The sequence below is a fragment of the Dermacentor silvarum genome, chromosome 3 (assembly GCF_013339745.2).
Source record: "Dermacentor silvarum isolate Dsil-2018 chromosome 3, BIME_Dsil_1.4, whole genome shotgun sequence".
Taxonomy (NCBI): domain Eukaryota; kingdom Metazoa; phylum Arthropoda; class Arachnida; order Ixodida; family Ixodidae; genus Dermacentor; species Dermacentor silvarum.
The window spans coordinates 177,738,904-177,800,415 of NC_051156.1; the positions used below are offsets into that span (position 1 = coordinate 177,738,904).

Here is a 61,512-nt window from a genome sequence, read left to right on the forward strand (position 1 = left end):
ATCCCGGGTGATGATGATGAATGGGCGAAGCTCCGGAGGGAATCATCGATCTCCCGCTTAAGGGGACGCTAGCACAAACGCGTTAGAGACGTGCACTACTCTCTAGTAAGAGGGAGCGGCCACAGCGTCTTACGCAGCCATTTACACATGCCGGAACGTGCAACGCGTTTGGCCGACGCCATCACATGACTGCTGAGAGAGTATACCCCCCGTATTCATAACGCTCCTCGACTTGAACTTGACTTGCCACCGCCTTGGGCACGCGTTCGAAACGCGTTGAAAGGTAAGGCGGAGAGGCCACAGCGTCTTACACCAGCTCTTACACGGGCCGTAACGCGCTAGCACAAACGCGTTAGAAACGCGCTAGAAACGCGGCCTTTCGTTAATTGGGTATTTATTGCCATCGTGGTGCTGTGTCTATGTGTGCTTCGTGGCGTAGTGGGCTAACGCCACGCGCTCGGAAGCGAGGGTCCCTGGTTCGATTCCGCGCTACGGACCAAACTTCGGAATTTTTTTTCTCTTTTTCTCAGACTGGTACACACTACTACTACGACGAGGGACGAACGGGTGCCGCCTTAAGGAGCTTCGCCCTAAAAAATTATTCGCTCGGCCACAAGAGTACTACTGTGCACTAGCGACATATCTTATCGGGCACAAAAAGTACAGCGTGTATATGCTGTACCAAACCGCCAGGACGATGCAAGAAAGTTGCGAAATGTCGACTGCAGTCTCGAATCGCATAACTCCGCAGGTCGAGCTTCGTGCGCGAACGGGCGTAACGCACACTCAGCACAACCGCTTGCTCTTCGATATTACTTCTGCAAGTACGTGTAATACACGAACGCTGTGAAATTGATAGCCTTTCACTCTGCCCCGATCGCTTCATTAAAATGCACCGATGCAAAACTGTGGGGCTTGATATCCCTAGTCTGAAAGCGAGGGTTGACAAGACACAATGTACGGCCAGGAAACAGTCCTCACTGATGACTGTCATCAACTCTGGGTTTTGCAACATGAGCGCGCGATACTGCCGGACTTCCCTCTTCGAGAACGTAATCAAACGCTCCCCTTTCTTGGAACCTTGCGCCGGACCTCGAAGGCAAGGCAACTGCACAATTTCTCGACCGTTCGTTTCCCTCGAACTGAAACTGTTCACCAGATGCGTCAGTGGTGCTCGCGGAGTAGTTGCTTAATCCCCCTGTTACAACAGCGGTGATCCTCGCGTACCTAGATGTCTAATTAGTCGTTGGAGTCCCTACAGTCTCTCGAGGTCGCAGAATCAATCCCGCTGCGCGCCTTCTCAGACGTAGTTCTTATACTCTGAGCTAATGTTTATCGTGAATAATAATGAAGGCGCTGCTGATTTCAATTACCCCACTGCGGTGTGAATATTTTTCTATTTGTCTCCTTATCTTTCTTTTTCTTTCTCTCTTTCTTTATTTCTTTCTTTCTTTTCATTTTTTTTTAATAGTACTTATATGAGGCGCCTTCACCACAAAATAAACACACGTGCGCAGGGGAGAACGACGCCGGGCAGCAGCGCTCCTAGTGCATTATCTTGCAAAAGAAAAAAAAGACATTAAGCTAACAAAACAATTGAGTGCAAATATGAAGACGAATAATCAATTCGCGTCAAGGACACCCCGAGCCGCTAAACTGGGTGCACCTTGTGCCTTAATAAAGTTGAGTAAATAAATTCCTTCAGTATAACTAGTTACAAACATTCTGCTCTTTTAAATTACTATGTGCCTTGCACCATAATCGTCAGGGATGTCTTTTAAGGCATATTTCAGGACTCCACGTCGGTTGTCGAGGTCGGCGCATGTCGGCTGAACGTTTCTGTAATCAGTAACTTATCAATATGCATCAGGCGTCCCCCCCTCCCCTTCCGGATGCCTTAATAAGTTAACTGTTGCGACACGCACTGTTTATAAAGACAGCAAGAAAGATGGACGTTATGATCAGCTGCTTTCTTTAGGTTTCACTTTCGCGCTGCTGCGCCAGCACTGCGCGTTCTTTTCTTTTATCAGCGTTAATCTCACCATAAAGTTTTACTTATCTGCATGTAGCGGCTCTTGCGCTCAGGCTGTTCGGTTCTGATTCGTTGTACGTCGGTTGCTGTGGAGAAATGAACGTAGGGATCGAGTGCCTCGGCTACGCCATTTCTCTCTGTTCTACAGCCAAAACTAAAGATATAAATTAAGAGCTCACGTTGATAAAAGATTTCGTTCGTTAGAAAGGTTTGTCACTCCTGGTACCTTCGCTATCGCAAGATGCCAAGTCATAATGACTCATTCGTCCTTCGCATACTGATGCTCTTAGAAAACGGCTGCTTGAGTTCTTTCTTGCCTAAGAAAGCCATGCTTCTACACACAAAGCGCAGAGGCAAAGCGTATCTTTGACTGAGCACACCTTAACAAGCTCACTTGTGTTAATTGGCACAGGAACGCAGAATGCAGAATAAACAGCTCTAAGATTCTCGTTATCTGATGAGCCGCGTAAAGTAATCGGGCACAGTTCCATCCAATAAATCTCGAATTTAGAAAATTGTTCTGAAAAGGATTCGAAGGCAAACGAAGAAAAACGTTAAAAACTATCATCTGTTGCCATGCTTGAGAAGCTGCAGCATCCATACCACGAGAGGTTGCTACCGGAAAACGCTTTTATTAACTTGACGAGACGTTCCCTTGTAACTTTTACATCAAACAACAATATTGCAGCTTACACGATAACGATGGGGTTTGACGACTGCAGAACTAGGGTCACGGCGCCCAACTCAGCAACCCTTTTTTCTCGGAGCAGCATACGGACCCTGGGTACCATTTTCTGGTTAGCCAAAACTATTTCGGAAATAAAAACAAGAAGGGAGCGTCTCTTGATAAAACAGAAGCCAGAAAACGCCGGTCCAGCGCGTGATCATGACGCTGTATAGGTTTTAGTCTGTTCCAGCGCGGCGCTGATCAGGCTCTTCCGAAAAGACAACGGTTGCAACAGCAACACGACGGCTAACGGACTAGCACATTGCAATGAGTACTAAAGATGTACATGTTGCAATAAACGACCGGAGTTGCATATGTAGAGAAATAGTGCGCAGAGCTGTTGGTAAAGCGCCCGAACTTGAAATGCTACATCGATTAAAAACTACCCGGAACGAAACATGCTGCACCAAGTCTTCCACCAATGACGGGGTCACGTGTTAATTGGGCTGAGTTTTGGGAGCACGGGTGCGAATTAAGAGAGTTCCATGGTTTGCAAAGGCTGACTGCGCGATGCTCCCCATCTAGTTTATTGCCTTTGCTCCGTGGTCTAAGTAGCCGAAACAGCGGCGAGTGACAACGGACATGGCGGGACGTATCAACCGGAAAAAGAGCCATTAACATCTATTCGCCGATAAAACTTACTAACCGAAAAAATATTTCCAGTCGACGCCAGAACACATGAGTGATTTTTATTGGACGGCGAATGCATGGGTCCTAATAACCCCAATGAAGAACACGTAGTTTGCAAACATTCCATGGTGAGGCACAGAGTTGAAGAGGACCTGTGAACTTTGGGGTAATCGCCGAGCTTCTTATGGCTTGGCATGAGTGGCTTGCAGACAAATAATCTCTCTTTTGTCCGTCTTCCTGAAAAGAGAAATGATGAAGCCACGACAAACAAGAAAGCAAGAAATGGTGAAACCAAAGTTAGTCCAACAAATCTCAAATCACGGTTCTAGGTGAAGTGTTCAGAATGATACCTTGTGGGGAGCATTCTGGCCCTTACTGTTACTTCCACTGGGGAAGCATTCTTTGTTACCTTGTACATCAAGATTCAATATAGTCCAAAGGGGTGAACAAATATGAACAGCGTCTTGGAGGCTGGAGTCGAAAGGAAAAAGAGCCTCAATTACTATGGTCGAAGCGTGGGTGAATTTGCGATTCAAGTGAGGCTAAGAGCAGCCCACAAAACGCTCCCTGGCAGAGAAGCACACAAATATACAACCCTGTTTTGCGCGTGCGTTCCTTTCAAAGGCGTATTTGTGTGGGCTTTGCTTAGTCAGGCCTGAATTAGATGACAATTGTTTCTACCAGGTACTAGTAATGAACACAATCAATTTATTATATCTGAAATTGAGCTAATCTAACTGTTTCAACCGAAGAACATTTGCCACTAAGGTGGAGTGAATTTATCGCGGTGGATCATTTATGCAGAATCAGCCAAAGCTATTTATTATTTATGTTGTACTCCATGTTCGGAAATTTAGCAACGTGGTAAAATCACAAGAGCCTCGTTTGAATTGCCTTTAAAAAGAAATAAGTTTCTAATTATTAATATTTCCCACTTTTAAGAAATGACTACAGCAATCTGCATTATCCGCCATCGCACGCAAATAAATTCAAGGTAGAAAATGCGAAGCAGTGCTTTTTTTACTCACCAGTGCGCATGCCGGAGGCTACAAGGTTAGTCCGTTTTCGTGGTCAGTCTCCAAGCAGACTGTGCTCTGTTCCAGCGATGAATTTTCGCTGTAGGTAGCACATTTTTTTTTTTAACACGAAAGTGTTTTATTCCGGGGTCCACCAAGACTTCACTGACGTATTTCCGTCACGGAAATACGTCACACGAACATACACGAACATAATACAAAGAAAGAAACCAGAAGAAAAAGTTCCACAAACATGCAAAATTTGGAAATCGAACCCACGACCTCTCGGTCCGCGACGATACATCGCCGAGCGTTTAACCCATTCCGCCACAAACGCATTTGCAGAGAGCTACACAGACGCGCCTTATATATCTAACACTCCTCCGTGTACCCGCGCTCTTGCTCGGGGCGGTGCCGCCGCCTACGAGCAGAAAAGAGAAGTACTGCATTATGACACTAACGCGCACCGACAGTATAGTGCCTAGAATATACTTACTAGTGTGCCGACCGCCGGGAGTTTCCAATGGGAGACGCTGGCACTGCCGGTGATGCCTTCCGCCGGAGGCCCCCAGACGGCGACACTGTTTAGGACCGTGCTAACCGAGCGGCGCATCACGCGTCGCTTGCGCATCACGCGTCGCTTGCGCTTCGGGGGCACTTCGGATGCGCGTTCGTAAGCGCAGTCGGTTGCGGCGCGTTGTTGCTTTCGAGCAAGTAGCGTGTGGTGCCTCCGCACGTCATTGCTGGGGTTCTTTTCTGTGCGCATGGTTCGTACTTGTGTTTGTTCACGGACGGAACCGACATGTCGTCGGTCGCAGAAAACGAGGCGTAAACACAGCACCTGTTTTGTCCCATATTGTACAACTGGATACCGCTCAAATAACGAGCAAGTCTCATTATTCAGCGCGCCTGCTGACTGGCCAGAACGTTTTGCCGAGTGGGAGAAGAATATAAGAGTGCAGATCGAAGGCTAACTCTGGCGGCTGTCGCTTGTGAGAAACACTTTAATAATTGCTACATTGAGCGCTCGTTCAAAATTAGTTGACGGTGTGTCGCCTATGAAAATGTGCCCTGTTTAATTACCTTCATTTATGGTAATTTTTTTAATTTATGGTAATTAGATACAACTTGGTGTGAATTTAGCATTTGTGGACATGTCTCGCATATAATAGTTTACTGTGGAAAAAAGTTACACTTCTTCCGAAACCACGTATTTATTTATTGGTATTTTTCGCAGAAACACCCTGTATCGTGTAGCGTTATAATGATAACTGTGCATACGATCGTTTGTAAGTGCAACAAAATCATATTCTTTCGATTACGCTTTGCACCTCAACCAACGTTCCGCAGAACGAAACGGGCTGGGACAGTCCATTGGCGTCTGTCGCACACGCGCGCGTTGGCTAGAGACGCCGCTCGGCATAGCACGGTCCGTACGGCTATCGCCGTCTGGTGGCCGCCGGCGGAAGGCATCATTCTCGGTGCCACCGGAAAGCCCGCGGTCGGCACACTAGTAAGTATATTCTAGGCACTATACCGACAGTGAACGCTTCGGTGGTCTCAGCACTACGACGCCTCGATGCCAGCATTCGAAGGGACGCTGGCATCAAGAAGCACTACCAACGCCACCTAGGTGGCGTTCACCGTACTCAGCACAGCGGAGCGTGGCCTCCGCAATTAGCTCTGAAAATGTTTCTGAAGTTGATCGCGGAGGCTGCAATTACGACGTGCTGTACGCGCTGATTTGACTCGGTGACGATTCAGTTACGTGCTTTGTCTTGCGCGTTGTATTAGTGTGTCAGTTACGTGCTTCGTCTTTCGCGTTGTGCTAGCGTGTGCAGCGTAGTGCAGCTTCCATATGCACGACGGTTGCTCATGGTTATCGACGTTGGTAGTCGTGATGGAGGAGACGTGCCACCAGGCGTCAGCGTGGGTGCATCAACGCCTAAGGGCGCTTTAGCCACAAAACACCAATAGACATTATATATCAATGTGCAATAAACATTACACTACTTCTGTGAAGACACGTTTCACTTTCGTGTTCTATACCGATTCCTATATAAGAGGGATCAACCACATTTTTTTTCAAGCAACACATCATTCCGCGGCCAGACGCGGCAGGTCGCTAACAATGGAAGCCGTGTGGACGTTATGCCAGTCAAATGCCGCAGCCGTCTTTAAAAACGTTCGCTTAGTGGTGGATACCGAATGTTGGACGCATAATCTGGCTCATTTATTGTTGTTATACAATCAAAACTGCTTTAAAATGAAGCTGCGTGATGCTGCTTGAAGGAAACGACTACCCAGTTCGCAAATAATACCGCCGTATGATTTGAATCAGTCAATGGTCCGGACTGCACAGAATCGATACCAATGGGCTGCTGCTCATTGCACGTCAGTGAGGTCTCAAAACCTATATTCAAGTAAAAGCCCCCACTTAAATAACAAAAGTCCAATAAAAACAATGGTCTACTTATTTGGTACAAAATTACACGTTAACTGTGTTTGTCGGTAATTATCTGAACATTTATAGATCAAATATGATGATAATGATGATTTATTGACATCCCCTTTGAAACGGTGCCGTTACAAATAGTTACCTGGCCTGCTTGATTTAATCAGGTATACTGTACATACATGTGTTTCATTCCAACATTTTTGTATAAATATCCGTATATGTTTTCCCTCAAAACTGCTCTATCTGTATACCTTGTATCACTACCTACGCTTATAATGGATCCGGTCATATCAATTTCCTCTCTGCTTTTTTCCCTTTCCAATACTCTAAACGTATCTTGCTTATCTCGACTGCTGAACGGTTGATGCGTCCATCATAGGCAGCGAAGCCCCCGGGGAAATGCTGCGCGTGCATGCTTAATTTATGCACGAGATGTGTATCCTCTCGCTCTGGGTCCGCTTTAGTCACCTTCCATCCTCACTGGTCGGGTGTTTACCAGGGCGTCCCATACTGCTTGCCATCCACCTTTTAGTTTAGGCCTATAGGCATTTCTGGGCCAGGTTTAACGCCTCCTTTCTACGTATGGCATATGGGTAACCGCGAGAGTGGGCTTACTCGTAGAATATATTGCGCCGGCACGCCTATTGCTATCGCGGACAACAGGTCGTTTGTCACTATAATCCGGATGGCAGCTCTGAATCGCGCACACAGGGGGCTTAAACTGCGCATTCTCGACCTGTTTTGCGAAAGGCGTTTTGTGGCTTCATATGTAATTTTTGACCAAAAACACCGTATAATCCTACGCATTGAAAGTTTTTAATTGCATAGAATACGGATATGCATTTGGCCTCTTAGCCACGTTCGGTCCGAAATCTTGTAGACCTGATCAGCGCAATCTATACCAATATAGAAAGCTCACTATTTCTAGACTCGCGTGAAGGCAAACCCTTCCGTGTCAAGGGGGGGGGGGGGGGGGGGGGGTGAGAAGTGCGTCCCCCATGACTCACTTCTCACTCCAGTTTTGTTCATCTTATCCCTAGAGCCCTACTTTATAGCTTTAGAACGTCATCTGCTGATAAGAGGCCTGTCACCTCCTGGTAATCTTTTCGTAAGCCTTAACGGCGTACGCTGAAGACATCACACTATCACATCACACTGCGCCCGTCTTGGTGTTGTTCTTGTACATTCATGTATTGCACAGCACCTTGCTTAAAGAGAACGATTTCCTTGTCTCCGTCATCGATTCGTAAACTAGCATACGAGACTTTCATTCGTGCCAAACTTGGGTACGCATCCGCAATTTGGTCGCCTCATCAAACTTACTTAATGAATACCACAGAATCCCATCGAGAATCGAGAAGCACGTTTTATTAGTTAAGATTACGATTTTCACCACAGCATTAGTAATATTATGTGATCTCTCGGTATCAGCCCCACTAGCCCTTAGGCGTAAACTCTCTCGCTTATGCCTATTCGACAAATTATACTACAAATTTCCTAACCTGCGCGATTCACTTGTACTTCCACCTGTCCACACGTCATCCCAGGTATTCAACTCTGTGATCATCCAACGTTTACATGGATCAACTAACGCATTTAGCCAATCTTTCTTAGCTGCCGCGATTCAAGAATGGAATCAGCTTCCCAATTCTATTGTCCTTGAGCGTGATCCTGTAAAATTTAAAGAAAACCTCATGCTTTATCTTGAGGTATAAATTGGTACATTATCATGTACGCTTCCTTTTTATTTTAACACGAAAGTGTTTTATGCCGGGGTCCACCAAGACTTCACTGACGTATTTCCGTCACGGAAATACGTCATAGAACATAATACAAAGAAAGAAACCAGAAGAAAAAGTTCCACAAACATGCAAAATTTGGAAATCGAACCCACGACCTCTCGGTCCGCGACGATACATCGCCGAGCGTTTAACCCATTCCGCCACAAACGCATTTGCAGAGAGCTACACAGACGCGCCTTATATATCTAACACTCCTCCGTGTACCCGCGCTCTTGCTCGGGGCGGTGCCGCCGCCTACGAGCAGAAAAGAGAAGTACTGCATTATGACACTAACGCGCACCGACAGTGAACGCTTCGGTGGTCTCAGCACTACGACGCCTCGATGCCAGCATTCGAAGGGACGCTGGCATCAAGAAGCACTACCAACGCCACCTAGGTGGCGTTGGTAGTGGCGTTCACCGTACTCAGCACAGCGGAGCGTGGCCTCCGCAATTAGCTCTGAAAATGTTTCTGAAGTTGATCGCGGAGGCTGCAATTACGACGCGCTGTACGCGCTGATTTGACTCAGTGACGATTCAGTTACGTGCTTTGTCTTGCGCGTTGTATTAGTGTGTCAGTTACGTGCTTCGTCTTTCGCGTTGTGCTAGCGTGTGCAGCGTAGTGCAGCTTCCATATGCACGACGGTTGCTCATGGTCATCGACGTTGGTAGTCGTGATGGAGGAGACGTGCCACCAGGCGTCAGCGTGGGTGCATCAACGCCTAAGGGCGCTTTAGCCACAAAACACCAATAGACATTATATATCAATGTGCAATAAACATTACACTACTTCTGTGAAGACACGTTTCACTTTCGTGTTCTATACCGATTCCTATATAAGAGGGATCAACCACATTTTTTTACTACTATAGTTGCCTGTGTGTTTTTTTATTATTTCTTTCATTTACCCACTTATACTTGTTATATTTTGTGTAGAACATTCCCCACCCCCTTATGTAACACCCCACGAGGTGCCTAATAATAAAGGCTCTAATAAATGATGACGATATGATGATAATGACGACGACGATGATGATGATGATGAACATGCGCTATTGTACATCGCACTAGATTTAAGGTGTTTTTTTTTTGTGCACAAACGTTTTAAATATAGGTTGTTGCAGACAGCACAATTCCAACCCTTGAGCTAAATTAATTTAACTCTATAAGGCTGCCATTACTTCTGCGAGAAATTAAATTCTATAATTACCATAAAAACACTAATTATCTTTTTAATTGATTACTTTACGGCACATATTTCAATCTAAGAATTGTAGCTAGTGAGCTTGCAAGGCATGTCGACTTGGAACGAATTCTGAGGATGGCACCGGTTTTGAGATAAGCGCCATCAGACTTGCGGTAAAAACGCACTGTTGCCCGCTTATTTTTTAGGAAAACGTTGTTTTATGCGTTGAAGCACAAAAGTAACTGGAACGCCACTACATTTTGTCGGACACATTGAAAAGTTATATCTGGAAGCTGCTGTAGCCCTGATAATTCGTTCCAAATGGAGACGCCTTGCAAACTCACCAGCTACAACTCTTAGATCTCAATATGTGGCGTTATAAGTATTTGATTAGTGTAATTAGTGTAATTAGGGTAATTATTCAATTAAGTATTTTGATTTCTTGTAACAGCAATCGCCGCCTCAACGGGGTAATTTTGCTGAAGTTTTAGATTCGTACTATCTGCAACAGGCAGTTTTTAAAAATTTGGTGCAGTAAAAAAAGAAAAAAAAATCCTGGGCATGTCCACAACGAACAGTCGCTTCTGTATGCCCTGAATATCTTTCAGTAATATGGATCGATATCTGGTGCAAGGCTCATTTATTGGAAAAGCCAGTATTTTTTTCATGGGTTTTCCAAACGCACGTATGCACATCTCCGCGCCATTACAGTGGAATCACAGAACCAAAACCCTAGGTAACTCATTCGACAGATTTTGCATCTGAGATGGCATGTGGCGCCAGTCATACAAACATTGAAGAGCTATGTTCAGGCAGCCCACGGTTTCGGTTTTCCTCTTCTTGAACGAGGCTGTTCAACTCAGCCTGTCTTCCTAGGAAGTTTTTCATACCTGCGCCATGTAGCTAATCCACTCATTCGTGTCTCGAGGAGTGTGCAACTCGTTTGTCTGGGCGGGTGGCACTGAACTCTTGTCACAACCGGCGTTGGGACTGCCCCGTGACTGCGGTGGCATTTCTTTCTCTAATGTCTCGGTCGCCGCTTTAAATACTGTTACTGTGCACTTTATTGGGAATGAAAGACGCTCCCGTGCAGACTCTTGCAAGGTATTGCCTTGGCACGTCTTTGCGGGTTTTGCTTCCGACGAGCCCCGCAAATCGTGCACCTCAGTCGACGGATGGGCCTGCAGTACAAAGCCAAGCATGACCTTCCATAGTCATCTTTCAGCTGCGGGCCCAGACGTCGACATAACCTTTGATAAAGTTGTCGAAATAACGGGCGCTGTCCTGCTACGCTTGGTGCCGCCTGACCGGCGTCCCATAGCACATCGATTTCATAGAAGCGGATCGCCACGGCTATGCTGCCTGGTCACCTCCGCGATCTTATTTGGAGACTCAACTGGAGGACCGCTCCCAACTCGAGACAGGCTAGAACGCGGGAGCGTGGTGCGTGTCTCCACATGTCCCAACTGCATGTCGGTGGAGACAGACCGACACGCGACAATCGTGTGTGTCGTCTCGCGTGTTTTTTGGCGCGCCGTCCCTGCGGGTTTTCGGGGCCGGGGCGTACCTTTCTTCGTTTCGCACGGAAGGTTCCCGCGCGGCCGTTTTGCGGGCCTTCTGCTGGTGGTGGGCCTGTTTAGCCTTTGGCGCAATCGTTGCGAAGCTGTGGCAGGCAACTGTCGCCGTGGTGCAATGCGGTCTCTACTGCGCCGCCTGAAGAGAGATATACTAACCTTCCTCTCGGATGACTTCTTATTGGTAGAGCATGAATTTATCCACCGCTGGCCATGCCCTTTTGTTTGGTTATAAAACGGGTGAGTTCAACTAGCCTTTCTCCCAGAGTGACGATAAAAGCCAATTTCGGATACTCTTTCTGGTTTCCTCTTCAAAGCCCTTTCGCTGTATTATATTTGTAATGTTCTTGATATTCTCACCTGCATACTGTTTGCTTATTAGTGTGCACATATGTATTATCTGTATACATAGTGTTGGAAATACAGTGTATGTATGACGAGAATTTAGTTTGCATTCCGTACTCTCGTGCGCCCACAGTGGCTTCTTCATGTTATAGTATTTTAGTAATTGCATATCAAGTACGCGAAGCGTGTTGACTGCCACAAAAACGCGAGATTCAATCCGCCTTCGAAGTTTTCGGAGAAGAGCTCTCCCTGAATGAGTCTCACTGATGTACCGTAGAACATTCCGATGCTGGTGTTTCAACTTACGTAAGAGGGATTCGCATACATTCATGATCGGAACTGCTTGGAAAGGTCTTTATTACGTGCACCATTTCGATTTCGCAGTATCACTACAAAAAACGCATAGTATTTGCCAAGCAATGTACACAATAAATTACGCCTTTGCGATGAATCCATCTGGAAGCAAATTAACTAAACAAAATACTTGCATTTTCTGCAACAGCTTTTGGTTCTTCGCACGTGAAATTACCGGGGATTTGATCATCATCGTACACCCTCTCATTTCCTAATTTGAGGATTCTCGGTAAAATCGTCCACCTGGACATAATCATTCCCAGTTTATCAGAAATTGTAGTATCGCACAGCAATTGAACGGCCATGATGTTGCGTCTAACTCTTTTGTCCATCAATTTCTATATAGTAAATTCCCGTAAAGCTCTGTTTTTACTTGCACTGGTTTTAACCGATTGTCATCTTTGCAAGACATTAACTGCTTTGCTAAAAGTCTTGTTACGGATACTGCTGGTTAGAACAGCAAAATGCCGCTTCACAGAAGAGCAATTCAAGTTCAAATCCGTGCGATGAAGGCTGCCCGCTGCTTCATGTATTGGTCGCCGTCACCACGCGGATGTATTCGAGTCCCTCGTTCGAGTAAAGCAGGTGACGCATCATCCGGGGTTGTAAAGTTGGCTCTCACAGGTCGCTCGAGGCCCTTGTGGTATGATGGCGACTACGGACTATCCTCGGTGACACCATCGTCGTGTTTGGGAGAGGGGGCCTTCCTGTGTTTGGTCATGCGGCACCTGCCCCGCCGACACTCGCCTTCGTGGATCAAGGACTAAAAGAAGTAAAGAAAAAAAAGAAGACGGTAAAAGAAACCTTGTGTTGGAGGGTGGGTGTTGTCTCTAAGAAAGATAAGTGGTCAAATTGCGAGATGCTCACCCAATTTTTTACATCCTGGGAAGCAACGAAATGCAAAATGCTGCTTCACTGTCTGGGCTCAAGTAAGCATCTACGTTCATGACACCTTTAAGATGACCTGTTGCTATTAATTAAATGATAGCAAGTTTCAATAGTCATACTTTTCACCCCAGAAGCTATAGCTTACGCCGTGCGCGCTCAGGTGTCGGTTGCAGAATACCTGCCAAGAAAGCCACTTTCTAGAAACTGACCTTGCCGCTCCAGGCTATCCGAAAGAAAACTGGTGCGACATACGTTAGATATCGCACAGCTAACTGAAACGGCTCAAGCCTGTTCATCTTGTACCACATTGAGGCACAGTAGGAGGCACGCCGGTTCATTCTGCTTACCCTGCAAGGAGTGCCGTCTTCCTCCAGTCCCATCCTTATGTCTCCTTCGGGCATGTGGCACAAGTAGACGCAGAATCTGCGCACTTTGTCCTGCGAGAGAACCACCAACGAAAGAGAGTGTTTGCGTCAATGAATATTAAAATAGTGCGTTATTTTCCACGTCGACCTCGTTAACACGTTTAGAGCCCTTAAACTTACTGCGGAATGCTATACAGCATCCACTCACACTATTATAGCCAACATGTTTCAACTCAATAGACACTAAAATGAGTACAAACACTATGGCATTCCCATATAATAACAGAAAAAATATAGGCGTGCTTTATAAAGGCATGTATCTATTGCCGCATTACCTATTAAAGAAAGAAAGACAGAACGCCTACCAAATTTATTTCATCAAAGGCATTAGAGTTAACACGTTTCGACTTTTACAAAGAAGCCTTGTTCATATCTTCCTTCCTGCCTGACTCACTTTTCTCTCTCGTTCTCTTTCTCGTAAAAAAATATCAAAAGAGTTTCTTTTTGTTTTCAGGTCGACTAACAAGAGTGTATGCTTGTGCTTGTTCGCATTGCTTTGCAATGCTTAAGCTAAGAGTACGCAACACACATATATCGGGCGTAATATTTTAAAAAAAAGCCGTTCTCAAATAAAAGGACAGTTCCTTCGAGACATGCCGTCAGATAAATAACCAGTTTGCTACCCTGCACTAGGAAAGCAGCAAGGGGGGACATAAAGGTAAAGCAGAACATCGTGAATAACTATTCACGAATAAGCGGACGAAGACCGGACAAGCGCACAAACAGTAAGGGATTAGAGAGAATATTCAGAGAAAAATCAGTTGGGCTGTATGAGTCAATTACCTGGCTACAATTCCATGAAAGCCACTCTTAGCGTGAGTGTGCTTGATAAGCTAATAAGAAAACGCGAAAACTTGATACGCGTGGCCCCAACAGTCCGCCGTGATGTTCCCGACCAGCTCGTCGTGACGTCATGGATTTTGGCGGCCTCTGCCTCTGCTCGGGCCTAGTAAATTTTTATCGGTCAAGATAAACTACATTGTCGTTGAAAAGAGCCATAGACTGGACTTAGAAAGTTTATAGAACTTTTACTGTGCCGAAATGGTCCTGATAAGAAAAAGAAATACTTTGGGAATTTGTGACATCACAGTGACGTACGAACTCGGAGGTTTCGGCGCTAAATTTAAAATATGGAAGTTTGGTTTTCTTTTTCTCTTATAGTGTTCAACATCTTCCCACGAAATAAACAGAGTTCTCAAAACGAAAACAGGGTTATGAAAGAATACTTTATCAGCCTAAATCGGTCTACTGATCAGTAATTTGTAATTAATCGAGTTATTCTTGCTCTGTGTTGTTCTTATGGCATTTATAACAGTTTCTGAACTTACGAATGCCTCGTTTTATAATCATCATATCTTCAACTGTTTGTCTGTTTGCTTATTTGTTTGTTTGTTTTATTATTTGTACCCACTCTCCAGCTGTAATGATTCGGGCGCTGCAGGATATGTTGTAAACAAATAAATAAATAATTAAATAAATACTGTAGTGTCCTTTCAAAGTTATCTTCTAGTGGATATTATCTAGGTCCTGAGAGCATAGGATTCGTGTGCTACGCCTATCTGCGCCGGCTTTCGAGCTCCTAACGTATCCGCAATATATTACCGACAAGGCAAAGCCTTGAATCTTTCAAATAATAACAGTCACTCGGCAGTGACAGTAATGCACTTGTCTGAATGTTTTCTAATCTCTTCGCGTCAGTGAAGTCTGCTTCCCATTGTACACTTACCACCTTTGTCCGTATGCGGTGGCATGCGGGGTCCGTTGTGATCATTGCAGCAGTCAGCTCGGCAAACACACCTGCGCATTTTTCAAGCCTTCGGTCATTGTTTATCCGGTTGCATATCAGGGGCCGAATTCACAAAGCACTGCGCTCCAAACGATTGTTAGCCGCTGGCCATCCGCGTCCACCATTGTATTAGCTGTCACAATTCGTCAGCACCCGTTCTTACCGACAGTTCTTTCGCACGAAGTGATTTCTGAATGCGGGTCTATTTGGCATTTGAAGTATATGTTAAATTCTCCAGAGTTTTGCCTCAAAAGGTGCGGCTTTGTTTATACGTGCAACTTTCGACAGACACCACTGTCGAGTTGCGAGCGGGAGTTCACCCGTCCGGAATGTCTCCGGTTCGGGAGATGAGCGAGCCGACTGACCCGGAGGCCCACACAAATGCGTCACACGAATGCTCGAACTACAAAAATGAACTCAACTAAATTAATCACGACGTCGTTGACCAAGTTCCGAAGGCCGCTCGTTATGTTATAGTTCGATATAGCTGTTCGTTATAATAAATGTGGGACAGCGACAACGCTTCTAAAAAAAAATCTCGCATTTCTGGGGAAAGTTTAATGAATTCTATAAGGTAAACCTAGCAAGTGCACTTGATGCTGCCTGAAGTCTGTCAGCGATTACTTGAAAGTGTTTGGAAAACAATTCGCTTGTGGTTAGAGATCACTTGTGCATGATGACGGTGATAGTATACGTAAGGCATAAGAGGTTGTCCCAATCCACGCGGACGCGACGGCTCCCTCCGCGTAACGTAACTGATCTCGAAGGCTATGCTTTTGCAGACTGTATACGCTGGAAGTGATGGAAGGAACCGGAAACGCGTCATGGCCGCCATGTTTTGGACATCATCTGTTGCGGCTTATGTGGTCGCGACAGTAAAGCTTCGCGGTCCGTCGTCCCATAATTCCTTTATATAAAAAGAAAATAAACTATACACCGCCGAAACGCATCATCGGGGTAAATATGAGCTCAAAGTCCAGTGTCAGCAGCAGCATTGTCTCGTATACGAAGGGTGTACAAGAACTTACAAAATCAGCCGATAACGCCAAACTCAAGGGGAGGGTCGAAGCGAAAGAGTGAGTGGAAAGGAAGACGTAAAATTTAAATGAATTCAGTAGCGGTGCCTGAAAACCATTCCGAACATCAGTCTTACAGTCGTTTTCCCATTAAGATATCACAATTAGGTTTTAAATATTGTCAAACAGTCGTTATAGTATTCTTCCTCGTCACAATATTACCCCCCGGCTAACCTCCACGCCCGAGAACTCAGTTTGCGAAGCTACGACACGCCGTGGTGGCTCGGAGACAATGGCGACCTTCTGCAGAGCACGGGGTAGCGGGTACGAGTCCCGGCTGCGGGAATTGTAAGTTCTTGCGTACGTTCTTGCATTCGTTCTTGCATTTGTTCTTGCAACGTTCTTGCAAACGTTCTCGCATTCCACCCCCGTCCGAAGGCGTTCTGACGGAGGCGGAATGCAAGAACGTTTGTGCACCATGCTATATTGGTGCTCGTAAAAGAGTCCGTGGGGGTCAACATTAATCCAGCGAGTTTCACTATGGCGTTCTTCCCGGCGTCCCTCGATGGGGTCCCACCGAAGGATGACCCACCATGAAGGTGTTGTGGCTTTTGCGTTGTGCTTCTGAGTCCAAGGCCGCGGTATCAAATCCCGATAACTGCGGGCTGCATTTCGATGGGGGCGAAATGCAAAAATGTCCGTGCACCGTGCATTGGGGGCATGTTAAAGAACCCCAGGTGGTCAGAATTAATCCGAAGTCCCCCACTACGACGTGCATCGTAATTGTATCATGGTTTTGGCAAGCAAAACCCCCGAATACAATTTTACTTCCGAATGAAGCTAAACCATATATAATTAAAATTACAAAGTTAAAAAAACTGAATTGCCCTCACTCTTTACTGGGCGGCTTAAGTCTGTTCGCCAAAGTCGGCGGAAGTGTTTATGATGGCGTCGTTAGTTAAGAGGATTAGAAGGCGGTATCATAGTTATTCCAAGATTTATAGAGCGCCACTTCTTTATATTGAAAGACGGAAGACGACCAGGATACGCAGCACTGGCAGACCCGTTTATTCCGCCGGCACAGCCCAGGCTCAAACACGAAGAAGAAAAACAGGGATGATGATGGCTATATACAAATGAGAACGATGAAGTACGTTACATGTGCTTACACTAATCCCCCCCTCTCGAGGAAGCGGCCAACCTGGCCGCAATCCAAAGATCGGCTGAACGGGGAATAAAGTGCTTCATGCGGGAGACGTGAACAATTTCTGCACTACGACGATGGCGGTCCGCGACGGAGTGAAGCGGAGTGACTAGGTAGTTTACTGCGGAAGTTTGTTGTAGGACTGTGTAGGGCCCAATGTACCGGTGAAGGAATTTCTCGCAAAGTCCAGGGGTTAGAACCGGGGTCCATAGGAGGACTTGGTCTCCAGGATGGAAGGCGATGTCGCGGCGTTTGCTGTCGCAGCGACGTTTTCTTTCTTCTTGGGTAGCGGCGGTGTTGCGACGAGCAATTTCACGGCAATGCGCGACTCGAGCTGCAAAATCTTCTGGGAGGGAGGTGTTAGGCGAAGCAGGAGAGAAAAAGAATTCGGAGTCGAAGACGGAGGAGGCAGATCGTCCATACACCAGGAAGAAAGGGCTGTAACCGGTAGTTCGTTTTGTCGCAGTATTATAAGCGAATGGAACAAAAGGAAGGATGTTGTCCCAGTTTGTGTGGTCAGGACGTAAGTACATAGAAATCATGTCAGAGAGCGTTCGGAAGCGTTCAGTAAGGCCGTTGGTTTGCGGGTGATATATAGAAGTGGTTTTATGCTTCGTATTATTCTCCCGCAAGACTTCATCGAGGACGTGGGACATGAAGGCTTTGCCACGATCGGACAAAAGAACGCGAGGAGCACCATGGCGCAAGACTATGGATTGCAAGAAAAAGTCAGCAACCTCAGAAGCAGCACCAGATCGAAGAGGCGCAGTCTTGGCGTATTTTGTTAAGTGGTCTAGCGCAGTGACGATCCAACGGCAACGGAGGGCGTCAACGGAAGAAAAACGGGGATGATGATGGCTATATACAAATGAGAACGATGAAGTACGTTAAATGTACTTACAATATGTATAAAACGACCTAGAAGTATTCATTAAAGCTCGAGCAGGCATCTAAACATTTATTTTTAAGGACTCTGTCTTTTTTATTTATATTACACTAAACTCGAACCGATTCCGATCGGATGACGCAAAATGACGTCATAGCTGGATTCTTACCTCGTATGCTTATATGGATAGCTGCCAGAAGAAAATATATGCTACACAGTATGTCTAAGAAGGGCAAATCGCTCGAGGAATGACGCGTGAAAGGTGGAGTGTGACTATTACGCGTTAGCCCGAAATGTGTGTGGCAGTAAGTATGTGATTACACTCAAACTTACTAGTAATTTGTTTAGCGGTCACGCCAGACGTAACGTCGTTTCGTTTCCGAGGTGACCAGCGTTAGCCACAGTGAAGCACATTTATTAAAGGAAACGGCAAGGGCATACTTCGACCTTCATTCACGAACGCACGAGGACGCAGCATTTACTTTTGCTTCCGCGGATACGAATCTTTTCTGTAAGCAAGCTAAGCATCACTTTCATTCGCAAGCTGTAAACATTTTTCACGGCGTATAAATGAAGACAAAATGCCAGTTCTGGCTGTGCAAGCGTGCGTGAAAGTTTCGTGGTTCAATTCTATCTCGATTCTACGAGTGGTATAAGCGCGTGATTTCAATGCCCCGATGCAGGCATAGCACGGGCCATCAAGCATGTTGTGAAAACAGTGAATAGCCAGCAAAACAGCAGCCACTTACCCATAATAACGACTACAGAGACCACTGCTAGTGACGTCCTCATTGTCCTATACTAGTGAACTTTCACAGCAGCGGTGCAAATGATCGACCAAACCCCAAGTCTCAGCGCGCACGCGGTGCAGCTCGTAGTGGCTTCACCAAGAACCAACCGTTCAATATGAAGAACTCGATTCCGGCGAGAAGCGTATAAACCCTCTTTTCTCTCATATGCATTGACGTCTATATCGAGAGCGTTTCGAACTAAATGTGTACGAGAATGAGCCGGGGACGGTGGGATTCCCTCCAGGGCAGAGCGCCAACATGCTGCAGCGTATAGCTGGGACGACCTTGGTCAGACGACGCTGAGCAAGCAGCTTGTCTTGGAATTAGGCGTGAGTCGTGACGCCTCGCGATTAAGAGAAAAGGGGACAGCAAATGAGAGAAACACAAAAAAAGACAAAAAGAAACATGAGGGGATTGCAGTCAGAATTAAAGGCTTCGGTGCAAGTGAAGTGAGGATTGCGGGCCTAATTTTGTTGACCATGTGACCAAGAAACACGAGTCTCAGAGCTACCGCCACTGTTCTCGCGATTGCGTCAGCAGTCCTCGGCGCGTCCATAATGAAACCACAACTACATAGCGCGTATTTCTCATCGGCGTTTCCAACGTACCTTTGGAGTGACGTCAAATTGCGTCGATGAGTCCGTATTACGCTACGCGATATGCCTGCTGCGGCAGGCCGCGTTTCGATATACCTGAAGTAGTTGCTGATGAAAGAGAACAATCTGCTGAATATATTTGTCTGTAATAACTGCGTAACTGTCGCGTGTTGTGTACGACGTATTTGTCAATGCTTGCCGATGTACACGCAATGTGTTATGCAGGTTACGTGTGTGATGGATTGCGCTTAACTCACCGTCTGATGTGTTACCCTAAAGGATACGCTGCGCAGCATGAGTAGTCTGAACGACAGGCCACAATAGGAAGTGGACATTTGACGGACTCTGCGCATTACATTGTCCGGCGTGACTGTTGCTCGACGACACAAAGTTCTATACTGGCATACATCTATTTTTCCACGACGTCGCACTACGTGCTTGTCTTTCTAATCAGGACGCCGTTATACAGGCATCGAGTGTGATAATAAGGGATTTGCTGCCATTTACAGCGTGGCAGTGCTGCATTGAGTTGCCCATGTGTAGCCTGGCCTCTACAGCGAAGCTTCCGATGAGATTAGAAGCTCTCGAATGCGCTATATGCGTGTTTTCACGGTAAACCCTGGTAGAACTAAGCAATTCGCCGAATTTGTATTCGGATGGATTGTGAGGCACGCTATAATTAGAGATGTGCAGACAAAATTTGAAACGCGTGCATTGGGTTAATTAGGGGTTCGGTGAAAATCGCTAAGCGATCGTGTTCTGCTTGTTAATTTTTCTCTTGCTTGTTTTTTTTTTAATCGTGTAATATTCAGGCAAAGTTTCAAGAGCAAAAGTTTATTACGGGTATTATACGGCCTTTATCCGCTATGTTTCGCAGCGTCCTAGACTAACTGTACGTGACCTGAGTTTAAAATCGGGTGAAATGGAGGCCATGATAAAATAATGATTTAAGCTCAGCCGGATCAAAATTAGGTGGGAACGCAAAATTTATATATTTTCTTCTTTCCCTTTTTTTTCTTTTTTCCGCAACCACTGCACCAATATTTAAGAAATTTGTGGCATTTAAAAGAAGTTGAAATCTAGTGACTCTAGGAATTTGCTTTATTTATTTTGTTTGCCAACTTTTCTAAAAAATTCTTTAAAATAGCACATCTAAATACGAAAGCTAAATATCAGTTTTACCACTCTAACTCAACAATAACAAAATATATGAAAATTCTGTCAACTGCACCTAATAATACATCTAAGCGGACAACATTGATTCATTATACACCGCTCTGATAAATCTGCTGCAAAAGCCCTACTTGTGAGTAAAGGGCTATTGCAAAATCCTCGCAAGCATTGTAACAACGTAAACTCGCATATCGAGTTTCTTTCTGCTTTAGATGATCTAACACATACAATTTACAGAACTTGGATATCTGTTCTGGGTGCAGAGTTACGCATTTATAGACATACTCATTCAATTTTTAATGTGCACTTTTGGGGGGCTGACTATGAGTCGTTCTATATGTGTCTCTCTATAACCGTTTTCCCGTCAACTTGGGTCACTACGTAGTCCATAGTCCAATGGTTAGAGAATCGGGCTGCCGTAATGAGAGAACCGGGTCCGAGACCAATCGTCCGGCCAACTTGGGTCACGAATGTGTGAGATTTGGTGTGCGCCGCTCATCAGTTAAACCGTTTCACACCAACTCGTGCCACTGAGTATGTGCCAGTGCTTATGTGGCGCTCTTCAAAGAACCTATTGCACCCCGTCTTGGATCACCGGCAATCTGAAACTAGGTATGCGCCACGAGGCATCTGTCGCTCTTCAATAAAGCTGTTTCACTCCAACTTCGGTCGCCGGGTAGGCGTCATCGCGTTTGCGCCACTCTTGAATGAACATCTTCTACGCCAAATTGCGTCTCGTGGTATGAGTCAGTGGGTGTGTGCCGCCTCTTCTATGACAAAAAAAAATCATTTATGTTTCTCCGGTAGCCGGCGGAGTCGAACCCGCGCAGTTAATATTCACACAATCTTATCTGAATATATGTACGCGTGCCTTGCATCTGACAATATAGGGGGCTATGCTCGAACTGATTGACTGGCCAACGCGCAGTCAACTATTGGCATCCCTATACACATGGTCGTTTCACAGAGCTCCGGCAGCCCGTGTGAAGCAGCAGCCAAGTTACGTTCCCAGAATGGATAATGAAACACAATTATCGCTATTACTGTCGGCTTCGTCTCACAGGCGCCTTCAGTTGTCACACGGCGTAATTGTATAGCAATGCCGGGTCGCTCTCAAGGGGGCAGTCTACGATACCGTGCAGCAGTTGTTATTAGCCGCTTCTCTTGCGCTGGCATTTCACATAGCCTGCGTCTTTTCGCTCCATTTCCCCCGACACCGTGTTGCTTGTAACATTGTTTCTTGCAAAAAAAAAAAGTTAGCGTAGCTTGCACTGGAGGCGCAATGCTAAAGAGACAGCGGAGCTGATGGGCACCTAGCTAGTCCTGGCTTTTGGGCTAGACTAAGCACTGCCAAGTCCTCCCCAGCATTTTCCGGAATTTATTGATTGTTGATCGATTATCGATTAGCTATTGATTGGCTGTCGATTGGTTATCGATGACTGACTAAGCTTAAGTAGTCCCAACCATGCTTAGCTAGACTTAGCCAGGCTCAGCTTCGCTAGTTGACAGGGGTATGTGCCATTGCGCTTGGATCCCTTTCTGCACTACCGCCAGGATCGGCCCATATTTTCTGTTCGCATGTTACAGACTAACGCTCGGCTTAAACAGCTCCGCTGTTAAAATTACGTTAGAGAACTCCGGCGCCAGTGTCTACGGGAGCTGCGAATATGGCGGTTCAGCCAGCCAAGGAACGGTAGATAATACGTGGATTTGCCTAAACCTTGTCATTTTGGCTTCATACGGCTTTCTGACTTTGCATATTAATCAATATCATTTTATCAGCGAAGCTGTTTAAGCTATCCGTAAAACCATGCTCGTCAACCGAAAATAAAATGTCGCAGTTTCACCCGAAATGCGAAGCATCAATTGCGACAGCAAATTAGTAGAAAGCTGTTCGGAGTGAGGATAGTAGTTTTATCAGCTGTATAAACTTGGGCATGCAGCAGCACCAGCAACGCGCAGAACTGTTGTCGACGTCGTCGGCGTTTTGCCCGCGTTCGCACCGAACGCGGGCAACGTGTTGCCGGTTTTTCTGGGGGCGGCTCGGAGGTTTTCGATGAGATCAGAACGGGACATTCGTCGAGCAGCGTCCGAAGGCTTTACCACCGTCTCGCCTCGTAACGTTTATATATAGATACGCATTTGGTGCCGCAGCTAAACGTCGCCTCCCCTAACTCCCTCCCGTCCCCCCCCTGGCCTTTCGCGTGACGGAAGAAGTCGCGTTTGCTCTCTATATATACGGTGATTGTAAAGGAGGAAGGAGACGCTTAATTCTGCAGCCCTTCAGGGATCACGGTGCAGAATGCGCGTTTGCTCTCCGCCGTGCGTTCGCTCCCCGTAATAGCGCGCGTCCCTCGCGCGCTTTCACTCGCACATAAAGCATACGGCGCGCGGCGAGGATTTCATCACCGTTTGACGTCATACGGAACCTCACGGGGACGGCGACGGTGACAGTGGGCCTCTTCGATTATCCGTCTCTGACAGTCCCGGACTGTCCGAAAAACTGCATACGCAACGCTCATTGGCTGAAAGCATTGTCTCGGGCAGTCCGGGACTGTCAGGAACGGATAATCGAAGAGGCCCAGTGACGGCTACAGCGACGGCGACGGTGACGCCGACGGCAGAAATCCACTTTGAGTGTCCATATAATTGCTATCACAATAAAAACTCGCCTAGTGATGACGTCACGACGCGTTGCCTAGCCACCACTTCGCGGAGCGGTGTGTGCTTTGCCTCCTCTCCGTGCCGTGCACAGGCTGCCTTGACATTGGACGTTAAAGAGAGGGAAGGAGAGCATGTGCGCGGCGCGCGCTTTGCTCGAGAGAGAGAAAGAGAAAATGAGAGCGACAGAAAGAAATTGTAGCAGCACCAACGAGGCAACGCGCAGAGCATGCTGCCGACGCCGCCCACGTTTCCCCGTTTCCCCGCGTTCGCGCCGAACGCGCGTGGTGCCCGTGACTGCAGCAGGCGCCTCTGGCGGCAGCTCGGCAGGTTTCGACCCGCCACGCCCCGACAAGTGTGGAGGCGCAGCTTGGCCGTGACGTCACTGGGGAGATAAAGCTCGGAGCCGCCGCGACGGCGGCAGAACTCTCGTTGACTCTGTGGCGACTACATGTAGCCTTGACATGGGACGACCAAAGAAAATCCGGACACCCCAAGAAGAAGCCGCTCATCTTGAAGCGCGTCGCGCGGCCAAGCGAGAATCTGCGCGTCGGCGGCGAGCCGATTCGGAATACCGTTCCTAGCAGCACTTAGCATTGCCTGGCAAAACTTACCCAAGCCTAGTAAAACCTGGAAGAAGCTAGGTCGATCACCAGCTCCGCTGTTTACTCCAGCCTTGAACCACTAGTGCAAGCTGCCCACATTTTTTTGTCGAAATAAAGTGTTATAAATTGCAACGATTCGCAAATAATTATACATGGGTGCAGAGACTTCGTGCTTTGCTGTGCTTTAAAAAAAGTCATCGATACATCCACATTTAGAAGGATAAACGTCATAAGGCACAATAGCGTCTGAAGCTACGAGAACAAAAATTGAATAAATTCATGTAACGTCAGCCATTCCCACGGTAGCTAAATGAGCGCAGTGCCAAAGTTCACTTATTTTTTGTGGGAGAATCTGTGGCTTGTAATATTCACCGTTTTGATCGTTCTTCACGTGTAGACGCTGCTTAATACCAACCGCGGTTGGCTCAGTAGTTGTGGCGTTCTGTTCTTGAGTGTGAGGAGTCCCGTCCAAATATTAATCAGTCAGCCACTCCGAACTCTTGTCACGATATCCTTCGTCGCGCTGGTATTAGATTGAAAGCTATAGTTGCGGGACCTGCAATATTTTGTGCAGGTAGTGTCTAGAGAAGCGCGGATTGAAAAATATTTTTCAGGGTTATTGTCCCTTATCGTAATCTCGGCAAAAATGCAATAAAAGTCCAATTAATGGTCACACAAAGTAAGTATACGGTGCATCTGGTAATTAGTTATTTCTTATAACCGACTATTCGCAATCGGCAATAGAATGCATTTCAGCCATAATCAAGTCGTGAACAACGATGGCTTTGAAGATAGAACGCCCGCCCGTACGGCTGTATCTTGAAAGCCATCCGCGGCGAGGGCACAGTCCGCCCTCCCTGTGTTTTCGCGGCTAAAATCGCGTTGATGCGAGCGCTGGCAGAAAGCTCAATTCGCTCGCTGTTGCTACCGCGTTGACTCACTCCAGCGCTTTGACAGCGAGTTTCTGCGGTCATCGAGTGAGATGCATTCATGTTTCCTTGTTCGCGCGTGACACCATGCTTGTTAATTTAGCTTAGCGTGCCTATTAACAGCGGAGCTGTTCTAAGTCGACCCTTTGCCGTATGTCTGTCCAGCGGTGTCACGCAGGTCACGTGACCAGGAGAGGATTAGAGCCGCGCAGGGGGAAGGCAGGTCACGTGACCAGCAGAGGAGGAGAGTCGCGCTGTGCGAGGAAGCGACCAATGAGAGGCCGAGCTGAGCGCGAGGAGGAGAGGCGATGGGTATAAGAGAAGGTGTTTCTGTTCGGCGTGCTTTTTCGGATAACGAACGCTCATCGCAGCTGGGCTGCGATACGACTATGGGAAGACCACGAGTAGTGCGTACTCCTGAGGAAGAGGCTGCCTACCGATAGCGTCAGCGAGAGTTGGCTCGTGAACGGGCTCGTCGCTTGCCCTCATTAGTGGCGCGCAAAAAAGGGGCGGCGCAACTTGCACGCGAAAAAAAGCACGCTAAAACACAGAGCGAAACCTCACGCGAAAAAAAACACACACACACTGCGACAACCGCAAATATGTAGCAGCACCAACGAGGCAACGTGCAGAGCTGCTGCCGACGCCGTCCACGTTTCCCCGCGTTCGCGCCGAACGCGCGCGGTGTCCGTGACTGCAGCCGATGTCTCTGGCGGCGGCTCAGTAGATTTCGAGCAGAGAACTGGGGCGGTATTCTGTAAGAGTCCACCTAGTGGACTGTCCAATTCGGCTGTCGCGATTGGCTATAGCGGCACGCGCGAGAAGGAGCCAGCCAGTCGCCTTCTCGCGCGTGCCGCTATAGCCAATGGTGACAGCCGAAATGGACAGTCCACTAGGTGAACTTTTGCAGAATAGCGCCCCTGGACACTCGTCGAGTAGCGTCGGAAGTCGCTGCCTCTTCTCGCCTCGCAACGTTTCGAAATAATATACGTTTATAATACCTGCGTTTACTTGTGTTTACGCAATTGCATCACGTGCAACACATGCACATGTAACACTCGTAATACTCGGTGTAACTAACACAGCTTCGCTGTTCGACCATCTTCACGGAGTTTAAGGGCGGGTGATTTTGTTTGCAAGTTTATATGGCCGATAAATTTACTATGCTTACTTTGTATAGCTGTCCACTAGCTTGCTATCCCACTGGATGCTTCGCCTTTCGGGCGAAACTTCGACTTTTTTTAAGTGAAGACTTCTTTGGTTCTACACCATCTACCTACCCCACTTCCCACTTTGTGTGAATCAGCTGTCTGACCGAGAAAAACTGGGCCAAACCCGCACTGGAGACAGTGCAATTAAACATGGGCCAATCCCGCCGAGACAGTGTAAATAAAGGAGATCCCATGATGGGCCGATCCTGCTGACCAGTGCACAAGATGCATCCTCGCAAGGGTTTTAATGTTCGTAACGCGGACCGATAGTGGAGGCAGAGCAACGTCACAGCCCCCACATGCCTTATAGCATTAACCCAATTGAGCTAATAAATTGTCCCAGCAACGTATCTCAGCAGGTCAACCGGAAAGCTTCCGAATGACTTTTACAATTACCTCCGATAGTTTCTGCCCAACCTTTTTTCTCCTTTTCTCATGTTTAGGTTACTTAAATCTCAATCGTACAACGCTGCTGAGTAAACAAAGCGTGCGCACACAATTTGCGGATAACGCCAGTTAAGATAGAGTGCTGCAAAATCGAAAGCCACGCATCTCTGTATTGTCGTAAACATTCGTGACGTCTTAATGTTTGTTGATTCCTCGTCCTCGTCCTGGCGCAACGATGCGTATCATAGCGTCATTAAAAATAAAATCCACGATCCGGAGGCTGTGTTTGAGTGGTTAGCAGAGCACACGATAAGCGAGAGACAGAGTAGAGAGACAAGATAGCCGAAACTCGGTTACTCCTTTTTGGTAAAGTATCGAGCTGCTCACGTGCTGCAGTTGGGGCACAAACACGTTTGCTCTGACGTAAGGAAAGAAACATTGGCAGAAACCCAAAACAATAGCTACGACGGTGACAGAGGTGGCATCGCCCCGGTAAAATAAAGAGATAATAAGTATACCATTCAGATAACCTTGTACACAACGGCTTATGGTAACAATTGTTGTAGCACATAAGGAGAATACACCATTGGTCTTCTTAGAAAGCACGTTCACGTCGTCATTTACGAGATATGGTGATATCGTAATAAGAGAGCTAGGTAATATCGTAATAAGTTCTGATGGTGTCTTAAACCTAATCTTGAATCTCGACACTAAAAAGTGTATCGGTTCTGATTGTATCCCGAATTATTTCCTTGTAAGATACTCCCTATGGATAGCTCAGTACTTTACTCTTCTCTTCCAGAAATATTTAGACTGGTGAAGTATCAACTGAATGGAGAACAGCCAAAGTCCTGCCTTTGTATGAATCAGGTGATAAACATTTCTCTCTAACTACAGGCCGTTACATATTTCACCCCAGTCATGCAATATGTTATAGCACATATATTCACAAACATGTAATCGAATTCCTTGGCTCTAATGACGTTATAACATTTGCTCAGCACGGTTTTCAGTCGTGGTTATAGCACTGTAACGCAATTACTCGATTTTAATCATGATGTCTCTGCTAACCTAGACATAGGTAATCAAGTGGATGCCATTTTTATTGACTTCTCTAAAGCTTTTGACTCTGTAATTCATTCTAAACTACGGGTAAAACTAAACGCCATATTCAATAATCCCTGTTTAGTTTCTTAGATAGCCAGTTTTCTTCATTGTCGCTCAAAATTTGTTTCATTTAACTCAGAGGAATCAACTCCTGTTGACGTCACATCAGGCGTTCCTCAGGGATCCGTATTTGGCTCTTTATTATTTCTAATATATATTAATGATTTACCTCGTAGCACCTCAACTAAAATCAGACTTTATGCAGATGACTGTGTATCATACGAATACAGGGTGTTTTTTTTATTGCGATAGCAATTATATGGACACTTCAACCGGATTTCTGCCGTCGCCGTCGCCGTCGCCGTGAGGTTCCCTATAGATTAAATCTTCGCCGCGCGCCGTATGCCCGAGCGGAAGCGTGCGGGGACGCGCGCTATCACGGAGAGCCAACGCACTCAATCACCCACGCGCAAGCAAGGAAGCGGGAAGCCAGCCCCGGAGGGAGCGCGGGGGGGGGGGGGCATTTCTACTCTGCCAACAACCGCGCTCGTCGTTCGCTCACCCGCACAGTCTCTTATCTCCACACGGCTCTGACCTTTATGCGCCGTGCATTCGCCGCTCAGTTTCCGTTGAAGCGATAGACCGCACGTACCTTCGCCCGCTGCGCGGCGTATGCGCTCGCTGCCAGCGTTTTGACAGTCGTTGGCTGCAGTCATTCAGTGTGATCTATTCATGTTTGTTTGTGCGCGCTCACACCACGCTTGTTCATTCAGTTAGTAATAGTCGGGCCACATTTTCCAACGCACGCTACACATGCAATGCTGCCCAGATCGGCAGTGCAGCACTACAGGTGTGTCCCTTCGCACGCGCTGCCCACGGTAAGCGCTTCTCATCAACACCACCGTTTCACACGCGCCTTCTCGTGGTCATCGAATCTCTCTTCATGTCGGTCTACTTACGCCGCAGCACACCTGCTTACTTAATCAGCTCATGTTTACTACAATTCACATTGCTACCAAGGCCGCTCACCTTACTTCGTATGACACTGCTGTGTTGCTATCGCATTCATTGCTTCGCCCTTAGGGCGAAACTGTGACATTTTTTTTAGCTGCACCAAATTTTTTAAATTAGAAAAATACATATCTTGGTCACGTTATGTTTACCACTCGAGTGCACCGATTGGCGGCCTCTAGATACAGAGCAATTTCCTCACTTATGTACGTAATTAGCGAATTTACGCTAATTAACTTTCTAATTATCAACAATAGGTGACCACAGCAAATGACTACTTTGGGGCCCGTCCTCAACAATACCTATCCCAACGATCAAATTCTGAATTGCGGAGTTCATGATGGGAGCTACGCGTCCAATTAGTTCCCCGTAGAAGGCTCCTTGTAAACCGAAACTGGCCGCAAAAAGAGCGTCTGTGTCGTCGATGTCGCCGCCCCCCTGCCTTTCGTCACGTCTCCGAGGTAAGCGCCGGTCCGGCCCGCGAGCAGCTTGAGTTATCTCCTTGCTATCTGCGGCGTTCGCAGTCGACGCTACAGACTGATATGACGCCGTGCCTATAGTAAAAGCCCAAGGAGCTGGGTTGGCGCTACAGCGCAACGTGGCGCCCGACAGGATGACGACGTAAATTTGGCGGCCCGCCGGCATTGAAGCGTTAGGCCGACGCTACCGTACCAACGCCGCAGACAGCAAGAAGATAACGCAAGCTGCTCGTTGGGCCGGACCGGCGGTGACGTCGGAGACGTGACGAAATGCAGGAGGGCGGCGACATCGACGACACAGACGCTCTTCGTGCGGCCAGTTTCAGATTCAAGCAGCCTGCCAAGGGGAACTAATTCTTCGCGTAGCTCCCACATGAACTCCGCTATTCAAAATTTGATCGTTGGGCTAGGTAGTGTCGACGACGGACCCCAAAATACTCATTTGCTGTAGCCACCTATTGTTGATAATTAGAAAGTTAATTAGCGTAACTTCGCTAATTACGCGCGTAAGTGCAAAAATTGCTCTGTATCTAGAGGCCGCCAATCCGTACACTCGAATAGTAAACATAACGTAACTACTATTTACATTTTTCTAATTTTAAAAATTTGGTGCAGCTAAAAGAAAACACCCTGTATATTAACTCCATTGATGACCATCACCGTGTTGCACAGTCCCTTAGGTCTTTCTGCGCTTGGTGAAAAACGTGGTCAATGAACATCAACTGTAATAAAACAGTCGTGATGTCATTTCCCAATAGACAGAGCCCCCTCACGTTCGATTATTCTCTGCATGGCATCCAACTTAAAAAAGTGTCTCATTATAGATACTTAGCTGTCATTCTAACAGAATATCTTTCTTGGTCTTACCACATCGAATGTGAAAAAAGAAAGCCTTTAAAAAATTTGCTTATTTGCGCCGCACTTTAGCTAAGACCTCTCGCTATAGTAAACTGCTATTGTAGAAAACGTTAATTCGCCCTGCTCTAGAATATGTATCTGTTGTTTGGTTCCCCTACAAACACTGTGAAATAAGCTCGCTCAATAATGTTCAACGAAAGGCTATTCGTTTCATTTGCCGAAAATTACAGCCGCAGTTTCTCGCCAACACAGGCTCAACAATCTCTGAACATCGAGCTATTACTTTCACGTTATCGCATTGAAGCCTTAAAACGTTTATACGCAATTAATAACTCCACGTCCGGTCTTTCTGATTGTAACTATATCACATTTACTAACGCAAGTTGCACCCGTAGCTCCCAAGCCTTGAACATAACACCTATTTTTGCTGGTACTAACATATTCCAATGCAGTTTTCTTACACATACAATAGACATTTGGAATTCTCTACCCGGTAACTATCATTCACTATCACTGAAAGATTTTATAGCTAGCTCTGGTAAGCACCTCGCTAATGCATGTAAAGCGCTTCGTTTTAATCATTCATCTTTTTGTGTATGTGCGTGTTTTTGATGTATAAAGCATAGTAATGCGTAATGTTCCCACTCCTGTTATAGCTCTATATTGGGCTGCAGTAAATGTAAATAAATAAAAGAAAATAAATAATATAGTGCCACGGGCACGAGACTTGTCTTACAAAAACGCTAAAGCGACACATTCGTAAATTAATTTGTCTTTTGATCACGACTCGAGCAAGTAAACGGCGGTGGAGGTTTTGCGTCTTTGTGTGGGTCTTGCCAAGCCCCATTTCTGAAAATGTGCCCAGCCTTATCCGTGCATGGCTGTGCAAGTTCCAGACACGACGCGCTTCTACAATTGCAAATCTTCTGCTTCCTGGGGTTTCATGTGCCAAAACCAGTTATGATTATGGGGCACGCCGTAGTGGAGGCCTCCGGATTAATTTTGACCACCTGGGGTTCTTTAACGTGCACCATATACAACGCAAGCACACGGGCGTTTTTTCATTTCGCCTCCATCGAAATGCGGCAAATATGATATAACATTGTTATGACTAGATTGATAAAAAAAGATTTAAAAGGCAGAGTATGAAGAAAACGCGCTTGAGCGTCTGCGCCTTAAAAGTAAATCTCCAGCCCAAACACTACATATCAGTATAGGAGCCTAAAACATTTACCAGCCGAGATCGGACACGCAACCAAAGTAGCATTCTTCTACGCCCAGTCGTTGAATGATCACGCTGACAAAGTGCGTATGCCACAATAACATCCTACTTAAAGAACGAGCACTTGTTGAAAGGGTTCATGCGGGAACCAACCTCGCAGTGGAAAACTTCCGAGAAGTCCCGCGAATTCCGCAGCAGCGCGTTGCAATTCGCGGTCGGCGAACGACGATTCTCTACTGAGCAACTGTGCAGACAGATAGCCATGAAGAATGTCCTCCTCTCGTCAATATCGCGACTGATCTGGACGAGCGACGTGGAATTCGACATACCTCTAGAAAATGCCGCGTGGATGACCTCGAATGCTGCGATATCGGACAAACTGACGGGCTCCTCTCCTAGACATTCCATCTTTTGCTTGTAGGCCTTGGCAGTGCTGTCCAATAGCCATGACCAGCGTCCGGCTTCAACAAGTTCTCCGTTCGAGTACAACTTGAGGCCGGTCAGATCCTGCATCTTCATCATCGCCAGGGTAAATGCAAACGCCAGACTCCCGTAATACATTCCCGGCGTCCCTTGCGGACAATACAGAGGCTTTGCGAGGGCGCTCACGGCTACGTCAACCCTGTTCATTAAATAGTCGTAGTCGAATAGGAAAGGGAACAACGCGGATCGCATGTTCACCGTGACGTCATGAAGCGAAGTACCGGAGAGGCTTCGCATCAGCTCCTGCGTGCTGGTCCACAGTCTCACCCACGAAAATTCAGTTGTGTTCTCATTGGAAAAATCAGCGTACATGGTTTCCAACCGGCTTTGGTCGAAGAAGGGCTCGGGCGGCCAGAGACCCACAGACATGGCGCTAAGTTTTTTCGTGGCGACGTACTTGCTCGTTTGATCGATCCATGACGAGGAGGCGAACATTCTAGCGGCCACGTCCTTGATATCGGTCAAGTTAGCGTCGAGTTCGCTGCGCTCCTGCGGTGTTGTGCGCTGCTCAGCGTACAGTGCTGCGATTACGGGCCTGTAGACGCCCTCCGTTTCCCTGGCACAGAGAATGGGCTCGTAAATGTGCCAGTAATTCGGCCCCCACATCTCCAGCAAAGTGCTGTCCACAATCCACGCGTGCATTTGGACGAACTGCCAGGACAAGTGGTCGACGAGTTTCTCTCGGGCGTAGTGGCTGAACAGGTCGTCGATGGTTGAAAGCACCGATTCGTCGCTAGCGAAGACTTCGTCTTCAGGTGTGAACGCCTGGTCTCCCACGTGACCAGCGATATATTTGTTCACCTGGGCGAGCCACTCGTTCGAGGATACATGTTTGGTGTGACTGCCGATATCCGAGAAATGAAGCAAAAATGGCACGCTCGGGGAGACATCTGACAGCTTCGCAAGCTTGTCCGATATGTGTGCCTCTTCTCTGGCGAGATCGTTGACCTCGTTGCGACCTCTAGAGAGCGACTTTCTCCCTAACAGGGCCTCGTAGTGTGCCACCCAATAGTCGAAGTAGCGGCCTTTATCGACTGCCTGCTGGTTTTGCCACATGAGGAACTTCAATCGACCCAGGCAGCATGGTTTCAGCACTAATCTGCGACGTCCGCCTTTTGCAGCGCTGGGAACGACTCTCAGCGAGAACCAAAGAGGCAGGGCCAGCCTGTAGTTCAATTCTAATATCGCGCCCAGGGCGCTGACGTTGCTTGGGGGCATATGGGGCCAGGTCAAGCCGAGCGTCCGGATAAACGCGACGAAGACTTCCGCGTCACCTTGGGTCCTGTCAGTTCTGGTCACGCAGCTGCGGTAGAAACGCAGCGCCTTCTGCGCTACGCCAGACTTGTCGACTGCAGCGCCCGTTTCGAGCATGGAACCGAATCCTTCGATCCACTTGACTACAAGATCACTCTGTGCGGAAATGGCAAGGTCGGGAAACCGATCGAGTGGTCTCCACCATGAGCACACGTAGGACCTGCAAGGATAGTGCTTGCATGAGTACGATATTCGTGCTGCTTTCTTCAGACATGACAACGCGCTTTCGCCGAGAGTGAAATGCAGTGGAAAACACTTTTCAGGGGATTTAGTAAACATGAGTCAGAGTGGTGTAGTTCCCGAAAGGCAATGCTGCTAAGTTTCATCGGAACACACAAGACAGCAAAAGAGACGCAAACAATCGAAGCGCTTGCACTTTTAGTTTAAATTAAAATCATTACAATCAAGCTTTCACGCTGACTAAAGCTTGAATGTGCCAAAATTTGGCATGGTCAAGCAATGAAGTGTTTGTAACAGACGTGCCCATCGGTGAAGAGAAACTATAGGTTTCGGTTTTTTCGCACCCTCTTTAAACTGCTTTTCAAAGCGCCTACCTGATCCCACACAATTCTTTTACGCACAGTTGACGGCATCTTAGAACTACGGAAACTTCCTACATCTATTTCTTCGGTTGTTCTCGTAATTGACTGTGTGGCCATTTATTCATCTCTACCATCGCCAAAGGTCTACAACGTTCCGCAAGCTTTATAAACTCATTTATCGCTTACATTTTATTCGTTTGGCGCGAGTGATACACCAAAAGGCTTTATTCTCAAATGATTCACCTGTAGCAGCATTTCTTGAAAGCCCTCTCCTCTCAGTTCTGGCATCCTTGATGCATGTCAACGCTGCGTACTTCAGAAAATTTGCTGTTGCTGAAGATTATTCAAAATTGTTTGCGCCCCCATTGTTCTTGTTTTCAGCATCATAGTCTTTGTTGGTGCAGAAGGTCTTTTTTTTTAATCCAAAGTTTGAAGTTTCATTTACGAGACTGATTTGCTGTATATCTCGGCTCAACTTTCATTTACACGTGTTATTCTATGAAAGTGAACTTATGAACACATCCTGATGATGTGTTCTCTGATTTTACACAGGAAGTGATCTCTGAAGGAAGCTCTTTCTTAGGTTGAATTGTAGCTTACGCTTCCCATGGTTGTCCATCTTAAGTACTCTGTTTTATCCGCGGAGACGTATTCAATGTTCTATTTAATGTTCTGTGCGAAAGAAAAAATCCCCTCTTACATTACACAATGTGAAGTTGGTGTAGTATTATTATCTTATCATGATTTGTTTGCCTCTTGAATTTCCCGTTACAATAGTTAAACGCCGTATAGTCTTTTTTCTTTCGTTGTTATGCTTTCGGCAACATTTTTTTTTTTAGTTCTTGTCTACTGCTACCACCAGAATGTTTTATCTTTTTTATCCTCCGTAACGGGTTAGTCTATTTAACTTAGGATCACCCGCCAAACATGCAGAGAATTGGTGCTTTTGCTCTTCTAACATATAATAATTTTAAATATTTAATAATCCGTCTTGGGTGCTTGCGTACTCATTTTCGCCGAATATGGATAATGTGGCAATTGGTCAAATGTTTCGAGATTGAGTTGTTTCAGGAAAACCTATGGTACCAAAAGCACCTGCCCTGGGACATATGTCAGCCTGTAAGCACATGATTTTGCAAGTAGTACATCAATCCTTACAAATGCGTAACACGAATATGGGTAAACCATAGTAACTGTCGGTGCAACATTTAACATTGTCAAGTAATATCACAATTACTGCCGTAACTCGCCACATAGTCGTGTGAACATGACTGCCACCAGTATCGTCACCGATGTTTTTTTGTTTTTTCTTTTTCTGTTTGTATGCGTCCTTCGAATGTAAAGTATCAACTAGACCAAAACAAGCCTACCCATTGAAAAAAGCAAGTGCTACTCGTTGAAAACAGTGATTCTTCGCCTCTGAGTAGGCATATTTCGATGTAGGTAGGCTCCCGTTTAGCCTCGTGGAGGGAATCTCATCACGAAAACATTTACATCTCCGATGGTGGTATTTGAACCGATGGTTAAAATGAATAAGAAGAAATGAAGGAATACAAAGCCAATACGAGAGTTGTCACATTGCGCCGCGCGCACGGATGCACGAGTGCACGTGAGCGTGCGCGCTGCTTTCCTTCGCACCAAGGACGAAGGAATGAAATGGGTAAATCTAAATCATTTCATTAACCGCTTAACGAAAGCTTCGCTTGACCATAGATTCCAAAAAAGTGTGTCGTTGTCGATAACCGTCAGAGGCCAGCGAACAGCCATTTTGTGGAAACGCCACTCTAACCTGAAATCTTCACAAGGGTCGACGGTCTGCCCGGAGACGTTCCCGAAAAGCTGGTCGCTCGTGGTGCAGTGGTCTCCGTAGCAGGGCGCGGTCGGGGGTACGTTTTCGCCACCGGCGCGCTCCTCCAGCCTGAGACTGTGCAGGACCGCGCGGACCAGAAACGCCGACACCAACACGACCACCCCGCAGGCGAGCAACACTACCGAATAGCGAGAGTCGAACTTCCCGGTTGTCAGGTTGTTCGTCTGGGGGACAAAAAAAATGTGCGTTTAAAAATTACTTTCGTCGGCCCTTAGAAATATGTCTATGCACATTTTCTATAAAGCGGGAATCTGTAAACCATCTATACATTATACCTGTGGGGTATTGAGAATACATAGGCTCTCTCACGACTGTCTATGGAAGTTCCGGGATAATTTTTTAAGTAAACTATTTTGTAGGCTATGCCGGGAGTGAGGTAAAAACAAAGTCTCTTCGAAGCAAATAAAGTGAAAATGAGACAGCCACCCAATCGCAACAATTGCTACAAAAGAAACTCATACGGGTTCCTCGAAAGAAAAGCATCTCAGTTGAAGAAAAATTCGTCCTGGTCCGGGACTCGAACCCGGCACCGAAGTAAATGTTTCGAAGTAAATGTAGCCTATAAGGCCTCTGTAGTACTATCTATAGATCTATTCGCTTAGGTATCGAAGAATTGTGCCTGGCAACCCCGAAGAAAAGGAGATGTAGGACTGCAGTAAACTAACGTTTCTTCACACTCCTCGATTGCATACATTTATCATTGTCTTCCGAAAGTCTTGATTTTCAGGAAGTAGACCACAACTTCACAAATAAGTGACGGTGGAATAAGATTTATATGCAAGCATGCACCCACACTGGGTGCATTCCTTACGGTTGGCGTACAGCAGACAAAAGTTTATGTTGCCACTACACAAAATTTGAAGAAGTTTATCTGCCAAAACTAGATTAACTATACACAAGCGTTGCAGCTGTCCTTACTCCGCAAAGTGTATGCGTCTATAGTCGAACGCCTTTATAGTGAACTGCTTGGGGCCTCCGAAATCATTCGTTATACAGGTCATTTCGTTGTAGAGACATTCGTTGTAGAGACGCTCGAATGCATATGCAAGCTTAATAACCATATAATAAGAAACACATAGGCTTTAAAACCTCAAAGCCGCATATCTCTTACGATAGACTTCTTAATCAGGCACTCTTAATTAATTTGGGCACCCTGGAGTTAGTTTACGCGCACAGAAAGCAGAGGCAGAATTGTCGAAGTGTGTGACAGTAATTTTATGGCGCGCCCAGGTTCTTTTCACCGAACATGTAGTGCAGCACGTTTAGCAGACTGCGCGTTCAGCATGCTTATGTATGTCGACCTTAGACTAATGATTCAAGTTATTAAAGCTGCTACTCAGAATCGTCCTGTGCACGGCACTGTTCGCGCTGTACTAATGTCATTTTTCTACGCCTGTGCTTCAGTTGTTTATGGTTATATTGGATGTTTTTTTTTTTTGTATCTCTAACAAATGTTTTTAATATCACCCGTGGGATATAGCACAGTTTTGCTGCTTCTTCTTCTTCGTTCTTTCTGGGGTTTTACGTGCCAAAACCAGTTCTGATTATGAGGCACGCCGTAGTGGAGGGCTCCGGATTAATTTCGAACACCTGGGGTTCTTTAACGTGCACTACAACGCAAGCACACGGGCGTTTTTGCATTTCGCCTCCATCGAAATGCGGCCGCCGCGGCCGGGATTCGATCCCGCGATCTCGTGCTCAGCAGCGCAACGCCTTAGCTGACTAAGCCGCAGTTTTGCTGCTTAAGCTAGATTACTATCAGAGGCGGATAATATTTGGACGAGAAATTAAAATGAATATTTGATTAACAAAGTTTTGCTAATCAAAGTTTAAGCTAATTCCTTTAGGGCGCGTATTGCAATTTACAAATTGCAGCCGGTCACTTCGAAAATCATATCCACTTAAAACGCATTTCGACGACGACGTCATAATGGGATATACTTTCCCGAAGTTTGCGACGAAATGCATTGGTGCTCCAGTAATTTTTCAGCTTTAATGTATAAAAACGCGGTTTCAAAAGAAAAAGTAAGTGCAGTTACAACCGTGCGTATACCGCAAATTTGACAGCGCTTATATCTCAAAACTTGTGCTCGTTTCAGAATTAATTTCAAGCTGATGTGCCTTCTGAAATCACTGGCTTTAATTCGTATATAGCTATATATACGCTAAAGTAATTAGTTAAAAAGTTTATTGGTGAAATTTTGGTAACTTTTAGAAGAAATCGTCGCCGCGCGCCGAACGCTGTATGTGCGAGTGAAATGGCGCGAGGGGCGCGTCTTTCACGGGGAGTGAACGCACAGCGGAGAACAAACGCGCGTTCTGCGCCGTGCTCGCTTAAGGGCTGCAGAAGTAGGCGTCTCTGTTCTCCTTCACAATCACCATGTATGTAGAGCAAACGCGCCTTCTTCCGACGAGCGAGAGGCCGTGGGGGAGGGGGAGGGAAGGGAGGCAACGTTTAGCTGCGGCACGCTGTGCCTATTTATATCAGAGGCTCCGGCAACAGTCACCAACGCCGCACGCATTTTGAGCGAACGCGGGCAAAACGCCGATGGCGTCGACAACAGTTCTGCGTGTTGCCGGTGCTGCTGCATGTCCAAGTTTATACAGCTGATAAAGCTAATATCATTACTCCGTATAGCTCTCTACAAGTTTGCTATCGCAATTGATGCTTCGCCTTTCAGGTGAAACTGCGACAACTTTTTTACTTATGCAATTTTAATTTCCACTGTAGGTAATGTCCATCTCTCGCAGTAATCCAGCTCAGTAAGTAGTTTCGTGTTACATGCCACTGACGAGTATTAATGCTAACGTTAAAAAAGGGGTATATGATGGAGTGCGTTCTAACCTCAAAGCAGCAAACAATTGTAAATAATGTGCCAAACGGATTAGTGTTTTGAACAGGGGTCGTACGGGAGTACCACTTCGTCAGTGCACGAATAAGTGCGCAGTGACCTTTGGTTTGAGGCACAAACTCGCATAAAAATGTGGGGTCTAACGTCCCAAAACAGATCATCATCATCATCATCATCATCATCATCATCATCATCACATCATTCATCATCAGCCTATATTTTATGTCCACTGCAGGAGGAAGGCCTCTCATCTGCGATCTCCAATTACCCCTGTCTTGCACTAGCGTATTCCAACTTGCGCCTGCAAATTTCCTAACTTCATCATCCCATCTGGTTTTCTGCCGACCTCGACTGCGCTTCCCTTCTCTTGGTATTCATTCTGTAACCCTAATGGTGCACCGGTTATCCATCCTACGCATTACATGGCCTGCCCAGCTCCATTTCTTCCGCTTAATGTCAACTAGAATATCGGCTATCCCCGTTTGTTCTCTGATCCACACCGCTCTCTTCCTGTCTCTTCAAGTTAGTCCTAAGATTTTTCGTTCCATCGCTCTTTGTGAGGTCCTTAACTTCTTCTCGAGCTTCTTTGTTAACCTCCAAGTTTCGGCCCAATATGTTAGCACCGGTAGAATGCAATGATTGTACACTTTTCTTTTCAACGACAGTGGTAAGCTCCCAGTCAGGATTTGGCAATGCCTGCCGTATGCACTCCAACCCAATTTTATTCTTCTGTATATTTCTTTCTCATGATCTGGGTCCCCTGTGAGTAATTGACCTAGATAAACGTATTCCTTTACAGATTCTAGAGACTGACTGGCGATCCTGAATTCTTGTTCCCTTGCCAGGCTATGGAACATTGTCTTCTGCATATTCATCTTCAACCCAATTCTTACACTTTCTCGATTGAGGTCCTCAATCATTTGCTGTAATTCGTCTCCATTGTGGCTGAATAGGACAATGTCATCTGAAAACCGAAGGTTGCTGAGATATTCGCCGTTGATCCTCACTCCTAAGCCTTCCCAGTCTAAGAGCTTGAATGCTTCTTCTAAGCATGCAGTGAATAGCATTGGAGAGATTGTGTCTCCTTGCCTGACCCCTTTTTTGATAGGAAACTTTCTACTTTTTTTGTGGAGAACCAAGGTAGCTGTGGAATCCTTGTAGATGTTTGCTAAGATGTTCACGTATGCCTCCTGTACTCCTTGATTATGCAATGCCTCTATGACTGCTGGTATCTCTACTGAATCAAATGTCTTTTCATATTCTATGAAAGCCAATAGAGAGGTTGATTGTACTCCGCAGATTTCTCGATTACCTGATTGATGGCATGGATATGATCCATCGTAGAATTTCCCCGCCTGAAGCCAGCTTGTTCTCTTGGTTGGCTGAAGTCAAGTGTTGCCCTGATTATATTGGAAATTATCTTGGTGATGGTTACGTTTGTTGATGCAGCCCAATATTCCCATGGCACACGATTTGTGGCCGTCGCCACACGCGATGGAGTCCTACACCACGCCTCCAGCGTCATTACCCCCACTGCCCAAACGGCTGAAGAAGTGGCCATCGCCCTGGCCACTCTAGATCCCACCTGTCACACCATCGTGTGTGACTCTCGCTCAGTCGTCACTAACTTCAGCAAAGGCCGTATTTCTCCTCAAGCTCTTCGTATCCTCCGCCAGGCCCCACACTCTAAAGAAAGCATGATCTCCCTGACATGGATCCCGGCCCACGCAGGCACTGTCCACCCACACCTCCCCAACCTCAACGAGGTCACCCACTCCATTGCGCGAGGACTAGTCAACCGCGCCGGAGACACTGGAGACGAGTTGGACACCAGGGACAGTCTGACTACTTATAACGATCTCGTTAAGGCTTTTTACCTTAGTCGCCGAACCTTCCCCCCACCTCACCCCAAGTTCAGCCGGGCGCAGGCTACCACCCTGCGTCTGCTACAAACAAATACGTACCCTTCACCCGCCCGCCTCCACCTTATATTCCCTGAAGTTTACAATACCCCCAACTGCCGGTGCTGTGGCACTCACCCGGCTACGCTTCTGCATATGCTGTGGGAGTGCCCAGCACAGTACACACACATTAACACCACGACCCTCTCGTCGAGGTTGCGTGAGGCTCTGCGGAGCTCCGCCCTCGACGACCAAACCTGGGCGACCCAGCACGCCCGTGAGGCGGCGGCGAGGCAAGCCCTCGACGTCCCCTCATGGGAGGCTAAGGCCTGGCCATCTTAAAGTGCTGGTTCCGCAATAAATGTTTATTCCTCCTCCTCTTGGTGAACATTTTATACAATGCCGAAAGCAAGCTAATGGATCTATAATTCTTCAATTCTTTAACGTCTCCCTTCTTATGGATTAGTATAATGTTGGCGTTCTTCCAGCTCTCTGGTACACTTGAAGTTGTGAGGCATTGCGTATAAAGGGCCGCAAGCTTTTCAAGCATGATATCTCCTCCATCTTTGATTAGCCAAAACACATAGGTTACGACAAAGGTTGTAGGTGGGGGGTCTCCGAATTCAACTCGACCACTTTGTGCTGTTTAACGTGCACCTAAATCAAGGTACAGGAGTACAGGAGCGAAGGATGAAAGAGCGAACGTGGGGAGGGCAGTGGTGGATAAAAGACAGCGATAGCGAAGAGAGCGCGAGAAGGAAGGTGGAGGAGGAGGGTATGGCGATAGCGTCAGAAGAAAAGGGTAGTGCCGCGCAAGAAGGGCTCTGCGGCAACGATGGCTACAAGATGGCGCCCGAGAAGTGCGCGTCGTCTGTTCACCGATGACACCAGCGATACCATACATGGAAACAAAGCGCTGCATGAGCGGACGTCGGTTTGCGGCGGCTGCTGTGAATGACGCCCACGCATCACCCACGTGCTGCCTCTCGCGATCTTCCGATTAGCGAGGCAGTCGCGCCACACTTCGCACGAGACAGATTGTCCGCGCCAGCCAATATATTGCGAAATGAATACACGTATAGGGCTACGCTCAAATTTCGCATCAGGGAGTACCAAAATCGTCGGTGATTTTTTTTTTTTTTTTGCGTTCCACCTCTATATTGCCGCCGAGGCTTGGCGGGTCTGAGGCAAGGAACGTCTGGGCCCGCCGGAAGCGTCATCTTTTTTTTTTCAGGTTTTTTTTCAGTTTCTGTACCGTTAAAAAAAATTTGTCGCAGTTTCACCCGAAAGGCGAAGCACCAATTGCGATAGCAAATTAGTAGAGAGCTATACGGAGTAAGGGATAGTAGTTTTATCAGCTGTATAAACTTGGACATGCAGCAGCACCAGCAACGCGCAGAACTGTTGTCGACGCCGTCGGCGTTCTGCCCGCGTTCGCACCGAATGCGCGCGGCGTTTTATATATAAATACGTATTTGGTGCCGCAGCTAAACGTCGCCTACCCTCCCTCCCTCCCGTCCCCCCACAGCCTTTCGCGCGACGGAAAAAGTTGCGTTTGCTCTCTATATATGGAAAGGAGGAAAGAGACGCTTAATTATTCAATCCTTCAGGGAGCACGGCGCAGAACGCGCGTTTGCTTTCCGACGTGCATTCGCTCCCCGTGAAAGCGCGCGTCCCTCGCTCCCTTTCACTCGCACATACAGCGTCCGGAGCGCGGCGACGATTTCATCGCCGTTGACGTCATACGGAACCTCACGGCGACGGCGACGGCGACGACGACGCCGACAGCAGAAATCTGCTTTGGAGTGTCCATATAATTGCTATCGCAATAAAAATGATTTAACTAGTGTATACTGTTAATGTATAAATTTTATATTTCCTTCCATTCCATGTTTCCTTTCACAGACTACTTGTTTTCTAATGATTCAAATGTACTACTTCCCGTTTGTATACATACATTTTTGTAAACTGACGCCTACCCGCCTGTGTACTAACATCTGAGCCCGCAGCCTTCTGTTGCGTTTGATGTGTTTTTTGGGCTAGTCAAGCTGCCTGCGTGCAACCTTTTACCCAGATTCTGTCTATCGGAAATAAAGGAAGTAATTCATTCATTCATTTCTACTGCGCGAACAAGTCGCTGAAAAGAGTCTGTTACAGTCTGCGAGGACATACTCTTAAATTGCCTGCCTTCCTGTCCCGATATATCTTATAAACGATCCATACCGCGCATGCTCGTGAGAGGTCAGCCGCGTCCGCGTTCTCGGTGGACCCTCGCCTCCTGCGCCTGGCCTCGGTCGGTAGGAACGCCTTGCCCATCCGCTCGGCGGCCGCCGCTCTCTCGTCCATGAGAACAGCCCGAGTGCCGGTCCACTCGGTGCCGCTCGGCAGCCCTGTCTCCGGGCACGACGTCGCGGCTCTATCTCGCTGATTGTCTTCGACCGCGTTCTTACACAACCCCAAAGCGTCATCGCGCCGTCTTGGAGAAGAGCTGCGGGAACAGAAATCTCGGTTAAGTGCCGGGTCGACTGCTTCCTATGGGTACACGTTTACCTTTCTTACAGCGGCAATAGTTAAGCCGCCAAATTTAGAGTGGCATCCATCTCAAATAGCATCATCATCATATTCATCATCATCATCATCATCATCTCTTTGACCAGAAGAATTTGCCACAGAAGTCTGTGGTTGGTCCCCAATCATGATTGGAACCCGATGCACAATGTCTCAGGCCTGACATGTCGTGCTGTCGTCATGTCACCGCCATCGTCGAAGACGACGAGAATAACGCCCTAACCCCGAGTATTCTGGCTAGCCACTTGGTCCTTTCTTGAGTGACCTCTCATTTTTTTTTCCCCGCAGGCAATGGAGAGCTGTTATGCGAATGTCATATAGCTTACACCCATTGTGCCCGACAAAAAACACTCTAGTACATAATCATAAACATTTAAAAAATTGCTTCCACTATTTTGATACTGGAACCAATATTATATATATATATATATATATATATATATATATATATATATATATATATATATATATATATACAGGGTGTTTCAGGGAACACTTTCAAAAATCCTTAAAGGTTGCCTGTGGCGGATAGCACAATTCTAGTTCATGTGCTGGTCTACTCGAAGAGGCGGACATTACTTGCACAAGAAATTGAAATGCATAATCGAATAATTAACAGAAATTCCCTAATTAAGTTTTTAACTAATTGCCTGATGGCCCATAATGCAATTTACAAATTGTAGCCGTGGAGTTCGCAAGGCGGATCAGCTTGGAACGAATTCTCGGGATGACACCAGTTTCGAGATAATAATTCCCGAACTTTGCGGAGAAATGCATTGGCGTTTCAGTTAGGTTCTTAAGAAAACGTTGCTTTATGCATTGAAGCACAAAATCAGCTTGGAAACGAATTCTCGGGATGACACCAGTTTCGAGATAATAATTCCCGAACTTTGCGGAGAAATGCATTGGCGTTTCAGTTAGGTTCTTAAGAAAACGTTGCTTTATGCATTGAAGCACAAAATTGCAACTATGCAAGCGCGTTCGCTTCTTTCAACGAGCGCTCCCAATACTCCTGCCATATACTTCAGGTAAGCAGCATGCCTCGAAGTGTGCTACGCGGCAGTTCCAAATGAAATGCAGTGATTTCTTGCAGCGCCATGGCGCTATCAGCGCAAGTAAGCGACGTTTCAAATGTTGATAAAACGTACAACGTTTCAACCGCAACGTGTCAGCAAACCTGGGATTCTCGGTAGGCAGGGCGCGGGACTCAGCAGGTTGGTCTGCCAAGACCTCTTTAGGGCTTGGTCTTCCGGACGCCGATTTCGGTGATCGAAGTCTGGCTGATTGTTGCGCTCGTTTATGGAGAAGCGCCGACTTCTTCGGTTGTAATAGGGAAGCGCTAGCCGCTGTCCTTGGTGAATCCATGTTCAACTTCTAGATCTAAATGAATGGCACTTATCCACTACGCTGGACTGACCAAGATGCAGGCGGCAAGGCAGAAAAAAAATCCATATGCAGAAATCTAAAGAATGAAAATTATTTGTAACCGGAAAACGAATCCTGGGCAGTGATTCTTTGAGGAGAAACAAAAAGAGGATTGAAAACATTATACTAATTCAAAGAAAGCTATTCAATCTAAAGCACCCACTTCTTGGCCAATTCACTGTTCTGGGTATGTGTCATCTTTTCGAGTAATCGTCATCATAAATAATTTTCAGCAGTAACTGTTCTTCTGTCCTCTTTTTAATTCACACTGTTTCTTTTTTGTGTGTGTGCGGTGTGTGTGTTGTTGTTGTTGTTGTTGTTGTTGTTGTTGTTGTTGTTGTTGTTGTTGTTGTTGTTGTTGTTGTTGTTGTTGTTGTTGTTGTTGTTGTTGTTGTTGTTGTTGTTGTTTACTTTTGACATCTGAATGGTGACAAGCATTATCTGTGAGGCGTAACCTATTCTCATTGTAGCAAGGCAATTGGCGGTTTTATGCTAAAGCGAATATTTGTATAAACGAGCACTCCCGCTTTTCGCTGAACGTGGCTGCCGCTGTCTTGCAGAATAGCTCCCGCATACAAGACCACACTCAATATAACGAATCGACTTATATGTAACCCCTACAGACGGGCCAGTGGGCGGCTCTTTTCTCTGCGGAATTACGTAGCGAGACAACAAATGGCACCAAAATATCCTCACTGCATCAAATATACGCCTTCAAGAGCTTAATTGTTTATTCAAAACGAAGCTTCATACGCCTTCTTTCCCCGGAGTGTGCCACGTTTGCGGGATCGGCTGCTTGCCGAGTAAGACGGGCCGGCCCTACAGCTAATTCAATACTAAACTATATATAGGCTGGTCGCCGAGAGGGCGCGATTAAAAGTGAGCCCATCTCGGAGGCAAGTGTAACCCGCGGTCACGTGGATCTCGTGGATTGCGTGGTGGGGGCTTCCGTGTCTTGCCAATTCGCCGGGCAGGCACGTGATCGAATGGATGCTACGAAACGCGTTTCAGAAGTTTAACAGCTATACAGAATTTATGTTAACCGCTTCACCAAGTGACTTCACATAGGTTCCGAAACCTGCGTTGTATCTGCATTTTTTTTTTCGAAACACTCAGTGTATGCCAACGCTCGTATTGCAAACAACGCTCGAGCAGCAAGCAAACTACGAGAAAGCGCGCGCGCGCGCGCGCGCGCGTGCGTGCGTGCGTGCGTGCGTGCGTGCGTGCGTGCGTGCGTGCGTGCGTGCGTGCGTGCGTGCGTGCGTGCGTGCGTGCGTGCGTGCGTGCGTGCGTGCGTGCGTGCGTGTGTGGTGTGTGTGTGTGTGTGTGTGTGTGTGTGTGTGTGTGTGTGTGTGTGTGTGTGTGTGTGTGTGTGTGTGTGTGTGTGTGTGTGTGTGTGTGTGTGTGTGTGTGTGTGTGTGTGTGTGTGTGTGTGTGTTATAACGATCTCTGTTATTGGGTTATGTAGTAAAGTTCTTGTCTAAAACCATACGTTTTTGGATTAAGGAGGTTTTTATTATTTGGATTAAGGAGTTTTTTATTGTTAATGTGTGTCATAATTTTGCTGTACAAGACGTGCTCTTGTTAGCAAGACTTTAACAAGACTTAAAGATGTCAGCTTGTAACTGTCCACTATAGTTTCTGGGGTTTTGACTTATGCACTGTCATAACGCACGCCATCTTACATTCGTTTGGAAGCCTCCTCGTGTTCAATGACTTCCAGCACATTATCTTGAGAAAAGGTGGCATCAATGGTGCGCACAATTTAAGAAAGCAATTTATCATCCCATCCTGGCCTACAAATTTACTGGTATCTATAAACGCTCAAGAAGAGACTTGACAACAATCTCATCAAAAGCCGGCAGATCCCAGGCCCTGTGGGAATCGATGTATGCGAAGCAGTGTGTGGGGAGCCTACCAAGTTAACGAAACGACCATGAGAGCACAAAGACGTAGGCGGCTCTTTCATGACTTACATGGCACGCATGTCATGACATTCATGTCATGTTTTTGCTGTGTCATTGTCATTTTTGCTGAGTCATGCTCATGACTATGAATTCTACCACCATTATTTAATGTTTCCTTCACTTAGTACCCACGTCCGAACCCATTTCAGTGGTTTTTGAGTGTTAATCTTTTCTCGCAGGGTCATTGTCATTTTTGCTGAGTCATGGTCATGACTATGACTTGTACCATCACCCTTTAATGTTTCCTTCACTTAGTGCTTACGCCAGAACCCATTTCAGTGCTTTTTGAGTGTTAATCTTTTTTCGCTGGGTCATTGTCATTTTAGGTGGCTGTTTCATGACCTACATGACACGCATGTCATGACAGTCATGTCATGACCTATCATTTATGTATTTATGTTCGTCATACACTCTTGCCATGTTACCCCAATTTTGGTACATACCAAGTTAACGAAACGGCCGTGAGAGCACGAAGACGTAGGCGGCGAGATAGATAGATAGATAGATAGATAGATAGATAGATAGATAGATAGATAGATAGATAGATAGATAGATAGATAGATAGATAGATAGATAGATAGATAGATAGATAGATAGATAGATAGATAGATAGATAGATAGATAGATAGATAGATAGATAGATAGATAGATAGATAGATAGATAGATAGATAGATAGATAGATAGATAGATAGATAGATAGATAGATAGATAGATAGATAGATAGATAGATAGATAGATAGATAGATAGATAGATCTGTCAAAGTGCAAATGTTCGCCAAGAAATGCTTGGCATTTAAAAAAAAACGTTAGATGCCTCGCTCTTCATGCGGGGTGCGCCTGTACCAGCGTTTGACATGTGGCCTCATGTTTTTATTCTCAAGTGACACGAGTAGGCAAAGCGCTAAACTTAGTGGCGTATATCTTTGCAGCACGCATCCATATCAAAATATGTGCCGTGATGGTTAAGATGTTGGTGGCGATGGTTGAAGAACTTTTCACAAACAGAAAAATGGCTCATAGGATCTTCACTTGGGCGTATACGCTGTGCAATATTTCGCGCTCGACCAAGTCCAGCTCACATAGAGGAGGAAACGAAGACATTTGCTATCAATTCACGAAGGCCACATGCTACGTAAGCACAATACTACAACGTGGCTCCAATGCAGCGTACGAAACAGTTTTATTGCAGACAGTACACTTAGTTACCGTAAGATATAGGCTCGTATAAAGGTGGGACTTCATAACCCAAGCAATAGAAGTGCTGCAAAGCAACAACGCGTTTTCTTTACCCAGTGAACTGCGTCGAGTGGATAGTGCTGGAATTACAGGATTTGGAGTAATGCTTCGTATAAATGCGAAGCGCCGAACTTCGAGAAGGAACGGCGACGTCTCAGCAAGGTCGCAGACCTTGCCGTAGAGCGCAGTAAAGTGCACCAGGCCGTGAGCAACCTTCTGGTAGGTCATCGCAGCGCCACCGTCTCACAGAGCGAGTAAAGATTTCGCTCGAGGCTTTCCGGAACACCCGCAATGAATAACAAGGCCGAGGTCACTGTCGGCGACCTCGGCTGCCGACTCTGCTGCCGTTTAAGAACGGAGCGAGCACTGACAAGGTCCTTTCGTGGGATCAGCTACTCATCTCCCATTTAAATCTATGCCGAGATTCTGAGCCACTTCAGGGAGATAAGGCGAGAGGGGTAAAGGGATCTGAGGCTCTCGAGTTTTTGTTAGTGACAACCATACGAACTCGCAGTCAATGAAGCCATAAAAGGCATAGGAGAAGTTAATTGTTACGATTATTTGAAATGTAAAATCATACGGTAGAGGGAAATGAAAGTGAGACAAAAAGATAACTTGCAGCAGGTGTGAGCCGAATCAACACGTCTTCCGCATTTACGCGGAAGATGTAAGTGACGAAAAAGGATGTTCCACATCCGCCGCCTTGGCCGTGAATGGTGCTTGCTAGAACTCTTTGGACTAATCTTGTACGCAATAGACAAGCACTCAAGAAAGCTGGCAGCGGGATGGCCACCGTGGTGTGCCAATTGGTAGAGCGTCGCACGCGTAATGGGGAAGATGCCGGTTCGGCTCTCTATACCGCTCGGCTAGGGTGCTAAATTGAAAAGCTTTTTCTTTCTCTTTCTTTTTTAATGTTCGTAAGACCTGCTTGTCGTAGTCCAGCCGCCTTCGCTAATGGTATGTTGTCTATCGGGTAATTGGCAGTCGTCTATTCGTACAAATCTATTTAACGTACGAGGGGCATTATCCTCACGGGCTCAGTTTCTGGCCATTTATTCAGGACGTCGAGAACTCTTTCATTCATTCATTCAACAAATTGTTTAATGTCCTTAATGTGCACAGTGGGCTAAGCGGAACACTATAGTGCACTATCAATAGAACACTATTGGAACACTATAGAACACTGTCAATGTTTACTTCTGGGTCTCGTTAATGTGTTCTTACGTCTAAGTATACCATAGTTTGTGTATTTCGTCCCCATCAAAATGTGGGTGTAGCGGTCACGAATCGGACCCGGGAGCTCGCGCTCAGCAACAGAACGCCATAATCCACTCATCCCCCACGGCAGGTGTGTGTGTGTGCCGGTGTGCGTGTGTGTGCGCGTGTGTGCGTGTGCGTGCTTGTGTGTGTGTGTGCGTCGGTGTTTGTCTGTGTTTGTTTGTGCGTGTTGCGTGCGTGCGTGCGTGCGTGCGTGCGTGCGTGCGTGCGTGCGTGCGTGCGTGCGTGCGTGCGTGCGTGCGTGCGTGCGTGCGTGCGTGCGCCAATACATCAACAAATCAAAGAAACGTAACACTTCAAAGTGAAGTGAACATAGCTCGAGCGCAATATGTCGGCTCTATTGCTGCAACAGCACCAACCCAAGAAGGGCATGAGAGCTCGCGAAACACTCGAGCACTATACACGTTCTCTACTGGGCGTAAGCATGGGACGACTTCATTATGCCAGAGGTAGAGGCACGGTACAGCTTGGCTGCTGCCCAGCCGATAGAATTATTAGTCCGGCGGCGACTGCAGCGCGCACGTTCCTTCCGTAGGAATGAACGGAATGGTCACTGGCGACGCGTGAGGCTCGTTAAAACGTTTGGAGCACGCCTGCGCGATGTCGAAATCGCTCACATGCACGAAACGCGAGCGATGAAGCTCGTAGTCCTTAAGGTAAGCGCTAAGCAGTGTAGTCTTGCGTCACAGCTCAACCTCAACGGCGCCAACTCAGCCACGCGTAGAGCTACGTTCAGAGGAATAATGTATAACTCCTTAGACCGTTTTCCAACGCTATGAACATATGCGATGCAATTCAGCAAAAATCATATCTGGCACAGGCCCACTTCACTTGCTTGGTGTCAATGACGCGATAACAAACACACACGCGCATTTAATGCAGCATATCAACATGCATGCAGTTGTGTATAATGTATCCAACAGGCACGGCTTCTAAAAGTAAGTAAATAATAAAGTCAGTAAAGTAAGTAGAGTACAGCAAGCAAGAAGGCAAAGTCAGTCAGTCAGTCAGCCAAGAACCACTCATGGGAAATCAAAATTTTAAAAAAATCTTGTTTGTGGGATGCAAACTAAACGCGATCAAAGCTATATAAAACGCATTGTCCGTTAACCGTGGCGTTGCATCAAGCGTAACAAAAAGTAGTAAATGGGAGCCGTCCCGACTCTTCGTGCTTTAAAATTACTGCAACAATCAAGCTAATCTTCAATCACTGTTTCCTTTGTCCGGCGCCTTTCTTTCATTTTTAACTTCCGCTATATCCCAGACTATGCACTCGGACTATACAAACTGTAAAATATAATTTGAGCATTTTGATCATTTTGATAAACTTTAGGGCAGGACTGTCGACACAGGATGCCATTAAGCTAATCACATATCAAGTCATTGACCGTAACACGAAGGACCCGAGAGCCATACTTGGATTAGACCTGAAGAACGCCTTTGATAGCGTCTTCCAGTCCTTTGTCTTGAGCCAGATATCTAGCCTCGGGTTGGGCAAGCACTTCCGCGACTACATGCACGCGATCGTTCCTTGAGGACAGAGAAGCCACTCTCAGGGCTGGAGACCTCGTTTCGTACTCGGTTAGACTGGGTTTCAGAGGGACGCCACAGGGGTCTGTCATATCCCCTACCTTCTTTATTCTTACCATGATCGGTCTGTCGAGGAGACTCTCCGAAGTCAAGGTTAAAAATCACACAATCTATGTAGACGACGTCACCATATGGTGTACCGGAGGCAGTGACGGGCGGGTGGAGGCTGCGTTGCAGGAAACCATCGAAATCAGAACTTTCTTTACAGGCCCAGACGAAGGGGGCCCAAACCGAAGGGATTGAAAGCCGGTAGAGGACGTCGACATCACTCTACGGACAAGTGAGGATAGTGTCAGCCCCAGGGTAAACTCCCTCCGGGTCCTGGGTATGACGATCGAATCGAATGGCTCCAATAACCTGATGGTGTCTAAACTAACCAAGAAAACGGACAATGCCATCAGACTCATACGGAGATTTTCCAACCGGCAGCAGGGTCTTAAAAAGGACAATCTTGTGAGACTGGTGCACGCCTTTGTGATGTGTCATTTTACCTACGTGGCGGCGACGCGCAATTGGCAAAGGTCGGAGAGGGACAAGCTCAACACGTTGATCAGGAAGACTATCAAGAGGGCCCTCGGCCTCCCCATGTACACAAACTCGGAGAGACTGATGTGTCTCGGCATGCACAACACACTGGAAGATATTGCGGAAGCGCAGGAGAGGGCGCAGTACGCGAGGCTGTCTACCACCCAAGCGGGTAGGAGCATCCTGCGGGAGCTGGGGGTTCCTCCGGCAGAAATCAAGTCCCGCTTCTGCGGTATCCCTCTGGAACAGCGGGAACACAATGTCTTCGCTCCAATACCACGCAACGTTTATCCCGAACACAACGTGGGTCGGAGACGAGCTAGGGTCAAGGCTCTCCTGGACAAGGCTCGGGAACAGGCTCGGGATTGCTGTTTTGTTGATGCTGCCCGGTACCCCGACGGGACGGCATTCGTAGCGGTGGGCATCGATCACGATGGGAAAATCACGAACTCCACGACGGTTCGAACGAAGTCGGCCGAGGTGGCGGAGCAGGTGGCCATAGCCCTGACTCTGCTGAACGACAGAAGGACCACGATCTGCAGCGACTCGCGGACGGCCGTCCGAGTTTTCACCAAAGGCACCGTTTCGCTGCAGGTCCTGCACATTCTGCGGGACAAGGACATCAAGTCGCACACGATTATCTGGTTCCCCGCACACATGGGGCAGATCGAGGGCGCCCCGCCCAACCTCAACGAGTCCGTCCACAGAGCTGCGCGAGGAGTCGTTGACCACGTAGCTACCGGGTGGCGTGGCGCTGAGGTTATGGACAATCAGGGCCCTTCCTCACATAACGAACTTACCAAACATTTTTACATGGGACGAAGACGATATCCTCCGCCACATAGGAAACTAGGCAGACCACAGGCGTTAACACTCAGGTTACTCCAGGTTACCCTAACCCCGCACAGAATCTATCCAGAGATACAAACGACCAATGTTTGCGAGCTATGCTCGGACCTAGCTGACTTGGAACACATGCTCTGGCAGTGCCGCGTACTACTCGACGGCGACGGCGTCACGTTGTCCAAATGGGAGGCTGCCCTAAACAGCCCCGATCTTGAAGCACAATTATGGGATGTCCATCGAGCCCGCGACGCAGCCCGCGACGAGCCCGCGACGAGCCCGCGACGAGCCCGCGACGCTGCCACCGACGTGGCAGCGGCCCGCTACGTGCTGACGCGCGTTCTGAAGGACCTTAATAAAGTTTTACCATACCATGCCATTTTGCCTGCATGTGCAAAGTTCAACATGAAGCCAAAGGTGCGCACATCACGTTTTCCTCAAAGCTGCATGGTTGCACTACAGTAAACATCTCCATGAGAAGAAACCTGTTTCCGTGATTTCAGCTCATTTAGCATGGAATATACCGGGTGTTTCAGCAAACACTTTCAAACATTTTTAAAGGTTGCCTGTGGCAGTTGGCACAATTGTAGTTCATGAGCTGATCTACTCGAAGAGGCGGACATTACTTCCACAGAAAATGACTTGCATGATCGACTAATTAACAAAAATTCACTAATTAAGTGTTTAACTAATTACCTTATGGCTCATATTGCAATTTACAAAATCTAGCCGTGGAGTTCGCAAGTCGCAGATCCACTTGGAACGAATTCTCAGGATGACACCAGTTTCGAGATATTAATTCCCGAACTTTGTGGAGAAATGCATTGGCGTTCCAGTTACTTTGTTAACAAAACGTCGTTTTATGCATTGAAGCACCAAAGTAACTGCGGTGACTTCTCCGCCCCTATTTATGTGTTCGCATAGGTAGATTCCTTCATTGGCTCTACCGCAGAAAGGGCGTCATAGGGCTGTGCATAAGTACAATGAAAGAGGTTAAACAAGCAAATATTGCCATGCGTGTTTTACATATGTTTAACTTATAATCACCCTCATCACAACCGACGCCCATTCTCGGAATGGTTACGTATGAAAAACGTAAAAGACGTTGGTTTGATGCCTCAGTAAATTTGGGTGTCTTGCCATAAAGGACTATTTATAAATGAAATTCCAGATCCGCAAGTTGGAATCAGTTAGCGCAAGACAGGGGTAATTGGAGGTCGCAAGGAGAGGCCTTCGTCTTGCAGTGGACATAAATATAGGCTGATGATGATGAGTATGATTATTATTGGGTTCAGTCACAGAAATATTTGCTTGGTAATGCCAAAACTGCGTCATTGAATCTAATCAATTACCACGCTAGACTGATCATCCCTCCTTCCCGCCATAATTTTCATTCATTCATTCATTCATTCATTCATTCATTCATTTACTTATTTTAGTTACCTATTCTTTGTTGCTGCTGTTTTCTTATTTTAGTTCGCGGTTTTCCTCTGGTTGCTTTTTTCCTCTCACAAAAACTTTACTTTCCAAGTTAAATCATCCACATTGTTAGTCCCCTTGTTTTTATCCGCTTGATTTAACCACCCGATTTATGGCAAATCCTTCATTGTAAGTATGCGGCCACAGCCACTCAGGTCAACATGAACAAGCTGCCCATGGACTTCTCTCGTCTTTCCTCTCGCGACAAACTGGTGGGGTAGCCAACCAGGTGAGACCTTGGTTAACTTCCCTGCCTTTCCTTCTTGCCTCTCTCTCTCTCTCTCTCTCTCTCTCTCTGGTGGAAGTGCGAGATATCGACCTGTTACCTCCCGTAGAATACGTTGAATATAAGGGCAACAACATTTCCTAAATATCAAGTCATAAAAAATATGAAAGACAACACTACCACTCAATTGTTTGAAAAAAATAAATTGGAAACAATGTAGGAAGCATGCCGTAACACCGTATCGTTTTAAGTCCCCCTGCTTCTTTTTATGTATCTTTTTTCTCCCATTGTCATTGAACCTACCGCTCCGTTTACGGATTTGTAGCGCCATCTAACATCATTTTTGTGAAGCTCTAGCAGCAGTCCTCACTTCACTGTGCAGAAATCTCGGAGGCTTCGTCTAACTTCGCGGTGCTGTAGCAGTCGATTTCCGCACTGCTGCAGTCGCAAGAATAAATGCCCTGCAATAAATCGGCTGGCATTTTGATCAGTTACAACCACGCCACACTCAATTTATTTATTTATTTATTTATTTATTTATTTATTTATTTATTTATTTATTTATTTATTTATTTATTTATTTATTTATTTATTTATTCTGTTGCGCTTATACTAAAGTATTCCCTTCCTATACTCAACAGAACTTCGCCTAGTTATACTACAGGGAGTTACAAACACGGGGGCCAGGACGGGGCGCGTCACAACTCCATGTGCTGGCAGAATGGTGCACTTATGTCCCGACTCTTGATAAGGCACGTCACAACAAGAAGATAGGAATTGCAGATAATCTCGCACTGATGTCTTGAGCCTTGTTTTACTCTTCTTTTATTTCTTACTTTTTTTCTGTTTTGTTTCAGGCCCATCCTTGAACGTCTTGGCAAATTGTATGGGAGATCTGACATCACTACTAAGTCAAAGACAGCATTTCAGCTCGAAACAACCGAGTTTTATTTTACAATTATAGCCTATAATTTATATTACCACAGCGAAAGCGGTTGAGCTGCGAGTGGTCCGAAGCGAACTTGGGTCTCTGTCAGAGATGAAGTATAGGCAAGTACTGCCTTCACCACTGCTGATGCGAAACCTGTGGGGGCTGTACCTCCAGAAATTTTTATTTTAAACCACCTTGGTCGCGCCACCGCACCTCCTTGTATTGAAAATATATTGTGGACACACTGTCCTTGAGAAAATCCAATTTCGCTCCACGTTATGAACTTCCGCTTTCGAGCGGCATCTCATAGGAACGTATATTTAAATTCCAAGAAAAACTTATAAAAACATAAAGGTCCAGAGCGCACCACTTTAAAAATGCTCTGGCGTAAAAAAAAAGATTCATTTGGATAATTTGGAACTGTTGGTGCAACATGTAGAATTATTTTTTTTCTCTCTCCACGGGGGATATCTATACTGTGACCCTGGGAGACACCACAAGGAGTGTCTGTATCCTTGCCTCTTTTTTAAAGCGAAGCTTTCTATGTCTCACTGATTCGTCCGTGAGCGTCTAAAACGCACTGCCGGAAAGCCAACTTACACAATGGAACTAGCTGCGCATGACGTACGTATCGTAGAACACTATACTTTACATTCGCACTTGTACCGATAAGAACAATAGGAACTGCAACGCCACGCTACCCAGACGAACTGTACATATCTGCATAGCATTACGCGCGTCACGCAATACATTCCCGGCCATCACCATGGGTAGGCCGCGGGTGCAGCACACGACAGAAGGGGCTGCCGTACGCGAACGTAACCACGAGAGTGGTCGGGCCCATAAGGCCTATCCCGTGTATCGGCAACGATAGAGCCTCTGACCGTCTACCGCAGCGATCACAAGGCAATACTGCGCAAGTGTACAGTCGTCCGTGAAAGTGCGAGTGTGTGAGTGTAATCAACGGCTACATGATCAAAAATAAAGGCTATGCAACTTAGCGAAATGTGTCTTCATTCAACTTCAACGTTCAAAAAATACAATCCTAAACAAGCAATCAAATCACATATGCATCACATCGGGTCGTTCAGTATTTCTTGGGTTCGTGCGAGGTCATTGGCTTTGTACTTTGATTCAGTTTGCATGGGAGAAAGCTTCAAGTTTAACCATCTTTCTTTAAGAAAGGAGCTTTGATCTTTCTTTTTTTTTTTTTAAGGTTGACGCAGCGCTCGTTCGACACCACACTAAATTCTAGCCACTGCGCAAAGTTCTAGCCAGTCCACTCCGTCGTCGTTTGGGTCAACGTGAACGACAACACGGGTCGGTCTTCAGCTTTGTGGCCGTTCAGATCAGACGTGTCACAATCATCGGCAGCCACTGCAGAACGTGTGCCCGTGACCACCATGCGCCACGCCCACATGCGCGTGTTCATTCGCTGATTCCGCGAAGAAAAAGAACAAGAAGAAGAATGGAGAACATAGGAAGCAGTCCGTTCTCGTCGATGGTAATGTAAGTCGGCCTCGCTTTTTAAATACAGCGCCACAATTCGTTTGTATCGTTCACGTCACGACGATACTTTATTATTTACGTAGCACAACGCGAAAGGCTGAAGGCGAAGAAATACTATCCGACCAAGGAATGTAAGTATACGCATGTGGCGTCCGCAGTGGGCAGTGGGACCATGCAGTGCGCCAGGCCCAGCCGCAGGCCCTCTGTTACACGCACTGGTGCTCATGAGACCGACGGGGAACATACCCCTCTCAATCTGTAGGAACTTGGAGTGGCGAAAGTTCTACACGAGCTCCAAAGGACTGGATGTATATATAGACAAGTCCCCTCGCGCCCTCAAGGGCATCGATAGTCTTTGGCAAAGCCTCTATCTCATGCAGGAATGCCGATTTATGTCGAGAAATTCAGCGTGTAAACAGACAACGACTTAGAGTAGACCACATAAAGGCGAGCCTGGGGGCGGTGTCATCGTGACGAAATGCAGGGCGGCGATATTGACGTCACGTCGGCGATCTTCCGTGTGCGTTTCGCTTTCATAGAGCCTTAGAATGTGAAATATTTGTTCGCGTACCTGTTGCAGGAGATCGTTTAATGAAAATTTCCTCACTGAGCTAGGTTATTTCCAAAACGGGCTCCAATCTGCTCCTTTATTTTAGTCGCCGAATATTATTAATTAAAATTTAATTAAGGTAATTTTGTTAATTACGTTTGAAACTGCGGGAATTACTCATTATGTAGAGGCTGTCAATCTCTAATGGTATCGATACACTCGAATGGTACCAATAACGTCACCATAACGTATATTGGTCTAAATTTAAAATTTTAGTGCAGTTAAAGAGAAATAAAGCTGGTATACCTCCACGGCAAAGATAAGACAACACTACACCCGATCGTGTGTTTAGCGGTAGACGAGCGTGCATAATCCATTACCTTGACTATACGTTTCATTTTTATACTCATTTGCACATATTCGCGAAGCGTCAGACCATGCATGCTGTTACCAAGCCAGCTCCCGGTCGCTATAGACCAGAATTTTTATCGCTTGTAGGCGGCAGCCATCTTTTGCCGGGGATGTCAGCAAGAGACGAATGAAAGGCTGCGATAGCTTGTTCTTGCCGCTTGCTTGTCTCTATAGGAATTCGCACGGCGTCAGCGGTCACGTCTTGAAACCCGTAGTCCCTGCGCGGGGCGCGCTGACAGACAGTGGCTCGGGTCGAGATAATCTGTGTGTGCTCTAAACGTGGGTGCGAGAGTAAAACATTATACATATATACACGTTTTTTTTTTTCTTATACGCAAATATATCTGCCGACGATAATTACCGTGGCCATGCAGCGCCTTCTCACCGTCAATGATTTCTCCCGCAGATTTTCAGCGCCAGATGTGGCGAAATCCGGAAAAGAAGAGATGCGAAAGCAAAAGATGACGCCTGCTGAAGCCGTCCTAGCCGGGTAAAGAAAACCCTTCAGTCGTGTTTCGGCGTTTCATACTTAGCAGGCAGCACGGCGCAAGCTACGCAAGTATATAGCCGGCCAAATCTTTAACTGACTCGCACGAGCACCAATTTTCTGTGCGCCAGCACCTTACGGTAGGAACAACCTAACAAATGACGATACGATATTCAGGAGCTTTGCGAGCATGAGTTAACCTTGACCGTTTCGCAAGTTCGTTCAATCGTAACGCACTGTAAAGCAGAAAAGAACAGCATTTAGATAAGCTAGTTAAAGATTTGGCCGGCTGTACATGGCAGTGCGGGCATACAAGTCGCACTTGCCGACATAAGGTTATACGTCAAACCACGCCTTAATTGTGCGCCCTCATCGCGTTATATAGAATCCGCAACAACACTCAAGAATGTCCGAGTACAGTAGGCGATACTTGATAACAGCGATAATGTGGTGAAAAAGTGTCAATGACAAAACGCAAAATAATGTATACGCGCGTGACAGTCTCCGTATCATGTTACCAACAACCCCATTTTTCAGTGCCATCTTATTTCCGGAAGACGAAGAGCCATGGTACGAGCGCACGATCAGCCTTCCAAAGCAGTTCGAAGGTTTAACGCCGGTGCCACAAGCCGAGGTGTAAGTCGTGCCTCACCTGCTGTGAAAATATTCTAGCTTATAACCGCATTTACATGCAGTATGTCGCGTTGTTACAGCTTCCTTTTAGCGTGTCACCATTCCTGTAAGCGCGGAGATGATGTGCCAGAAAGACGTTTGAAGCGCCAGACAGGTGCATATAAAGAGGACCAAGTTGACCATGTATCGAATATGTTTAGCGCATCGCATCAAGGTAGTGCCACAAGAGCGAGGGAGCTGAGCTCGTTGTAGCGCTCTCCACTGCTCCAGCTCATTATCGATGTGTGCGCGTGCACACATCGATCGGCAAAATGGTAGACTGCAACATATGCAACAAAACCTGATTAGCTCAAGCAGGCAGGTGATGATTTGTCGCGGCCCCCTTTCGAAGGAGATGACACTAGAAGTCATCATTTGTTTCTCTTTTTCTTTAATTCGTCCCTGTAGTCGGCGCTAACGTTTACAACATCATAAGGACCACCAGTTCACCCTACAAGCTTCCGTTGGACATCAGGACGTATAAACCCCTTAAGCAAGCAATCGATCAATCACTGCTTCTGACACCCCCCCCCCCCTCCTCTCACCTTCTCACATTAATAGTGTTTTTTTTTTTCCTTATTTGTTTTTTACTTGCAGGGACGAGCCATCAATATCGGCGGCTTCTTACGTGGCGTACGCTTTCTTCAGTGGCTTCCTCGTGCTGCTCGTACTCATCGCCATCATCGCCTACATAATCTCCTACATAGCAAGTGAGTGCCTATCGCACTTTCTCGTCAGGATCTTAAGCCTATGTTTAACTCGTAGTAGAATATGCGGCAACCATGCTTACCACAAGCACCTCTCGTTGAAACAAGCCTAGAAGTTCGAAGGTAGAAAAGTGTCTACAAGGTCCTAGGCGACGACTGCTTCCGTTGAAAAAAAAAAAGAAGAGAAGCGGTTGAAGAGAAAATGATAACTTTGCTTGCGGCAATGAGTTATGTGGAAGCAATGGCAGGATTGAAGTCGTAACCGTTTTTGTTAATGAGGGTAAAGCGCGAGTTGAGCAGCACTGCAAGTTGCACAGCGAAGGAGGATTGAGTAAAAGTTGCGCGCAACAACTTATCTCGCTTGGGCGAAGTTTATTACCCCTGAGTAAGTTTACCTACAAATAAATATTCTTCGCAACCGCGTGTTTCAATCAGCGCATGGCGTGGAGGCAGAAGTATACTTGATGTACCTGTTTGACCTACACCTGCGTAAACCAGGTGCTGTTTTTTTTATTATTATTATTTCGCAGAATTTATAAAAGTCGCCTGTGCCATACAACATAGATCTCCTTGAGCTAATTTCTCGAAGAGGCGGACATGCACAAGAAATCAAAATAAATCATGGACAAATTAACAAAATTTCACCAATCAAACCTTAACCAATTACTTTAGGGCATATATTGCAATATTTACCAAACGAAGCTAGCGAGTCTCGTGGCACATTTACATAGAGCTAATTTTTTTTTTAATTAGCACAGTTCTGCGATAAATGCCACCAAATTTTCAACAACAACCACAACAACAAAAAGACTCGCTCTTGACCCACTTGAGTTTTTCGCAAAACGCCTTTTAATGCATTGAAATGCCAAATAGCTTAAGTGCCAACGTACTGCTGCGGAGCACGAGGTCGTATTGTTTGCGCGAAGTCGTATTGCGGAGCCCGAGGTCGCGGGTTCGTTGCCGGCCGCAGCGTCTGGCATTTCAATGCGTGCGAAATGCAAAAACTCTCGCGTACTTAGCTTCATAGGTGTACCTTCAAGGATTAATCCGGAACCCTTCACTGCGGCGTCTCTCATAACCCATTGTGCAGTTTTACAATTTAAATTTATCGCACATTTTGGTGTCGCTTATCTCGAAACAGGTGTCACCCTCCGAATTCGTTCCATGTAGGTAGGCCTTCTGAACTCACCGGCTACAATTCGTAAATTCCAAGATGTAGCTTAAAGTAAATAGTTTAAAAGATAATTCGAGAAATGTTCTTTTTTTTTTCAATTAGACAATTTCGCATTTCGATTTATTGCGCAAATAATGCTCTCCTCTTAGAGCTTAATCCAGCTCAAAGTAATATAACTGTGCTACACATGCCACAGGCCATTTCTAAATTACTATTAAATCCTAAAAAATAAAAACACAAACTGGCTTCCATCCTTGTAAACCTGTTGACGTCGCCATTTCTATATTTCACTCGCTCTTTCTCTCCCCTCATACTCTTAACGACAGCTGACAAACCACCAGGTAAGCACTTTCGACTGCGCCGCAGCATCTTGTTTCCGGGCAACTTTCTTCCTGTCTGGGGGGGATCACCCTTGTCTGAACGTTACAAGTTCGAGGGAATACGCTGTTGCTTGACGTGACATTTGATCTGAAGGGGGTCCTGAAAAGCTTTTCGAACATAGTAAGACAATGTTGCGAATCTGTTAAGGAGGGTCCTGTGAACATGTGAGCCAAATATTGTTGCACTGCATGCAGCAGTAAATTTACAATCTCGTGTCAAAAGCTGTGAAAAAAAATCGCTTTATTTCGCTTCCACAATGTCGTCATGCAGCAGCTGGACCCTCAACAGCTATTGGCTGATTTCACGATAGCCGAGAACATGCCCAGTAATATAATTATTGTAAATATGAGTTAAATAAGTGAAAATGTATGTGTCTGCAATCTCAAAAAAGACATAGAAGACATTTCATCTTCGCACTGCCGGTCTGGACACGACAAATGCGTGTCGCTGCGTTTGCTAAGCCTGGCCTCCGAGATCAGCGACGTAGGGTCACGCATCTCGAAGAGTTCTTCTGGTATGTGGGCCTTAGTGGCGTAGCCAGGGGGGGGTTCAACCTCCCCCCCCCCCCGAAATTCCCCCCCCCCCCCCCCACTTACCCGTCCTTTGTTTTCGTCGCTTCGCGCTGACATAGTTCATGAAACCGGTGCTACTATCACAATTTCATTCCTGGGCGCTTCCGTTTGGTTGGTAATTTACAGCGAATCATGTCTGCATATGGAAAAAACTGTCACGGTGTTTGTCAAGGCTTTGACACTCTGTGAAGTTTTGGGCGAGAATATGGCGGCCGCATTCTGAAGCAACAAATGTGCAACAAATGAACCAACAAATGCGGCAGCCGCATTTTAGATGATGGCGAAAACGCTCGAGGCCCGTTTACTTAGATTTAGGTGCACGTTAAAGACCCCAGGTGGTCGAAATCTCCGGTATACATTTCCGCCGCTTCCCTTCAGGTGCCGGTTAGGCCGCGCTCGCGCAGGCTACGTTCACACTTGGTCTCGAAGCTGTAGGAAGCGGCAAAATCTTGCAAAAACCGCCCACCTAGGCGGCAAAACAGGCAGAAAAACAGGCTGTGAGCCAAATCAGTCTCGGGCCGATTTTTTCGCCATGGCGAAGCGGAAACGCGGCGGAAAGTCGTTCTGCTTCACTGCAAGCTACACTAGCATGTAAACAACCGGTCGTAAAATTGAACATGGCACCAGAAGTGTAGGCTGTAATGCTGATCGACGCGATCAAGAACCAGCCCTTGCTCTACG

The 61,512-nt window shown here is 46.6% G+C and overlaps 3 protein-coding genes across 3 annotated transcripts in view; 1 reads left to right on the forward strand and 2 right to left on the reverse strand.

Moving 5' to 3' along the window:
- Nucleotides 1–12,091: 12,091 nt before the first annotated feature.
- LOC119446137 (uncharacterized) lies at nucleotides 12,092–19,260 on the reverse strand. Its single transcript, XM_037710496.2, has 4 exons — nucleotides 19,057–19,260; nucleotides 15,142–15,212; nucleotides 13,338–13,427; nucleotides 12,092–12,865 (listed from the first exon to the last, which is right to left on the reverse strand). The coding sequence occupies exons 1-4, from the start codon at nucleotides 19,097–19,099 to the stop codon at nucleotides 12,758–12,760; spliced, it is 312 nt and encodes a 103-aa protein (XP_037566424.1). The 5' UTR covers nucleotides 19,100–19,260; the 3' UTR covers nucleotides 12,092–12,757.
- A 12,182-nt stretch (nucleotides 19,261–31,442) lies between these two features.
- On the reverse strand, nucleotides 31,443–47,724 carry LOC119445046 (endothelin-converting enzyme 1). The gene is made up of 3 exons (XM_037709373.1): nucleotides 47,668–47,724; nucleotides 35,466–35,710; nucleotides 31,443–33,294 (listed from the first exon to the last, which is right to left on the reverse strand). Exons 1-3 carry the CDS (start codon nucleotides 47,722–47,724, stop codon nucleotides 31,443–31,445), a joined length of 2,154 nt encoding a protein of 717 aa, XP_037565301.1.
- A 9,522-nt stretch (nucleotides 47,725–57,246) lies between these two features.
- LOC119445047 (uncharacterized) overlaps nucleotides 57,247–61,512 on the forward strand; it is a 6,666-nt gene continuing 2,400 nt past the window's right edge. The window contains exons 1-3 of the mRNA XM_049663942.1: nucleotides 57,247–57,328; nucleotides 57,863–57,961; nucleotides 58,595–58,707. Of these exons, the coding sequence (XP_049519899.1) occupies nucleotides 57,285–57,328; nucleotides 57,863–57,961; nucleotides 58,595–58,707 (256 nt within the window). The 5' untranslated portion in view covers nucleotides 57,247–57,284. The remainder of the gene's footprint in view (nucleotides 57,329–57,862; nucleotides 57,962–58,594; nucleotides 58,708–61,512) is intronic.

Coding starts and splice junctions, on each gene's coding strand:
- LOC119445046 (XM_037709373.1), bottom strand. CDS start 47,724: ATGACCTACCAGAAGGTTGCTCACGGCCTGGTGCACTTTACTGCGCTC. Junction 35,711..47,667: donor TTACTGCGCTCTACGGCAAG/GTCTGCGACCTT, acceptor TTTGTCCCCCAG/ACGAACAACCTGACAACCGG. Junction 33,295..35,465: donor GACCCTTGTGAAGATTTCAG/GTTAGAGTGGCG, acceptor CTATCCTTGCAG/GTCCTACGTGTGCTCATGGT.
- LOC119446137 (XM_037710496.2), bottom strand. CDS start 19,099: ATGAGGACGTCACTAGCAGTGGTCTCTGTAGTCGTTATTATGG. Junction 15,213..19,056: donor CTCTGTAGTCGTTATTATGG/GTAAGTGGCTGC, acceptor AAAAATGCGCAG/GTGTGTTTGCCGAGCTGACT. Junction 13,428..15,141: donor ACCGCATACGGACAAAGGTG/GTAAGTGTACAA, acceptor GTTCTCTCGCAG/GACAAAGTGCGCAGATTCTG.